The 72,089-nt window shown below is 41.4% G+C and overlaps 3 non-coding genes across 3 annotated transcripts; 1 reads left to right on the top strand and 2 right to left on the bottom strand.

The window, feature by feature from the left end:
* Positions 1-39,060: 39,060 nt before the first annotated feature.
* On the bottom strand, positions 39,061-39,135 carry Trnas-cga. The gene has a single exon. It is a non-coding gene; the product is annotated as a tRNA-Ser (tRNA).
* A 5,757-nt stretch (positions 39,136-44,892) lies between these two features.
* On the bottom strand, positions 44,893-44,969 carry Trnas-cga. The gene has a single exon. It is a non-coding gene; the product is annotated as a tRNA-Ser (tRNA).
* An 866-nt stretch (positions 44,970-45,835) lies between these two features.
* Positions 45,836-45,910, top strand: Trnal-caa. The gene has a single exon. It is a non-coding gene; the product is annotated as a tRNA-Leu (tRNA).
* The last annotated feature ends 26,179 nt before the right edge of the window (positions 45,911-72,089 follow it).

Genomic DNA, 72,089 nt, shown 5'->3' with positions numbered 1-72,089 from the left:
ACGCGGACAGATTGGGCAATGCCGTGAAGCAAGAATGTGTGCCTTATACCTCTTGTTGCAATCAGAATATCACTCTTCAGTCCTCGCATCGTCTATGTGTGATGTGAAGGGCATTGATGTTTGAATTGATCATTTTGTCTTAAGAGGTAAGACAACAACATATTTATGTATGTTTGTTACAAACAATGTGACCATTGTGGGACGAGTGTGAGCAGTGGAGTGAAGAGAGTATGAGGGCTGTTTGATATCAAATTGATATACAAATTAATTAAATTGTGATAGATGACTGATTTATGACCTTAACCTATTGCTCTGCTAAATGGCTTCCCACCCACCCCTCCTCTGCCAGCCTATTGTTCTGCTCTCCCTTCCCCTCTGGGACAGGGACACTTTTTCAGTTCTGAGCCACTTGTCACTCTCCTGGGAAATTCCCCAGTCCAACCTTCCCCTCCCCCCATCGCACCACCCTCATCATTTCCCCATCTCCACTTGTGAAATGGTGGGAAAAAGGGTAATCAGTGCTGGTGAGGGAGAGTCTCATGACACAAAATTCAAATCAAGGAAAGGGTTGCCCCACTTGGGGAGAGCTCACATCTGTAACTGCTGCCCTCACTTTCCATTACATAAGCACAGAGGAATGGAATGAAGTGCAGTCCATTAGCCACTATATATGTGTGTGTGTGAAAGAACTGAATAAACATGAATTCATTAGCATACATCTTTGTTCTGATATTTACAAAAATCTTATCCCAATTGTTGACATATATATATATATATATACTTACCTCAATTGTGTTTATATATATATATATATATATATATATATATATATATATATATATATATATATGTGTGTGTGTGTGTGTTTGTGTGTGTGTGTGTGTGTGTGTAGTACCAACCAGGTTAGCTGAGAGCACTAATGTGCTGCTTCCTGGACTTGGGTAGGCGTGCTGGCCCTGGATCGAATTCGCCCAACAGATTAATGACGAGGGCCGGTGTGACAGCCAGGCTGGATGTTGTTTTTAGGCGGTTTTCCACATCCCACAAGGTGAATACAAGGCTGGTCCCCACGTCCCACTTCAGTTATACGACTTGCAGACATTTGTAACATGGTCGCATTCTTTCATGATTCACACTAGCTGCAGACAGCTGGGGTACACTGATTCCATCCCAGGGGGTACGGGGTGGCAGCAGGAATGGTATCCAGGTCCCCTTTCCAATTAACCATGCCAAATCTGATTGTAACAATGCCAACCCTGCCAAAACTGTGGGATAAGGCACAAGCGATATATATATATATATATATATATATATATATATATATATATATATATATATATATGTGTGTGTGTGTGATATTCGCCCTAATTCATGGCTTACAGTAAATGCAGACAGCTGGGGTACACTACTTACGTCCCAGGGGGTTTGGGGTGGTGGCAGGAAGGCCGATCCCGTGTCGAAGAGGGACAAGTCCCAAAGAAAGAAAGAAACAAAAGGTCTGTTAAACATTTTACTTAGATGTTTATATATTACTTCTTATTGGAACTTTGATATGTGAATTTTAAGCGTCCATGGCCCCCTTAATTTGCGTTAATATTAGTGTCTGCCTCTATAAGGGTGCTTGTTGTGATGTTCATTGACAGTGTAGTAGTTTTGAGTGTTTAAGTGCTCCTGCCTGCCTATTATTAATTCTCGGCTTCCTTGAGGCACATGGCTATCAGCTGATGTTAGTTCTGCTGCATGGTATTGGTTGATGTTTAATATTATCACAGAATGTCTATTCCTGGTGTGCAAGTGGATTCCATGTTGTGTGAATGTTATAAGGTTTAGTGTTAAGAACTGTGTGACTTATGTTTGACTTGAACATTTTGGATAAATGCTGTACTCAATTTGTAGTTGTCATTTGGTGGATGTTAACTGTCTTTCTGGTCTTGGCTCCACTATGAGTTGTTCATTGATGCAAATGTACTGACTATACTGCTTCATGTAATGTACATTGTTTATTTATTTTATTTAAATGGTTTATATGGAAAATGTAGTTTGTTTTACGACCCACTGTCCGTTCCGAGCTTGTCCTAGTCTGTGTACATACCCAGTGCAGAGATTGAGATTTTGGCTTGGATTTGGCTTTATCATTTGTTCCAGCAGGATTTGGTATAACTGTTTAATTCTGAAATTTCCTTAAGCCAATTGTATGTGGTTTCACAAAATTTTTTACTAACTTCTTAGAAGACTGTTAAATTTCGAGTACTGCTTCATAAGATATTGCATTAATTATTGGGAGTGTAATCATTATTTATCATAAACTTGGCGGTGACTTGAGCCTGCACTTATTGAAATTTGTTAGTGGTACAGTCCGCCCTGATAGCTGAGTGTTCAGTGTGACAGATTGCCATCCTACGGCCCCGGGTTCGATTCCCAGCTGGGTCGGGGATTTTCTCCTCTCAGGGACTGGGTGTTGTGCTGTCTTCATCATTTCATCCCCATACGGCGCGCAGATCGCCCAATGTGGCGTCGAATGTGATAAGACTGCACCAAGGCGGCTGGATATGCCCCGCAAGGGGCCTCCCGGCCAATGACGCCAAACGCTCATTTCCATTTCCATTAGTGCTACAGAGATTTTTGTTAAGACTACTTGTGCTCTGGCATAGGTGCTGTTTATCGATCCTTGTGGGGCCCACTCACTATGGTCCCAGTCGACTTACAAAGCCGCATGTTTATGCTATTCTGTGTACATACCTTGGGCAGCGAAAATTCGCGTTGTCCGTCTTCTGCAGTGTTATATTTTCCAGGCGCAGCCGTCGCCTTTGATACTGCTGTTTAAAGTTAAGTTAAAATTTTAGAGTAACACTGAGTCGTTTTATTTCTTAATTATAAGAGGCTCCCTTTTTATAACCTTATTGCTTCTTTAATAGTGGTTGAGACCTCAACAGTCATTCTTCTGTAATGTAAATTTTAAGGATGTGAATATCATTGTCGAAACCTGCAAGTCTTGCTACCATGTCTTTTGAGGTTTTAAATCTTTTGTTCTTCTTTGGTTACTCTGTCTCTTAGTATAGCCATTTTTTGGCAGTGGCCTCTTATGTGGCCGGTTCTGTTTTATTAAAAAAATTTATTGGTGTCTTCAGCTCATGAAATTTTGGTAATTTTTTGGTTGTTTAGATCTGGCTTGAAGTTTGTAGCATTTGTTTTTTATCTTATGATCTGCAAACAGGGATTTCTTGGGAGTTTCTATTGACATTCTCTGCAATCACTGATTATTGTTCAGCATTCAGATTAATAGTTGTTTAATTAAATTCTTAATTCGGTTTAATGCAGTTCCGTCTGTGCAAAATAAATACGAGTGTTGGACCAGTGATTGAACTGTGCTAAATCCCCATTGGTCTAGGCCTCCTTCGCTTTCCTTCCGGGCCAAATTAAGATGGCGTGTTTTCGCATTTTAACTGGTAGCAGAGCTTGGTTGTGATTTGGTTGCAGCAAATATTTTGCCTATGCACCTTCATTCACTTGTAAATTCTGTACCTTTTTAAGCTTCTGTATTAATTATTGTACTGTTTCAGGTAAATTTTATTGCACCATGGAGGCTTGGGTGTGCCTGGAAATAGCTATGCTTCACTGCAATCAGTTGGAGTATGAACTGAAAATCCACAGCCAAGTAACAGACGGCAGTGTGAATGAACTGACAGCCCATATACATTTCGCCATTGAACAACAGGTGAACGTCGCTCCTTACAGCATTGGAGAGGTTGGTTCAGCAATTGTTTCTTACTTTTCAGCCCTATCAGATCTGGCTCAAAATCTTGCATCTCCTATAGACAGTCAACCTAACCGTAGACAGCTGCGTCGGGTGCAGGTGCAGTTGGCACAGCGAAGTAATTGGGTTTCTGATCTAAAGCAGTTTCAGTTAACTGCAGAGCAGGGTAGTTCGGTGGATCAATTGCTTACTCAGTTTAAAGAGTTGCAAGTTAACACTAGTGTGTTTGGTTTCGAAGAGGGAGGAAGTGCTAGTCAGGATCAGGATGGAATTACTAGGCAGGTCTCGTGGAACACTGTTGCCGTCGTGGAATTACTGACAAGTGTGAAGCTGGTAAAGAGTATGCTAAACTGACAAACCGTCTGGTTCACTTATTGCGTCGCGTCATTGATCTTTCTGTGGAGTAGCTTACCCATGCTGAGAGTCTTTTGTGAATAACAGTCCGATTTCAATATCATGCCGACGCGTTAGGCGTTTCACAGAGACGAATTATGGAATTATTGTGTCCATTAACTCATGGGTTTCTAACTAGCATTTTTTGGGAGATACTCCCAAATCAAGTTTCATTAAGAGCACTTAGGAAGAAAATTACCTCCTTGAGTTAAAAGCAATCTTGAGAATAAACATTTTTTGTGCGTGCAATCAGTTGATGAAAACTTACCTGTATATACAGTGAGTGATTGTACTGTCGCAACTAACAGAGTTAGACGTTGTTCGTAACGTTCTTGAATGGACGAAATCCGAGGATCGTTCATGGGACATCTTTTTCAGTAAACCCACTTCGTTGGCAGAACTTCATGACTGCTTCTTTCTACTGAAGGGTTGCGCTTAGTCAATGAATGCCGTAAGAAAACTGGGAACGCTCTTCCTAATCTTTATCAGCTTGTTGAGAGTTCAGAACCAGTTCCTTATGTTCAACCTAAGGGGAGGAGCTGTTATCGGTATGGTAATTCAGAGCATTTTGTGCGAGATAGCACAATCAGTCTGCATCTGAGCAGCTCATGCCTGAAGAAGGGCAATGTGGTTCAAAAATGGTTCAAATGGCTCTGAGCACTGTGGGACTTAACTGTTGAGGTCATCAGTCCCCTAGAACTTAGAACTACTTAAACCTAACTAACCTAAGGACATCACACACATCCATGCCCGAGGCAGGATTCGAACCTGCGACCGTAGCGGTCACGCGGTTCCAGACTGTAGCGCCCAGAACTGCTCGGCCACTATCCCGTTACAAGTGGCAAAGAAGTCCTATAGCCTATGCTTCGAGAGGATTATCCCCTGCCACGTTAAAGCCCTCCTTTTGCCATTGGGAAGTTCAAATTTTATTTGGAACATATGGAGTTTCAACTCGAAACTTATAGGCATTAAGCTGGGTTCTGGGGCACCTCAGGGAAACGGGAAGGATCCCCCTGTGGGCCATCATATAGTGGCGTTTAAATTTACTGATAGGCACTAACAACCAAGTGGCACATCGCCTCAGTTCGAGCAACATGCCCACTGCGTATCGATATCGATAACCTTCTGCCGTGCCCTGGAGGCAGCCTTGCTGCGGCCACAAGGGCAGTATGACAGTTGATATCATGAAGGAAGTATAAGTGGAGCAACCAAGGGGAAAGGAGGCCTTATACCCTGTTTCTGTGTTGGCCTAAACTGGGAAGAATATGCATGAGCTATGTAGGCCTGTGTTTGACTTGCAGTGCTGATGAACCTCAGGAGTGGATTATTAATACCTTACCCAGCTGTCAGAGGCGTGTTTACCGGAATTTCTGGATGCTCCGGTTCTATTTATCGGTACTGAAATCCACGCCTCCATGGAATATGCAGACTGAATTGTATGTGTAAATATTTATGTGTTAAAAGGTCAGTTATATATTTTAATTATATCTTTACATATTGCATTTTATTGGAAGTTTTATCTGTGAATTTGAAGTGTCTGTGGTGTCCTCAGTTTGGATTAATGTTAGAGTCTGTCTCTAGAAGGAAGCTTCTTGTAAAGTTCGTTGGTAGTGTAGTAGTTGTTTGTGTTCAAGTGCTCCTACCTGCCTGTTACATTCCTCGCCTTCCTTGAAGCAAATAACTATCAGCTGATATTAAATGTTTCAAATGGCTCTAAGCACTATGGGACTTAACATTTGAGGTCATCAGTCCCCTAGACTTAGAACTGCTTAAACCTAACTAACCTAAGGGCGTCACACACATCTATGCCCGAGGCAGGATTCGAACCTGCTACCGTAGCAGCAGCGCGGATCCGGACTGAAGCTTCTAGAAGTGCTCGACCACAGCAGCTGGCAGCTGATATTAGTCCTGGAGCACAGTATGGGTCAATGTTCAATATTATCACAGATTGTTCATTCCTGGTATGGAAGTGTTAAGAATAGTGTGAATTATGTTTAATTTGAACGTTTTGGATGAATGCTGTGCTCAGTTTGTAGTTGTCGTTTGTTGGAAGATTAACCGTCTTTCTGGTCTTGGCCCCACTGCGAGATATATATTGAGGCTAACGTACTGCTTGCTCTGCTTCAGGTCATGTAAACCGTGTATTTATTTTATTTAAGTGATTTATATGGAAATTTTAATATGTTTAGGACACATTGTCCGTTCTGAGCTTTGATGGACTGTGTACACGACCAGTGTAGAGTTCAAGGCAGTTGGCCCGGGGTTGGTTTTATCATTTGTTCGAGCAGGACTTGGTACAACTATTTATTTATGAAATTTCCTTAAGCAAATTGTAAGCGATGTCTTAAATTTTCTGCTAACTTCTTAGAAGACTTAAATTTCGAGTATCGCTCCGTAATAAATTACATTAATTATAAAGAGCGTAATCATTAGCTGTTACAATCTTGGTTATGACTTGAACTTGCACTTACTGGAACAAGGAACTTTGTTAAGACTGCTTGTGCTCTGGCGTCGGTTTTGTTTACCGATCCTTGTCACAGCCGCTCATTCTGGGCCCAGTCGGCTTACACAGCGCCATGTTTATGCGATTCTGGGAACAAGCCTTGGGCAACGAAAGCTCGCGGTGTTCGTCTTCTGCAGTGTTATTTCTTCCAAGCGCAGCCGTGGTCTTTAATGCTGCTGTTTAAAGTTATGTTAAATCTTAAAGCAACACTGAGTCGTTTTATTTGTTAAATATGAGAGCCTCTCTATTTATAACCTTATTGGTTCTTTAAGTTATTAACTTAGTGGTTGGGACCTATACAGTCTTTCCTATTTAATGTAAATTTTGATTATGTGAATATTATTGTCGAAGCCTGTAAGCCTTGCTACCCTGTCTGTTTTCTGAGGTCTTAAGTCTTTTGTTCTCCTTTGGCTACTTTGTCTCTGAGTACGGCAACTTTTTGTAGTGACCTCTTATGTAGCCAGTTTTCTTTTGTATAGTTTTTTTTATTGCTGTCTTCTGCTCACGAAGTTTTGGTAATTTTTATGGCTGTTTAAATTTGGCTTGAAGTTTGTATCATTTGTCTATTATCTTATGTTATGGCAAACAGGGACAGCTTGGGAGTTTTAATTGACATTTCCTGCAATCACTGATTATTGTTTAACATTCAACAATAGTTGTTTAGCTAAATTGTTAATTGGGTTTAATGTAATTCCGTCTGTGCAAAATAAATATTTATGTTGTAGCAGCGAATGAACTTTGTTAAATCCCCATTGGTCTTGCCCCTCCTCGTTTTCCTTCCTGGCCACATTAAGAAGCCGTATTTTCACATTTGAAAAATGTGCAGAATGGTTGCATGGGATTACTCCTGTCATGCAGCACAAATTGGGTTTTGGGATCAGAAGGCAAGTGACAGCTTCTGCTTACAAAGACATACAGCAAAAATGTCTAAAATTATATCACCAGTACTTGAAGAAAACTGCAGACGTGGTATCTCGGTGCGTTATATATTAACAAAGTGTAAAAGAAAAGTACACAGATGTTAGGTAAAAAAAGAAATTATTTTTCACCCACTTAAATGTAATTTTACATTTTGATAAGCAGACACAACTGCTGTTTTCACGTATCTTCTTATTGAGTCGATGGAGAGCAGGACACACATAGAATTCCAGGTGTTGCAAACTTGAAAATGCGGTGCATCCTCGCCTTTGACATAAATAAGTATATCTGTGTGGTCGGATAATCGATGTGACTTCACCATATCATTATAGGTTATGCTAGGATCATCTCAGTGACTTCCATGGTCGAACCGTATTAATGACTTTGCGCTCCTCCTTGTTATTAGCACACTTCACATCACTGAAAGACCTCGGTGATCTAGTGCTTTCTGAGAATGTCTCTACTACGCTGGTATCTCCTGTGAATGCTATGAATGTAACTTTTTCAGATAAGAACTGTCCACGCTCGTCGTCATAGAAACCCTGAGAACCTCCAGTGGTGTTCACATCTTGAGATGCCATTGTGAAATGTTCTGGGTATGGCTCAGCACCTGTTCATTTACACATCTCGTTCTACAATACCAGTGAGTGGGCAGTAGTTGATCACATCATTATGTAGAACTAGAGCATATGCTGCAGTGTGTTCTGGGAAATTTGCCAAAGATTCAGATTCAATTCGTACCTCTATAGATCCAGATTTAATAGCTCATTCTGTTTTGAGCATTCTATTACGATGATTGGCGCCAGCTGCTTGAATTTTGTTGGATCTAATAGACATATTTCCTCTATGAAGCACGGAACTTCGCATACATGTCACAAAGTAGAATTCGGAGTTGAGGTAGGCTCTGGCAACAGTTAATCTGAAATTGTCAAATTTTGTGGAATCATTTACTATGTTCCCTCTTCTATTGGTTTGAAACGCAAGCATGATAAACCTGGTCGTATCCCGTTGAGTAGAGATTTTAATAGATCACATTTGTCTACTCACAGTTGGTAACACCGAGTATTCGAAAACCTCCCACGAACAGAAAGATAATGGCAGAAACACACTGGCATTCAGAACTTTTAAAAGCTTCAAACGTTGAACAATGATATGTGGCATTTTCTGTATTATTTTATTGATAGTGAGCTCATTCTCCTCTTGAGCTCCTTGAATGTATTATTCGTTATCTACGGCACTCCACACCACAGTAAGTTCCGTTTAGCATTCAGAACAATTCGCCATATGTCCTCAAAGTAAGCAGTTTTAGAAGTACATATGCAGCAATCCTCTTGTACTCTTCCACTGTTCTACCCACTGGCTCGTCTAGGAACCATCTATGATTTTCTAAACCATTCATATCCGAGGCAGAAGCAGAGTCATTCATTTTGAGAGTTGATGTTATGCCTACATTGTGTGTACGTTCAATCTCGATACCGTTATGTTCATATTGTATCTCATAAAACAAGAATGCTAATGCATTACGTAAAGGTTCGACTCCACTGTAGCAGAACCACCCTTTTCGTAAATCTATCAAAATTTATGAAACTCCAGCATAGGACGTTTAAAGCGTCTTTGTGCTGAATGACAATCCTAATTTCATCGTTCTTGTTAAATGTGACTGATGTGTAAGGTTTATGCGAGAAGCATTCCTTGTGTACAACACACTCGTCATATTCCACTAGACTAGTTATACCGAATGACATCGTTACACGGCTTCAGACCAACTAATTTAAGAAACTCATGGTCCGAACGTGTTTTCATCTTGCTGTTCTGTTAAGTGCCACGCTGTGCGTTGTGCACTTTGGTTTTATACCTTACTCCCATACTGTCTTCGTTGAAAATACGGGGATCGGCGACTGGCTGAAGGTCGCCGCCAACGCTTCCGGTCTGGCAAGTTAAAGGTTCCAGCTGGTTGCAGGCCGCCTCCGCCGTTTCTGAGTCTCGGCACGCTCAAGGTCACTGTTGCTTCCGCTTTCCAGGTGGCCGTACAGTGATTTCCTCGCCACGGAAGACGATAAGTTGATTGTCCTGGGCCGCAATACGCAGCTCGATGTAGCCAAATGCCTGAACTATCGCCGGCCGAAGTGGCCGTGCGGTTAAAGGCGCTGCAGTCTGGAACCGCAAGACCGCTACGGTCGCAGGTTCGAATCCTGCCTCGGGCATAGATGTGTGTGATGTCCTTAGGTTAGTTAGGTTTAAGTAGTTCTAAGTTCTAGGGGACTGATGACCACAGCAGTTAAGTCCCATAGTGCTCAGAGCCATTTGAACCTGAACTATCACTAGGAGGTAAATAATGTTGGTAGGGGTCTCAACAATCTTATACCCTTTCCCACCAGTGGAAAGAATACGTAAATTGTATGAATCAATCTGTTGTTGAGATAAGAGTTTGTTGCAGTTGTATTGGTAGGATGTTTATCCACTGATTGGTCGGATCTGTAGAAGTTATTAGGATCCTTCTTCAACATCTGTATTTTTGTGAAACCCAGTCCTGTTGAACCTATCTGGTTGGAATCGATGTCTTTATTTCAGATTGAAGTGTATTGATGTTCGCTTGGAGCGCAGTCCCATTTCCAGACTGTTTTAAAACTTAGTTTAAATTGTCAGTATCGTATTCACCAGGTTCTATCTCCATAATTTCTTTTCCACCATAAATTTCCGGATGAAGTTAGCCTCTGTGATATTCGGAATAGTGTTGTATGTCTCCAATCCCATTAGCACAATACTCCATTCCCCACTGCTTAAATCAATCGGTGGGAAGTAATTCGCCTTTAATGCTGACGATCGTCCTCTTCATATCAGAGTATACGACACTGCGTCTGAACCTCAACTGGCGAGCAGATGCTTAATGCACTTCTTTATATATATCCTTCTTCGTAAACGTCAGGAAGAACATGATGCATAGATGTCTGCACAAGTAGGTATTGAAGTCTTGGTACCGATGAAAATTGTAGAAAACACATCTTCTGGCAGCTACAAGTCTCGAAATAAATCGAAATAGTAGACATTACTTGTATTTTTCTTAATATACGCCACCCAGTGGGTTCCTGTTCCCTCAGCAACATCTTAATTCTCAATTCCACTTTCTCCGGATTTGCACATAGTGTTTAGTAATGTGTCCTGCGTATCTTGGAATGCTGAACTTTTTCCTAACAAACTTGAGCAGATCTTTATTTGTAACTGGTCTGTCCGGTAGAATAGCTAACGGAAATTTTGTTTTTTTTAATTTATGGAGTGACCTAGTCCTTTCTTCTATGGTTTCACGTACAATCCTTTCCCGACGACTGCTGCTTCCATCACGCGGCTACATCTTCTCGCTTCCTTTAGCTGCTCCTGAGACCTCTGTGTGTTCTTCACGGTTCTGACAATAGCTGTGGCACTACCAACCAGTGAACCTGTCGTTGAGATACTAGAGAGCCCAGGAATGAGGAAGGGGCTAACTGCGTCTGATGTCGTGGTTATCGTCAGAACCCGGGGTGATTTGAGCGGTCCTTTATGTTTCAAGGCACTTTCAGCTGCATATATCGCTGTCAGGATACAGTTTTTTAAACACCCCGCCCTGGCATCTTCTTCTTCATCGTCGCAATCTTCTTCTTCACTGCTGTCATCTTCTTCAGTGTGACGTTCATAATTTGCTTGAAATTCACACTCCAGCCCAGCTTAATTTATTCACGCATGGTTCTATGAACTACAAATGCTGCAATGCGCTGACCTGTACCAGTATTCTTTCTCGCACGCATTGCATTGGCTCTATCAGCTGAAATTCGGTCTGCAGCGTGACTTCTTGGGAGATCCTTACGTTTTGCGTATACGATGTCGTGTTCCAAACACGCCTCGTCGAGTAGATTAATCCCCTTATCACCATGAGCGACACATTTGTGAAGTTTTGTATCGGGTCAACAGTAATTACACCCCAGAATGTGCCATTCCACTGGAAGTTTGTCGACAATACCACCGCATCCTATAATGTGTCTCCTAAAGTGCATGTTAAACTGCTGTGCTGGATATGCTCTGTGCATCCCATTATGAAGTAACTCGTCAGCATCAGTCCACCTGTTTTGTGTTGCAAGGAAACCAAGCCATTTAACTAGTGCTCTATTCCCTCGACGTCTTATGAGAAACACATCTGGTTCTGAGCTCTTCTGGATTTCGTGTATATAAAATCTTTGTGAAGTTTCAGTGACACTGCTATTCTTTAAGTTGTAAGTTCTGAGATTTGTTTTCTGCACTCTGGAAACTGTGAATACCTTACTCGATCGGTTTAGAATGCATGATGTCCCAAACGCTGTATTGTGTTTTGAAGTACGTACCAAATCACCTACATTAAATTTCTGTTTATACCGATACAACGTTTTAATATGATAGCATATCGTATCCATGAGTCCATTATCACGAACTTCGTTTGGTCTTATTTTTATTGTGCTATGTTTGGTTCAGTTATACTGTTCAGTTGTTCCTGGGAGGATATCCGCCCATTTCTATGAACCACGAAGATTAAAAGGCATCCACATGTGAGATTTTGTCCTGTTCAGAATTTCCAAGATACTAGCCTTCAGGTGAATGTTGAGTAGCGATGTCTTGAAATACTTGTTGTAAAACTCTCTGCTGTGATTGGTTTGAAGATTGTACGAGCACAGATTTTTTCCCTGTCTGCAACAAACGCTCAAACACTTCTGTGATCTCTCTCCACCCTTTTTGTTCTAACAGGTAATGTCCAGTCGAATTTAGAGCAAGCGTCAAAGATCATTAAAATATATTTCAATCCATTATTAGCATGTGAATATTCTCTCATATCTACAAGATCAGCCTGCCTTAAGTCTTTTAAACCTTTAATCATAACATACCTACAAGGGCATTTCCATGCTGGTTCGTGCAATTCTTGAACTACTGTCTCCATACCTATTCGATTATACCTCTTTATCTAAGTTCGGAAATTACTGAAACAGTCTTGTTCGAATGAGTTGTATTACCAACAGCAACTGATGCCATGACCATCATAGTCGATCTGTTAGCTTATTGGGATCGTCGCAGTACTACATATACTGTGGGGGTCGATGGGCGACACTTTTATGCTTGCTGTCTGTTCAATCACCAATTCTATATCGAATATCTAATATATGTTTTATAATGGTTTTGTATTTCTCGCTGCGCCGGTTTCCCATTTTCTTACATACACCGGTCTTTTGTAGTACTTCACCATACATCTCCACCGTTTTTGTGAGATTTAGGAAAATGAGGTTCATTAGACTAGTTGTAACTTGAAATTCTCTATCGTCTACCTGTATTGTTTTTCTTTTAAACTTACATGCTACCTTCCCGACATGCATGATTTTTTACGACTGACACCGAATGTTCTATCTATCCTATTATCGCTGTGATGGTTAAGGGGCTCCGGAAAGGCTCAAAATCATGAAAAGTTCAATTTTTACTTTTTTGCGTTTTCTGAATCTGCAGACTATTACCTTTTAATAGATATATAATTTATTCAATTCCGAAGACTACAACTATTTTTAAATTTTTTTTGAAATGTGTTCTACATGGGCGTGACCCACTGTGGCGCTGTTAAACTGCTGTCAAATGGTGTTATTATTAACGTCCGTGCTCATCAGGTACATTCTAGTGATGTGAGATAAAGTATGTGTAGTGGCTAACCTGTGATGGTTCAATATATATCGCTGGTGTGATTGTCGATTGTTTCATGTTTATTTACTCTGTCGTTATCTCGAAAATATTCGTAATTAATTCTGCTTCTTGAGTCTCTGTTGTGTTGAAGTATAATAATGAGTAAAAGTAAAGTTATTAGAAATCCTCTGAAGGCTTTTAAGAAAAGGAGAAATGTTGGAAAGCCAAAGGTATGTGTTATTATTGTAAACAATAAAGACGATAACTAAGTGAGTGAACCTAACCTCTCAAGTACACCTGCCCATTACAGTCAAAGTGGGAAAGAAAATACTTCACAGAAGAAGCTTGGTTCAATGAGTGAATACTATGAATGTTTTATGGGCGAATCGGATGTGAATGAAATATTTGATATGTCGGTTCTCAAAGGAATTTTTTCAAACTGTGTAAGATGTATTCATTGTAGTGAAGTTGGTCTGGAACTCTCCATAATAAAGCACGTAGGACTTGCTAGTGAAATACAGCTGAAATGTGATAAGTGTTCATACATGACCACCTTTTGGAACAGTGTTGCAGTAACTGCAACTGAAGAAAATGGTAGCAAAATCTACGAACACAACAACGAGCGATGCTTGCTTTAGACAAGGAACGCCTTCGGGCTGCAGACAGGGCTGTAAAGAGTCTAGAAATACAAGCAAGAGTAAACAGGAGGAGGAACAAGAGGAAGCTGGAGGAGGAGTTTGCAGAGGATGAAGATAATCCATCCTATGGACCTAGAATGCACTAAAAAGTTAATCCAATCTTTGTCGCTCGATTCCCAAAACTTTTATTTTCTCATACTAATTACATGTTTTCTAAGGATCTTCCAAACATATTTGTTTCAAACTTTCAGTAAATGTTACACAGTACCTTCTGCATAATTTAACACAGCCTTTTTCCAAAAAACTGTATATTTTTGAATATATAAATAAAAATTGCAAAAAAATGTTGTGAATTTTCATTACAATTGAAAAAAAATCATCTTTAATAACTGAACTAAAGTTTTGTAAAATCCCTGTGTTAAGTTGTAGCCCATATTCCAATAAATAATCTGTAAAAAGTTCAACTTCCTACCTCAAATACTTTGTGAGGAAAGATGTAATTTATAAGCGTTATTTTAACATTGCAAGTATAGGGCGTTCCGGAGCCCCTTAATGAAATTAGCAACGCCATCATCGTTGTGCAATTTTGCTGAGAGTTCATCAAGAGAGTCAGTAACTGATTGAAAGGTTTCTCTCTGTGCCTGGTCTCGATTTCAATGTCCTAACCTTAGCAGTCGTAACTTCTCTCGAACAGCCTTCTGTGCAGCGATGACCTGATGCTTAGTAGACATCTTGTTATACACTAAGCGGACTGCTTCACAGGCTGCAGCTTTTATACATTTTACCCAGTTCTGTCATCCTTTACAGTTAAGTCATGTACTTTCTTTTCAAGCAGAGTAGCCCTGGCATCTAATTCGATGCTCAGTCTCAGAAGGGTCTGGATGTACATCTCTAGCTCTTCAAATTTACATTCGAGAGACTGAAATTTTCCGTCTATGAACAGACGAATTTTCTGTCTACGCACACCCATCCTCTTGGGCTGTGCCTGACCTAGCGTAAAATTGTCCATGGTGTGGTGTATACTAACGTACCCACCCGTTTCATACCTATATGTAGAGAAACTTCTGGAAGTTGCCTACCATCTCTCAGTTTTCTTCTTTTATCAGTGACAAGAAACCCATACTGGGTATGATTCCAAGAATCTTCAAACACCTTTACAAATTCATGAACTTAGTAAATGTGTTTAAATACAAATTGTCTTACTCACGTTACTAAGGTTTGAAGCTCCACTTTTCGTCCTTCTGTGTTTGCTGCTTAAAAACTGGGTTGTTTTGGAAATCAGCCTTATGCAAACACAGTTTATTTTTATATTTACCCACACATGTTTTGACACCAATGTATCATCTTCTGTGGGTCAAATTTTTATTTCTGTAATGTACAATAGCACATTTGTAATAATTTAACTGCTGTAGGCCTAAGAAATACAATATTTGCAATTTGTTTCGTTTGTGTGTGTGTTGCGCAGTGTTGTGTTTTCGTTCAACACAACACTATTCAACAAAACACTGTTTGGAACTATCAATGAACTATACAGAGGTGACTCCCCACAAAAAACATAACAGGCACACACACACACACACACACACACACACACACACATACACACATTCAAAATAAGCGCCATAACAAACAGAAGACCAACCATGCACAAGTGAGCAATGGCAATAACATAAGAGCTCTCACTGAATGTGTTGTCGGAAGTGTCTGCTCAAATCACATTTCGCCACATTTTGTGTAAGTGCATGTGAGGTGAAGTAGTGAGCGGAAATTTGTGAAAAACTGAGTGAAAACAACGCACTAAATAGCAGTTGATTGAGACACCAAGAAAGGACACGAAACAGGACGAAAAAGTTAAGTACAGAAACGTACATAACCTCTACACTCGAAACAGCTCTTCACAAATACGCAATAATTTTCTTCATGGCTAGTTTGCAGATGACATGCCGTTAAAGAAAACGACGAAAACAAGCACTAAAATCGATGTAATAGTAATACAGTTCAGTTAGTGATGTAATTTTAAGGTGAGTGTCTAAACCAAACGAAGCAAATTGCAAATATTGTATTTCTTAGGCATGCAGCAGTTAAATTATTGCAAATGTGATATTATTCTTTACAGAAATAAATATTTGACTCACAGAAGATGACACATTTGTGTCGAAACATGTCTGGGTAAATATAGAAATAAACTAATTACGTTTGCATATGTCTGATTTCCAAAAAACCAAGTTTTTACAAATTGTCTTGTTTCAAGACGATAATGAGGTTTGCACGATCCCCCCCCAACCGTTTCGGTATTCCGTAATGTTTGACTGAAATAAAGTATGTCAACAATCATATGACGACCAAAACAGAAACATCATAGAATTTGGTGTTGGTTTCTTTCCCAAAGCAACATTGTCAGTTATGATGCTTGGCTTTACATTTTTTGGCAGAGGGATTTGACTTCGTGAACTTCATCTTGTGTCTGTTACTCCATGTAGACCCTGCAGTATCTTTTGCAGTTACAGGTTTCTGAAGATACACACATACACTCAAAGTTGACGGCATCCAGGTGTGTTATCAGTGGTGCGAGAACATTTGTCTTGCCACAGTTGGGTGCACCTAGAATTATCGCCCATATATTATTGGGTAGGAGTATCCCATCCTTCTTCTTTTGATATTCTTCCACACCATCACAGCACCAATCACTTACAACAAAGTCATGATGCTTCACCAACCACACCATGATACTGACTACATCAATGTGCAATGGGCTTTTATGTAAATGAATACTTATAATAACAATAATAATAATAATAATAATAATAATAATAATAATGATGATGAAATGTGTAGCCACTATAGTGCAATTATCTTACTGGCTTAGCTACAGTGACTACACCTTGCATTAAATAAGGAGCTACAGTCTGGACCCGAGCGACTGCTACGGTGGCAGGTTCGAATCCTGCCTCGGGCGTGGATGTGTGTGATGTCCTTAGATTAGTTAGGTTTAATTAGTTCTAAGTTCTACGTGATTGATGACCTCAGAAGTTAAGTCGCATAGTGCTCAGAGCTATTTGAACCATTAAATATGGAAAAAACAAAGATTTGCGATATTTTTATTTACACAACAGCAATGGTACACAGCAGTAAAAATTCACTGGTTCAATTTTCATGACAGTACAGTATTTTGCAAATAAAGGTTTCGTGTACACAGAATTCAGCCTTATATTTCTCTCAAACTTATAGGGGTTCCTCCGTCTTTTCCTTTTGACACCATGGTGATGCAGTGTTCTAAATTATCTACATGCACAGTGTATATGGAAGTAATTCACATTTTTTATACATAGTTTGAATGTAAGGCAACCATTTGTTCAGTTTCCCAATGCAATGGATAGCACCATGCTCAGGCTAAACAAGTTTGTAATGGAAGTGCTGTGAATAAATAGTCCGCCCACCAGATCTCAGTATGAGTGCAGTGCCATCGTACAACGATGCTGTAGATGGCGTCAGGCCTGCACAACAAATGTCCAAAGACGGATAACACTTGGTGGTCATCTGTTGACTGATGTAGGGCTCTGCAGAACACAGTTCATCGCATTCCCGCTCCCTAAACCACACTTTAATACTTCTCGATGCATTTTCAATCTCTAGCACAGCACACTAGTCATTGTCCAGCAATGTTCCTATACCAATATTTAAGAGCTTAGAACCGCAAGCTGTTAAATATAAGTTTAAATGATAATCAGTAGAGTACTGGAAGGAATCGACAGCATCTTATCCACAACATCAATACCCTGTCCTTGCGGTAACACAGGAATATTCTGAGACACCGGTGTTGGACACCAATATGTGCATTGTGTTGTGAAGGGCCTCCACCACAGTTCTCCTGAGAGTTGGCGACTGGCTGAATGGGCTGAATGTCTTCATCCATGAGCAGTATGGGTAATAGCAGCTTGTTGTCATGCTCCAACATCCTGACCAGATTCACTATAGGATTCCATGGTGCTACTGCCACTGCCAGTCCTGACTAGTTGCTGGTCCTGACAAGCCTGAGGTTATTTCAGGTTCTGACAGGTTGAAGGCTGTTGGCTCAGGTATTTTGGGACAGGTCACTGAACAAAGAGGATGAACGAGAAACAGTAAGCACCCACAGACAAACATATGGAGTTGAGCAGAGACATGGAAGTCTTCTGCAGGGTGGAGGCACATGAGAATATCAGTTGCTATTGGCGCTTCATGGTACTTCCACTGTATGACTGAGGCTGGCGAGCTGCTGAACTTGCCTTATATCCCTGAAGTCATGATCACATGACTGAATGCATCTTTCTTATTGGCTCACGACAATGGGGAATGCTGCATTCCTATTGGTCCCCAGGCAACAAACTCATTTCAGTCAAGCCCCATCATCAAGACGAACTCTTCTGGTTCATTTATCTGGGGCAGTGGAAAAGGACGAAATTGTCTCCTGCACTGTGGATTGACTGGCCATTTCAAAAAATACGAACAGCTCCAGCCCAGCCGGCAGTCTCTGCAAGGTATGAAATGCATCTTCATCCCACCTCGCTGCATCACCATTATTTAGCGAAAAGTATTTCCCCTATGTCCATCCATTATCACTTCCTTCCACTCCTCATGCACTTGGACACAGTCCTCAGCGGTATGTTCACAGGTAATACATTTATTAAACTCATGTCTGTCCAATACAAACATCTCATCAATTGCACACATTATGACAGTACCTTCTCAGATGACACTACATACTAGATACTGCAGTATCATATTTCCAAACTGAGCTAAAATATCCAGCCAAATGCATACTATATCACAATCACTCTTTTTTCTTCATCATCACAGTAGCACTCCGTAGTGAGCTTGTTCTTGTCTGACAGCTCAAGACAGCCTGAGCAGCTTAGGGTGTGAGCCAATTGGAATGTTGCTGTCACCTGATGGCAGTCTTCGAACTAGAGCCTCAGTAGGTGCCAGAATCCACACTGTGCAGATGTGCCTGCACAGTGCTCCTTGACCATTGGCAAACACATGGGAGGGCGACCCAAAACGGCTACCTGATATACCATACTTCATTCGATTCCTCAGTGCTTCTGACATGGAAAGTGTGGGTGTGGGGGAACAGAGATGAGCTCTATCCAAGTGGGGGAGCCCTGTCTCCTGCAAAGTGATTAAATAAAAAATATGCACATTGAATGATACAATATATTATCAACACTGATTTGAATTTCGTGTTCTGCACTGACTGACCCTTTTCCCCACCAGTTTATAAGTGGGGAAGAGTAGGGGAACGGGGAGGGTAGGGAAAGAGGGAGAGGAAGAGGAAGAGGAAGGGGGTAGGGGGTGGGGTGGAGGATTTACGTGGATGGGGGCAATTTGCTCAGAACTAAGCTATTGTCCCTTCTCCCGGAGGAGAAGGGGAGAGCAGAACAATAGGCTGGCAGAGGGGGAGGGGCTGGGAGAAGCCACATAGCGGAACAATAGGTTAAGGGATCCCTGTAGCAAGGAGGGGTGGGTGTCGCATGAATAACCACTTAGCAGAACAATTGGTGTGAGTGAAAAATCAATCAGCTGTCACAATTTAATTTGCATATCAATTTCATATAAAAAGTGCCCTCATACTCTCTTTGCCACACTACTAGTGTGCATAAACTGAGGACCTGTGTAAGGCTATGTTGGTTGTAAGTTCGGTACTGTGAAGCAAAAAGAAGGGAACAGATTCCTTAAAACAAGTGAGGGATGAACAGAAATAGATGTGATGGAAACGAAAATGCATGTACTGGTGTACAAACTTTAATTTGTGATTCTACTTCTTAATGTGGTTTCTGCTGTACTAAAATAAATCTGCAAAGTCTCTCGTAATAGCTCTCTTCTCTGCCTATCGGTAACTTAGTCAAAGATTATCATCAGATGACTCAGGTACCCCAATCTATCTTTTTACCACTCGTTTGTGACGATACTGATTTGTCACATGTCACTTTTTTTTTGAGTCATCAGTCTTCAGACTGGTTTGATGCGGCCCACAACAATTTCCTATCCCGTGCCAACCTATTCATCTCAGAGAACCACTTGCAACCTATGTCCTCAATTATTTGCTGGATATATTCCAATCTCTGTCTTCCCCTACAGTTTTTACCCTCTATAACACCCTCTAGTATCATAGAAGTTATTCCCTGATGTCGTAACAGGTGTCCTGTCATTCTGTCCTTTCTTCTTGTCAGTGTTTTTGGTGTATTCCTTTCCTCTCCGATTTTGTGCGTAACCTCCTCATTCCTTATCGACCCGTTTTCTATTCAACATCCATTTGTAGCGCCACATCTCAGATGCTTCTGTTCTCTTCTGTTTTACGTACTATGATGGGTTTAAAAAAGCAAATTACTTTCGTTCAAATTACGGCATAACTTTCATGGCGTTTATGCCATGTAAGCTTGATAACGGTCATTAACCGAAACTAGTAGCAAATTGTGAAAAATAAATGACATCTGGAGGTTTCGCCATGAATTTTAACAATTTTTCTTACAGGCAATGTTTGATTACGATACAATGCAGTGCTCCACACGTACATTTTCAGAAATTTCTTCCTCAAATTAACGCCTTTGTTTGATACTAGTAGACTTCTTTGGCCCGAAATACCCTTTTTTGCCACTGTTAATCTGTTTTTTATGTCGTCCTTACTCCATCCGCCGTGGGTTATTTTGCTGCATAGTTAGCGGAATTCCTTAACTTCATCTACTTCGTGATCAGCAATGCTGATGTCGAGTATCACCCTGTTCCTATTTCTGCTATTTCTCATTACTTTCGTCTTTCTTCGATTTACACTCAGTCCATATTCTGTACTCATTCCATTCAACAGGTCCTGTAATTCTTCTTCACTTTCACTGAGGATAGCAATGTTGTCAGCGAATCTTATCATTGATATCCTTCCACCTAAAATTTTAATTGCACTCTTGAACCTTGCCTTTATTTCCCTCATTGCTTCTTCGATCTATAAATTGAACGGTATATGTACTCATTTTATGTTTTATTCTCATAAACTTTCTGAATGGAAGAGTAGGGCCTGTGAATTCTGGCATTTTAGCTCGTGTTTCTTCCAGTTGTTGGAATATGGCAAGACGTGCTACCTGCAAGTTTCAGGTGTTCGGTGTACAAAGGCGAAAATCTGGGTGGTTTTCCACCAGCGACTCCCACGGGCAGTGGTTGCTTAAATAAGCCACTTTGGGTACGTCTTAAGCCAGAGCACTTCAAAAGCGTCTTTCAAAGCAGTACGAGCCACGTGGCTCCCGAGAGATTTCAAGAAAAGCGCACAGGTTGTCCTAAAAGTGGAAGCAGAGAACAGAGCCACTGCTATGTTTCCAGCAACAGCGTGGGAAATGATCTGCATTTACACGCCCTGACATCATTTTGCCAATCAAAAGGGGAGAGCTATTTACACTTGCCAACTTTCATTTTGTTAACAGATAACAGAATAAGAGAAAATTCTGGAAACTTTCCCTGCATGCAGGAAGAGAGAGGGAGATTTTCAGTTGTCACTGTGGCAAATATTGCGATTTCCACCCCTCGCACGGAAGTCTTGAGAAGTTCGCTGTTTGGTGCCATGCTTCACATTGGTGCTTCTTTAGCTGTTTTGGCGTAAGCGCCACATTTAGCGTTTGTGTTGCCTTTGCACTGCACAGCTCACAATTTGTGAGTCTGTTCGCAATTTGTGGTTGCTTTCTACCGCTAGATTTTATCATACTGGCTATAAAATTTGATGCCCTCCAATACACGGCGCCTTTGTGAATTTTCCAGACTTTGAAAAGTGATTTGCATCTCAATTTAAGCATTCCAGATAGCATTCGGTTGCCTTCTGCGCAGATTCAGTGTTTATAAATCTTGATTATTATCTTGGTGATTCAGGAAAATATTACTATTGTACACATATTGCTATTTACAGTTTTTGATGAAAATAATTGTAAATCAATTCCACTTCAACTTGAAAAGAGTAAAATAGAAAATAAATTAGTATTTTTAAGACCTTTTTCTAGCTCAGTCATTTCCTTCCGCAACGTTCTGATGAGGGACACTTTCCCTGAAAAGTAAGTATCAGAGGATTCTGGACTTAGTACCAGTCTCACTGTGATGTTTCCAATATACTACATGCACTACCATTACGAGAGAAATGTTCTTCTGGAAAGTTAGCTAGGTCCTTTCCCATCACATGAATCGAATTAAATTTTATTTTGTGATTAGTGCTACCTCAGCTGAATTAGCTCTTAGCAGCTTGAAGAATTACCAGTTTAACATTTGTATGGTGATGTGGTATTCTATCTGGGCATAGAATCACTCATTTTGCCATTTGTGTGTTGTGTTCGCGGATGTGGCAAGCAGCTTGCACAAACGAAGGCTGAAACCAGCTCGACTCGCACACAGAACGATAACAGCGATAAGATACGCTAACATGCGATGGTAGAGGTGCGGCAGAGTAGCAGTAGAGGGTGGGTAGTGTCGAGGATGTTCAGAGGTGATGAAGATGGAAGAGGAGGGAGGGGATTTTGTAAGTTGGTAGAGGCTGTGGAGTGGAGGAGGGTAAGCGGATTCGAAAGGCTTGGTGGAGTGCGTGACATTAGAGGATCTATAGAACGTGATAAAGGAAGGTAGGAGCGGAACTCCATGCCACATTGCATAGAAGAGAACGGGTCAGATCAAGGATTTATAGATGTGGAGGATTGTGGAAGGATGCAGTCCCTATGTTCAGCCGTTTTGTGGTTTTAGTAATTTTACTCTGTTGTTTGCATTCTGTTGAATGGTTAGTAGGTGAAGCGTCCATCTTAGTCGGCGATCAGTTGTTAGTCCAAGATATTGTAGTGCGTTAGTTAACTGAATAGGACGTTTTTAAATCCTAAGGTAAAAGTCGTGGGGACAGACCTGCAGGTGGTTCGGTCTATAATTATTGCCTCGGTTTTGATAAGGTTGATATGCAGAACCACGAAGAGCTGAACAGAGTGAGGTGGAACTGGAGGGATTGTTGGGATTTCTGACGAGTTGGGTAGAGAGCTAATAAGGCGGTATCGTCACTGTACGGGGAAGATGAATAGGAAGAGCGGGCTTTGGCGTATCAGCGATGTACAGGACATACAAGAGAGGAGAGGGGATGGAAGCTGGGATACACCAACAGAGGAGACGGAAGACACGGGAGTTGGCGTTGTTGACAGTGACATAAGATGAGCGATTAGAGAAAAAAGATGGGACGAAGCGAACATGATTTATGGGAAGTGCGTAGGTCTGAAGCTTAAAGAGGAGGGCAGAATGCTATTTCGAGATCAAGGGAGACAAATATGGCGGATTTCTGGTTGTTGATTTGGTGGGATAGGAGATGAGTAAGGTGCAGGAGAAACTGTAATGGAAGTCGCACTGAGGGATTGGAATGGGTAGGTGTTGCTGTAGGTTTTTACGGATGCATTAGGATAGGATGGCCCTTTCGCTGCTAGCTTCATAGCATGGGCGCGAGGGGGAGGGGGGGGGGGGGGGGGAGGCTGCGCATAGCGCTGAGGCCGGCAGCAGCAGCGTTCGCCACTATTAGGAGCGCCGCCTAGCGGCTGTAGTCTAGGTTCTGTCGAGCTTTCAAAGTCGTCAGGCCGCGACACCAGAAATACGATCCGCTGAGAACATTGCTGTTCTCAGGGAAAGTGAGAAAGAATTGCGAAAAATGGAATGAGCGTTCGGCATTGTGGGCCGGTAATCCCCCATTTGGGGAAGCCCGGCCGCCGAGGGCAAGTACTTATTGCATTCGACGCCACATTGGGCGACTTGCGCGTCGGATATGGGGATGAAATGATGATGACGACAACAGCCAGTCCTTGAGCGGAGAAAATCTCCTGCCGGGAATCGAACCCGGGCCCCTTGGCGAGGCATTCCGCCGCGCTGACCACTCATCTACCGGGGGCGGACGAAGAATTGCAAGACATGTTGAATAAAAGAAATTGTCTAATGAACATGGAATATGGATTGAGAGTAAAGCAAAGAAAGAGGAAAAAATGACAAATGAGAAATAGGAGGAACTAGATTAGCGACAAACTTCACATCAAATCTGGGAACCAGGAAGTAGAAGAGGTGAAAGAATTCTGTACTTCGGAAGCAAGAAACACACGATGGACGAAGCAGAATATAAGAAGGGAAAGGCAAAGTGAGCATTATTGGTTGAGGTCTTCTTTTGTCAAACATAGACTTAAATTTGAGGAAGAAATTGATGAGAATGTACGCTATAAAACTGTATTCTACAGAACAGAATCATATTTTTTGGGAAAATCGGAAATATCAGAATCGACACATTTGAGATATGTACTTACAGAAGCATTCCGAAAATTAAGTGGACTAATAAGCTAAAGACGTTCTCCGCAGACTCGGCGAGGAAACGAATACGAAGAAAACACTGAACAGAAGAAGGGAAAAGATATGTTAAAATATTATAGAATAACTTCCATGGTTCTAGAGGAAGTTTTAAGAGGTGGGGAAACTATAGGGGAAGACAGAGATTGGAATATATTCATCTATCAATAGAGGTCGATGGCTGTAAGCGTTACTCTGAGATGAAGAAGTTGGCACAGGTAAGGAATTAGTGGCGGACTGCGTTAAACCAGTTAGAAGACGCATGACAAAAGGTCATCTGTAAGGCAGCGTTCATTATCACAAAGACCTTCCACCTGCAAAGGGCTACTCACTAAGCTATGAAGCGAGAATGCACGGCTTGCAGTTCATGTTATCGGAATTGCAGTCTTTGTTTTCCACAGACTCTCTTCTCTCCACTTACGTGTAACGCGTATGACGTTGCTTTTTCAGGAGCGTACCAGTGTGAATTGATTTGCCCTACGAGAAATGACATCATCCTTATAGGGGTGTGTTAGGAATTATCAGATGTACGTGCTCAAAAGACGTTAGTTCAACATATTTCTTTCAAAGTGTAGTGCTTTGCCAGCATCATTGCATCAATGTTGTTTTGTAACAGATTCGTTGTGTCAAAGCTTACATAGGAGTGCATCCCTTACTAGATGTTGTTAGGACATGTCAACCGAATATATCTATAACCCAGCAGCGAACGTCGTCACTATTAACGTGTAATGGCAAGTCTCACCTTTTGTTTAGTGACTCTCTCAAAGAGTTAGCTTACAAACATTTTGTTGAACTTCTTCATTTCTATAATATTATAGTCCAGTTTGCGTCGTGGTGCACATATCACTATTATGGGTATTTACTTTACTTCCATATAATTACGCCAAAAATACTCTCGGAACGAGACTTCTCGACGATTACAAGCTCGTCGTAGAAGAACTCAAACTTTCTACAGCTATACGGAAGACGAATCATATCAAGATGTTGATATATCGTACTTCATAGCACTCAGGCTTCACATACCTTCCCGATACACTCCATCGAATTAGTTTTGCCTGACATATGTTGGCCCTGTCTGCGCTTTCATCGTCGCAGCCTGAAGTAACGCTTCCCCTAAATAGTATACTTGTTTCTTCACACCGACGAGAACTCAGCAACAGAGTTGCTAAAAGTTGAAACTGCTGCCAATTGGCAATCGGACCCTTCACTTCCTTGCAGGCAAGGGGATCTCGTTTCTGAAATGACTGTGGCTGCTTGCATGCACAGCAGAAGAGAAGGTAACATAAGGTCAAAGGTTTGTGCAAACTAGCCTAAGTAGCCAGACATATGAAAGAAAACACTATTGTACTACCATTCTTGAGTAAACAGTAGGATTTAAACAGAAAGGGAAACAACAGCAAATTGTTATACCATTTACGGCTAGTAAAGCCTTCTAAAGGTTCACGGGAAACATAAAAATAATCGTAAGTGGAGAGTCTGCCACTACTGCAAGCAAAGTAGATACGCCAACAATCATCGTTTCTGATCATAGCCTACTCTCTCTGGCACGAAGAACACGTGAAAGCACTGAAATTCTAATTCACAAAGGCCGAAGTATATTTAAGAGGTTGAAAAGACTAAGGGTAGCCCTAGCGAGAGTGCGAATCCGCTTGGGTACGGTATTCCCGATATAGATTCTTTACGTAGCACAGCCGCGAGGTTTGGAGTGCAGGCGACAGCTCGACACCAACTTGAGATGCGTCCGCTTCGGCGGCCGTGAATCGCTAGTAGAATCGCAAGGCGTTTGTTAAAATTAGAGTTTCGGAAATCGCAGGTTAATGTGCAGAGCACTGCATGGCTTCTTCTACTAGTCAACACTTACACTAAACACGCACGTCTGTCTGGACAGCAAAACAGATGAATTTATTTATTTATTTGTTTATGCGTTTATTTTACCTGGCAAGATTAGGGCCTTCAGGCCCTCTCTTACACCTAACCAGGCATACTCAGATTGAACAAATTTCAGTTTCTACAGAACATTAAGGACATACGACATGTTATACAGTATTAATGTTAAAGAAAAAAAATAGAGATTATAACAGTAGTACAATGATACTTATAACAATCAAAAAATAATTATAACAATCAAGAATAATAGTAATAATAATAATAATAATAATAGTAATGACTACGTATATGAAAGTAAACATATTTTTCTTTTATGAATGTCAGTCCTATTGCTAGTTGGGAATTTCCTCGTTATATTCTTGCAGCTTGTGAGTTATTCTCGTCGAGCAGAGACATAAGACGATAGAATGGGGTGAAAGAGATATAGAAGAGGTAGATAGGTTAGAGGAAGGGAAATAGAATGGTAAAATTCGAAGCTATGATGGAGAAGAGAAAGAAATAGATGAGAGGGGCACAACAATGGTGGCTATACCGTCCCTAATATGTAAGTTTTGAGCTCCCTCTTGAATGCTGAGTGGTTTTGGATAAGACGCAGATCACAGGGGAGCGCGTTCCATAGTCGTATGGCTGAGATGGAGAATGACACGGAGAAAGATTTTGTGTTATGTAAAGGTACAGCCAAGATGCTAGACGTATCCGATCTGGTATTGCGGTTGTGGAATGATGATAGGTGTTTAATGTGAGAAGGTAAGTATTGGGGGCACCAGTGGCTAAGAAATCGATGAAGTAAGCACATCGTGTGGACATCGTGTGCCTTATGTGGGAGTATCCAACCTAGCTGGGAGTATGAAGGACTGATATTATCATACAACTGTATATTGCACACGTATCTAACGCAAGCATTCATCACTAGCTCGAGGTATCTCGAATTTTCAATATTTGTGCCGTGTTGAACTACATCACAGTAGTAAAGATTAGGCAAGACTAGTGTTTGGACTAATTTTTGTTTAACGTGGGTTGGAAATATTTTTCTAAATTTTTAAATTGCATGTAGGGAGGAGAGCGATTTCCGGCAAGCTGCGACTGTTTGTTCTTCCCAGTTTAGGTGTTCATCCAAGATTATTCCAAGGTCTTTTACTGTTTTTTGGTATGGTAGTTGGGTACCATTGATGAGTATTTGAGAGACTGTTTCGCGAAAGTACCGGCTGATTAACTTTGGATGAGATATAAATATGACCTGGGATTTCTTGGGGTTTAGTTTCAGACCTAGGTTCTGTACCCATCGAGAAACAGAGCAAAGATCTGCGTTTATACTCGCTACTGCGTCAGCAATGTTCTTGGGGCTTGCACTTATGTACAGCTGGATGTCGTCGGCATATAGATGGTAGTTGCAGGAGTGAATCACTGAAGAAATATCATTGATGTACAGTGAGAAGAGAAATGGACCAAGGACGGAGCCTTGGGGAACTCCAGAGCGCACGTTTTTCCATGATGACTTTTCCCAACCACAAATGACTTGTTGACTTCTGTTTTTGAGGTAGCTGTCGAACCAGTGTATTGCGTTGTTTGAGAAATTCAGCTGCTTCATTTTAATTAGTAATATATCAAAGACAACTGTATCAAAAGCCTTGCTAAAGTCAAGCAGTGTTAGGATGGTAGCTTGTAACCTCCCCACCGAAATTTAAAGGGAAATAAACATGACAATACTTAATAGAAATGGGAGCCGAGTGTAACCTCCCCACAAAAATTTGAAAGAAAGAAATATGACAATATTTAATTATGAATGCTAATGGACATTGCTCTAAGCGTAACTTGCCCACAATGACATGTACTGACAATGGCAACAAAAATGTGAAATTCGCAATCTGACTCAAATATAAATTCCTCACAAAAATTAAAGTCCATTCAGTGATAAGAAAATTCAATTAGACCGAAATATCGGTCTTTGGCCCTATGCAAAAAAAATCAAAATTAAATTCTTACCTCATTGCATCACCTAGTCAAATTTCTGCTCTTGTTGTTGCGCACCGCTTGGAGGAACTGCATTGCAAATAATAATAATATTCTCTTTTTTTTGTGATTTTAGTGAAATTTTTCTTCAAAAGAAGTGGAATGAAATGGGAAGTGCAACGAAATCTTTAGTTCAATAAAAAATTAAATTTTTGAGAAAATGCTTTTGAAATAAAAATTATTATTGGGGGACTTGTTGGAGAATAATTACAATAAATAAATTTTTACATTATCTAATGATTATATTAATTAATAGTATACCTCATTCAGCATCTTGACCAGTGTTGCCGACCGCCTACATCACACAACCGCACTGGACTGCTACTACTGACCGACCGCTCTGCATGACGACTATTAGCGTACTGCACTACATGACGACTAGTAGTGAACTGCACTGCACGACTACTACTGACCGACCGCTCGTTACTAAATCGAGCTACAGACTGCCACGACTACAGACAGAGTACTGCTCTGCATAGCGACAACTAGCGAACTGCTCGCAACACTCGCGCGGTCAAGCGCAGACCCTCTGGTCAGAGACGCTGCAATGCCTCGCCATCGCTGCTGCGTTACATACGTGTTTCATAACCCTCCACTGGGGGGGCAAAAATTTGGCAGCGATGGTGAGTCATTTGGACTTGCCAATCGCGGCAAAATTTTTTTCTAATTAATAAACTTCAACAATTTACAGAATATTTAGATGTAGTACATGAATTAAATGTGGTGCACACGCACTGAGTACAAAATATATCAGACAAAGACAAAATGTGAGTACAAAACATAGTAGCAAATCAGAAAAATGTATATACAAATTATTTGACAGATAACAAAGTGCACACGCACTGAAAAAATTCTTTGGCATATTCAGAACAAATAAACAGACTGGCAAAAAATATTATGTTGACAAGTGACATGAGTGCACATGCACTGCAGTTGAGAACATATCAGTAAATGATGAAATGTATATACAATTAGTAACAAATGACATAAGTGCATACACATTGAAGTACTGAATAGTACAAATCATATTGAAAAATGAAAAAGTGTACATGCACTGAAGTTCTTTAGCATATTCAGAACAAATAAACAGACTGGCAAAAAATCGTGTTGATAAGTGGCATGAGTGTACTCGCACTGGAGTTGAGAACATATCAGTAAATGATGAAATGTATATACAATTAGTAACAAATGACATAAGTTCATACGCATTGAAGTATTGAATATACAGAATAGTACAAATCATATTGAAAAATGAGAAAAGTGCACATGCACTGAAGTTCAGTAGAAAACATATTAACGCCTAACATAAGTGCACATGCACTGTAGTTCAGAACATATCATAAAAATAAAAATGTATATACAATATAAAAGACAAGAGTGTACATATACTGTACTTCAGACCAAATCGAAAAAATAAATGTCTTTAGCATTTTCGCAATAAATAAACATAATGGCAAAAAATCATGTCCAAAGTGCACACGCACTGAAAAAATGTCTTTAGCATTTTCACAACAAATAAACATAATGGCAAAACATCATGTCGACCAGTGACATAAGTGTACTCGCACTGGAGTTCAGCGAATCGAAAAAAATTGTATAGCCATGAACATAAATGATGTTACCAAAATAATGATTTTCACTATGTGACAAGAATTAGGATAGGAAAGGGAAGGATTGCATCATGGTTGTAGCACTTTAGATTGCACACAGCTGTTCTGAAAGTCCATATCTTTCCACAGAAGTACAACACCAAGTGACACTACTTGAAGTTCTTTTCCCATCAGAATTTATCAGTGTAGCCAAGACACTGAACTGTCGTAGTAATGTTCCATGTTTTCATTTTGGCAGTACATTAGGTACACCAAACAGTGGGACCATAATAACGTCTTCATCGCTCACGGTGGTGGACAGCATGTCGTGTCAACACCACGTTCTTACAAGGCACACCAACGTAGAATTAGTGCAAAACCAAAGATAGTGCTCCATGATCACTAGGATATACCGGACAAATGGACATTGCAGTAATTCAGGGTAGTTAGCTCATGAGGTGAAGGACATCAAGTCACATAATATTGACAATTACAGACTTAATTAGCAGTTTGTGGCATTCATAGCCCAGTTATTGAACATTTCTGTACCAAGTATGTAGTATTACAGAAAAATGTTCATTAATTGTTTTACATGGAATCAGTAGCCTTCTTTTCCTAGTTACAAAGTATAGCATGGTTAATTAATCATTTGTCATTCCAATATAGTAAGAATCATTAGCCTTCTCCTAATTACAAAGCATAATTAAACAGCCACCTTCATTTCCAATTACAAGGTATGAACATTGAAAACAAGAGCTAATTAATGGCATAATTAATAACATAATTCGTTGATTGACATTAATTATTGGCACTCAGTGGCCAGCAAGTATTGAATAGAATCATCATTCAGTATTATTCAGATCATTACGAAGTCATTATTAAAAATCAGTTAATTACAGTCATAACATTAATAATCATGGGCATTATAAGTAGTCTCATTACAATAAACAGTGGCAGTTATTAGCTAGTGACAAAGCATTATCTTAAATATATACTTTTTTTGTCTCATTAAGAAGTCATTACTCAAGCGACATACTATTCAGAGCTAATCAGTATAATTCAGAATTATCATAAACTAGTGACATTATGTGGGACTGGTAATACATTTTTTTTTTTTTGTTAGCAATGCATTGCGTTGGGATCGATAATTAATTGCTGAGGCATAACACTATTTGTTTTTGACCTATTGCTGCAAATGAGGATAGGTAACGTCATTCGTCATGAGTCAGCTGTAGCAAGATTATGTAACAAGGCAGTATATGTGATCACATTTATAAATCATAAACACAAATGGGTAAAAAATGAAAATGCAAGTACTAGAACAGGTATAATAACTAACAGGTTTAGTAAGTATCATGAAAAGCTTCTCCTGGAAAAAATACAAAAACGGATTATTGACCTGAAAGAAGAAACGCACACTATGCTGGAAAGTAGTGAACTTCGAATTAACAGGTAGTGAAATGTGTATAAAAATGTGTTCCATAGCTTTCCTTTCCAAAACTTTCTGTCATCCTACTATGCAATGTAACACCTGCTGTCAAAGCAAACTGCAACAAATACTTAAATAACTACATAGCATAAATACATAACTTCAACATTATCCTCATCTGTAAAGAAAAAACTTCATTATCAATCACTTCATTATCCACATTATCATAACTTCATTATTATCATTACCTGTAAAGAAAAACTTCATTATTCATAATACCATTTCCTTCGTCATTATTCATCAGTATTCATTATCATCTGCAAAAAATCACTTCATTACCCCATTATACAACTATTCCTTATCTCTAGCATATTTCATCACTAAAACTAAGATGTGTAGTTCAGTCTGACAGCCTGCATCAATCACCTTGTATTCTGAAAGAAAAAATTAGTTAAGACTGCTATTCTACGATGAGTATAGTATATTCTTGTTAATGTTTGTTAATCCTGATCCATTTACTCTTCCTCATAAAGTTATTGCGTCTCCTTTCGTTTATTCCGTAGGTGAAATTCCCATTTCTGTTGAATTTATTTCTTACATGCATCATTTCTTTCTGAAATTCATGAACAAAGATTAATGTCTTGCATTTAAATCCTATACCCACTAAATAATGACTGGTTTATGGTGACATAATTAACCATACAGCATAACATGACAGAAAACGTAATATGTCAAAGACATTGACAGTGTTCAGATGCAAAAATGTACACAGAATAATACAATGCAGCAGCAAAAAATGTAAAACAGTCACGATGTTGAGATGTCATAAGGCAAAAAAAAAAAAATGTCAAAGTCAACTGGTGTGTGTTATATCTTAACTATTTCACAGTGCATATAAACAAATCTGGAGTACAATCATATACACAAAAAATGGAAAAATGTGCACGGTCTGATGTGTAACGACAAAAAAAGCGACCTGCTAACCTTACCTTGCCGGGCACTTGCCAAGAAAAAATACGATAATCATCAGTAATTAGTCAGGTGAAATAATTGCATTAGTAAATGGCATCATAGTGTGTTGAATCATACAGTGGTTTCACTCAATAAACGGTTTAATGTTTGAGATATGGTGATTGCCTTTCGATTTTCTGGTTCTCAAAGTTTCGACGTGTACAACATTGGGGTGAGGAATGCTGCGAATCCGATATGGACCTGCGTATAGAAGTTCAAATTTACTGCACTTACCTTTTAATTTGCTGGATAATTAGTGTATACGTATTAGTATCTTCTGTCCAACGTGAAAGTCGCGGCGTGTACAAACCTGTTTTTGCTGTCTTCTCCGGCGCTCTGCGGCACGTTTGATGTTCTTCAGCGCAATGTCAATTATTTCGTGGTGTCTTAGTCGCCTACATTTGGGTACTTTTACTAATTCTTTAATTTTGTTCGGTGGTTCAACGTTTTTCAGTATAACAGACGGAGATAGCATAGTGGATTCATTTGGTATGGAATTAATTACGTCTTGGAATGAGAGTATGTGTGTATCCCAATCAATATGTCTTTTGTGGCAGTATATTCGGCACAGCTTACCAATTTCTTTCATTAATCTTTCACAGGGGTTCGAAGAAGCGTGGTACTTGGATATATAGATCGGAGAAATGTTTCTGGCTCGTAACATGCGTGTCCATATGGCACTACGAAATTGTGATCCATTGTCAGAAATTACTTTCATCACATGCCCTACATGAAATAGAAAATGTTTTACAAATGCTTTCGAAACAGTTTTGGCAGTAGCTTTGCGTAACGGAGTGAAAGTAACAAATTTTGAAGTGAGCTCAACAGCGACAAAGATGTAGCAAAAACCTCTGTTAGTTCTGGGAATCGGACCAAAAATATCTACTGCAGCCATATGTCTTAATTTAACAGGTATAATGGGATATAATGGAGGAATATGTGAAGTGGTGTCTGATTTAGCTTTCTGGCAGATTTTACAAGACGCTAAAACTCGTCGAATACGTTTCTCCATGTTGGTAAAATAACAGTTCTGTCTCAGTATAAGAAAACATTTTCGTGCTCCGTAATGTGCGTAGCTTAAATGAGTGTACCAGATTAATTTGTTGACCAGTTCGTCAGGAATGCATAATAACCAATTGTTGCTGTCAGGATGAGAGCGGCGAAACAGAATGTCATTGCGTACAGTGTAGTGGTTTCTAATCGTAACATTTTTTCTATCTTGCCAAAGGTGTTTAATTTCTTTCCACACATTGTCTTTATTTTGTTCTTGTGCTATGTCCTGTAATGACGATGAAATAAAGTTTTCAAATGCAACTTGCTGAATGTACATGACACTGAAATTTGTTTTGCAGAAGTTGGTTGCTACGTCTTGCTGATTGTTGCTGAGAGAACGCGATAGTGCGTCTGCTGTAACATTTTGCGTGCCGGGAATGTGAACTATTGTAAAATTAAATTCCTGTAAATAAAGTTTCCATCTGCTTAATCTGTCGTGCGTGAATTTGGCCGAAAGTAAAAATTGTATCGCTCTGTGGTCTGTGTAAACGGTGGTATGTCTGCCATAAAGAAAATGCCTAAATCTCGTAAAAGCCCATACAACACATAATGTTTCAAGTTCTGTAACGGAGTAATTTCGTTCAGCAGGTGACAGAATGCGGCTTGCAAATGCGATGTTTTTGATTACTGTAGAACCATCTTCTTCAATTTCCTGGAAAATGTGTACGCCTAAAGCGGTGTTAGAACTGTCGGTGGCAATGGAAAAATTTCTAGTAAGGTCTGGGTGCGATAAAAGTGGTGCATTCAACAGAGCATGTTTCAAATAACATTCTCGTGAGCAAAATTCTGCGTGTCAAAAGTAATGTTTGCGTTACTGTAATATGCAATCTGTGCTGTATCTGGTTAAAATCTATCGTATGTGTTATTATTTACGGGAGAATGTTGTGGCATATCCACTATATGAACTGTTCTGTTATTTCTTACTGACGTGTTACGCTATGGATGACACCTATTGTCTGTTTCATTCATGATTATTCGCTGATGTTGTTGCTGCTCATAAGATCGACTGTTATTAAATGTACGCTGAAAATTGTGCTCGTTATTTTTTTTTTTTTTTGACGTCTGTCCTCATAGTAATTTCTATACGGCGCATTGCGATGCGAGTTGAAATAGTGTGTTGTCTGTACGTAGTTATCTCTTTGCTGCCATGCGTTACTATTTGTTGGGGCTGGGACTATACGTGCACGCGGCGAAACATTAAAGTTTGGTTGACCTTGTAGACTGCATTGTTGGTTAGGTATGCTAAGCGGTTGACTTTCATGTTGTTGCGGTGAAAAACATCTATTGTTACAAAAATGTGGTTCCGATTGCTCAAAATTTTATACATACTGATGATTACGATTTTATCTGTTATTAAAATTACGGCGGTAGTTGTCATTACGGGAGTGCCTAATAAAATTGTCACATTCGGTAAAGATTTGTCATATCGGGTTTTCATTACACGTTTCTTAATACTAGGTAGAGCAATAGTTAAAGAGCAGTTTTGATAGATATAAAGGATAGTAGAAGAAAAGGCAGCAGTGCAGAAAACTAAAGATGAAACAGCACTACTACAGCTCGGGGCCCTATGCTCGCTACGGCACATATTCATTAAAGCGTAATGAATCCCCTGAGGTCTATTACGCACTGCAAATAAATTTCAGCTTTTGCGTTACAGGCAATAGCGGTAAAATTCCAAAAGTAAATCGCTGTATTCTTGCTAATTCCAGTTTCTGCATAATACGTAATGCTGATGAAAATACAATAGCAAATTGTTGCATCAGGTTCAAAGCTAGTTTCTGCATTACAGGTAATAGCGGTGAATGTACAAAGATAAAGTGTCGTATACAGTGCAAATCGTGTATCTGTGTTCTGCCATTATTAAATTCCTTACATTTTCTTACAAATGCAAATTGCTTATAATCAACCTTCTCGTCATTGAATTTCATAACACGTTCAGGTTTGGGTGTGAATCTGTTCGTCTGTGTCGTTTCGTACTTCAAGTTGCGTAGCTTTTCATATTTTAAGTCGCGTGGCTTTTCGGATTTTACGTCTCGTAGTCTCTGTAAATTGCTCACATTATACGTGTTGCGTGAGTCTGACACATGTTCATAAAGTGGCGTCTGTTGTGGTATGTTATTAACTGAAATGTTTTTCATCTCTGTTACTTCTTGTTGTAAATTTGATAACTTCCTACGTAACGTGTTGTTAGATGAATCGATCTCATTAATTGTCTGCTGTAAATTTTGAAATTCAGGTGTTTGGATAAATGAAACCGGTGCAGTATCGTCTGATTTATTGTCATTAGTATTTTCGATAACATCAATACGACTGGCTAATTCATCATATTTTTCAGCCAGTATTTTTGCCTGATCGTCAGTTTTAGTGTCAGTAGCATTAATCTGTTTTTGCAATTTACGCGTAGTTTCATTCAGTTTTTTAACGTCAGATTTGACGACATCGGAATCCTGTGCTAGTTCTAATTGTTCTAGTCTGTCGGTCACTGTTTGAAAATCGGTTGTGTATGTGTCTGTATTCGACTTAAGATTCGAAATTTCGTCACGTAATTCTGTGTTCAATTGTTCTATGGTATTAATTTTGTCGGACACTGTAGTAATATTATTGTCTACATACGTCTTCGCTTTCGCGAATATTTTACGTTTGTCCTCTTGTCTTTGTGCAGTGATTGTTTCCATGACTTGTCGTTTTACTTTGTTTTGATCCTGAATAAATCTGCGGAAACGCGTATCACTGTTCTGTATGTGCTGATTAAAGCGCTCGTTAATCTGAGTGTTCTGCTGTTCGAATTTCGCGTCTATCTTTGCGTCCATAGTGCGCGAAAGTTCTACCGTCATTGCTCTAAACTCATCCCGTAATTGTGTAGCTTTTTCAGAGCATTGTTTAGCGACTCCGCTAATTTCATCTCTGAGTGTATCTGTTGCGGCTGTTTGCATTTCTCTTAATTCCTGCGCAACAGACTTAATTTCTTCGCTATTTTTTCGTGAACAAGCCTCAATTTCCACGCGCAACTGTTCCTTAGTGTCATGGCACTGCGCAGCAACGGCTCTAATTTGTTCACTAAGCCGTCTCGAATTGTCGTCTAATTTTTCATTTAAGTATTGTTTGAGTTTTTCGTTATCTTGTTTGTTGTCTTCCCTAAGTTGTCTGAAATCTTCACTCTGTTGTTTGACCTGTTCATTAAGTTGTTGTTTGAGATTTTCGTTATCTTGTTTGCTATCCACACTCTGTTTTTTGACCTGTTCGCTAAGTTGTTTGAGATTTTCGTCATTTTTATCAAATTTTTCATTAAACTGTTTGAAATTTTGCCGCAAAAATGCCATAATTGGATCCGATTCAAAATTAGCATTTCTATTCTCTGTGCTGTTCAATAGTGGATCTGGAACTTTCTCGCTTACTGTAACCATTTGGTTATTCTGAGATTTAGAAAAAAGTTTGTCAGTCGAATGTACACTGTCAGACATTATTTCGGAATTAAATAAATCCGTCCTACTTTCAGTACACTGTTCATTTTCACTAGACAAATTTGTCTGTACGTTACTTGAATTTTCCAAATCGGGTGTGTTAAGCTCGGCAGCGCTCATTACAATAGAGCGTTCTGCGTCATCAATTGTCGTCCAATTAACAGACGAGACAATTGAGTTCGTTTGTTCATTATCAGGGTAAAAGTCATCACTAGTGGTTGGAATGCACTGATTGTTAGTGAACGCAGGATTGTCATCATTACACTGCGTGTCACATGTCCTATCGGTAAAGTTGTTTGAGTCGGTAATTTCATTCATAATACCTCGCGATACACTATTCACAGTCTTTCGCGGCATTTTTACAGTAGTCACAAATATTCACAAAACAATAAGCACAATGCAAAAACAACACACAAATACAACAGAGCAACGAATTGCCGTTGACCTGTAGAAAGAAAGTCACAAAATTAGTAAAAGCGTTGCGCCAAATCCTAATTATATCTAAGCAAACAAGAGCAGATATCTGACTGTTGTTCAAAAGACTCTCAACGAAATTCGATCCTGGACTGGGTGTCGCCAAGTGTAACCTCCCCACCGAAATTTAAAGGGAAATAAACATGACAATACTTAATAGAAATGGGAGCCGAGTGTAACCTCCCCACAAAAATTTGAAAGAAAGAAATATGACAATATTTAATTATGAATGCTAATGGACATTGCTCTAAGCGTAACTTGCCCACAATGACATGTACTGACAATGGCAACAAAAATGTGAAATTCGCAATCTGACTCAAATATAAATTCCTCACAAAAATTAAAGTCCATTCAGTGATAAGAAAATTCAATTAGACCGAAATATCGGTCTTTGGCCCTATGCAAAAAAAATCAAAATTAAATTCTTACCTCATTGCATCACCTAGTCAAATTTCTGCTCTTGTTGTTGCGCACCGCTTGGAGGAACTGCATTGCAAATAATAATAATATTCTCTTTTTTTTGTGATTTTAGTGAAATTTTTCTTCAAAAGAAGTGGAATGAAATGGGAAGTGCAACGAAATCTTTAGTTCAATAAAAAATTAAATTTTTGAGAAAATGCTTTTGAAATAAAAATTATTATTGGGGGACTTGTTGGAGAATAATTACAATAAATAAATTTTTACATTATCTAATGATTATATTAATTAATAGTATACCTCATTCAGCATCTTGACCAGTGTTGCCGACCGCCTACATCACACAACCGCACTGGACTGCTACTACTGACCGACCGCTCTGCATGACGACTATTAGCGTACTGCACTACATGACGACTAGTAGTGAACTGCACTGCACGACTACTACTGACCGACCGCTCGTTACTAAATCGAGCTACAGACTGCCACGACTACAGACAGAGTACTGCTCTGCATAGCGACAACTAGCGAACTGCTCGCAACACTCGCGCGGTCAAGCGCAGACCCTCTGGTCAGAGACGCTGCAATGCCTCGCCATCGCTGCTGCGTTACATACGTGTTTCAAGCTTCACGTCTGTCCATAGCATGTTTAATGTCATCAGTTACTTTGATTAAAGCAGTTGCTGCACTATGGTGCTTTCGAAAGCCTGACTGATATTTGTCGTGAATGTTATGAGTTTTGAGGTAATCCGTCAGCTGTTCATGGACGATGTATTCTAGGGCTTTAGATATTGCAGGTAGCATGCTGATCGGCCTGTAGTCACCTGGCGACTTAGGATTGTCAGTCTTGGGTATAGGTTGAATTAAACTTTGCTTCCACTCAGTAGGATATGTACTACTGACAAGAGACAGGTTGAAGATGTCTGTGATAACTGGAGTAATAGTATCTACGACGTTCTTAATCATGCCAATGCTCACTCCATCATTTCCTACTGCCTCGGAAGAGATTCTCATAATTGCCATGTGTACTGTGCCGGTAGTGACATGTTTTAAGAAAAACTTGTCTCTCGAGAGATTGATATCTTGGGGCTGGTAATTTGTCGCTGCGTGGCAGTTTACAGCTGTTGAGAAGAAATTGTTTAATTCTTCTGCAGACGCTTGATAAACAGCGTCAGATCTTCGCTTCCCTATACCGAAACTGCGCAGCTTTTTCCACAGTGCTGCAGGTTTTGATATGCCACATACAACAGAGAGGGCATGTCTGATTTTGCCATTCCTCACGCTTTGCTTGGTTCTGTTTCGGAGTTTCCTATAAGCTTCGTACGCCTCGGGAGTTGGGTTACGCTTGAAGGCCCTATATGCAGCATCACGTTTATTCATGAACTGGCGTAATGCAGTGGTGAGCCACGGAGCGGGAGCTCTCTTTACCTTGACAGTGCGTTGAGGGGCATGTTTATCATACAGTGCAATAATTTTCCAACATGAAACTTCCTGACAGATTAAAACTGTGTGCCCGACCGAGACTCGAACTCGGGACCTTTGCCTTTCGGGGGCAAGTGCTCTACCAATTGAGCTACCGAAGCACGACTCACGCCCGGTACTCACAGCTTTACTTCCGCCAGTACCTCGTCTCCTACCTTCCAAACTTTACAGAAGCTCTCCTGCGAACCTTGCAGAACTAGCACTCCTGAAAGAAAGGATATTGCGGAGACATGGCTTAGCCACAGCCTGGGGGATGTTCCCAGAATGAGATTTTCACTCTGCAGTGGAGTGTGCGCTGATATGAAACTTCCTGGCAGATTTTTTTTTTTTTTTGTGGATGTGATAATCACTCCCAAAAAAGTGATCGCATCGGACGGACGGACGGACAGATAATAATTGTCTGACAATAAAAAATTAAAACTCTCACTCGAGGGAAGACTTGAACCAAGGACCTCTTTTTTTTTTTTTTTTTTTTTTTTAAGACGGTCATCAGTCCCCTAGAACTTAGAACTACTTTTTTTTTTTTAAGAAGGTGGGGGAGGGCGGGGAAGGCAGAGCGATCAGGGGTCGTAACCCGAGGCCTGGTCGCAGTGTCCCCCTCGGCCGTCAAGGAATCAGGGATGGGAAGGGGAAATCTTTTGTGGGAAGTATTATCTATTGATTTATATTTATTTACTGTTTTTAATACATTCTTAATGTGGTTTTACTTTATACCACAACAAAAATAAATGTATCTAGCACCGCATCGTGCTCTGAGAAAAAGAAAACAATATCTCGGCACGTTCCTACACCGAGGTAATGTATATGGGGAAAACGAAAAAAAAGTGCTTCATACAGGATGCAGAAGGGTGTGTCGCTACTCTCCTTACGCTTCATCATCCAGGTACGTCTTCACGTATACATCATGTTGTTCCACCGAGAATCGAACTTAGTCATGTCAGCTCACTCAATGGGTATCTTCTCCTACCTGTTGATGATGCAGCTGCGTGGAGGGTCGCGTAGGGCACTCTCTAAGTAATTAGAAAAATACTGTCTGTATTTTGGGTTCCGTACGATCGTGCAATGACGTTCTTGTAGGTAGTTCCAAAAGTCTAATACATCTGTAGGTCCATCGTGAAATAAGTAGTGTACCGCATGCGCACGGATCCACGTGACAGCGTTGGTCTTGGCGCACGGGAAATACTGTTGATCTGGAAATAGTAGAAACCGAGGTGTAATGTGTTCCGGAGTCACTCGTAGAAAATACGACAAAATTTGTCGCACCAAGCGCCATACGTCTTCTGCCGCGCCACATGTGAGACGGTGTTCGTCCGTGTCTGGTATCCCGCAGTCTACGCAGAGAGGCGATTCCGCCATGTTTATCTTGTGGAGGCGTGATCGGGTGAACTGTTTACCATTGACTGTGATGTACCATGTGGATCGGACGGCTGTGTCCAGTGGAATCGCGTCAATCGTCTTCCACACCACCTTCCAATTAACCTCAGGGCTTTTGATCTCCACGATGTTTGGTGGGCGCCTCTGCTGTAGGACATGATATTTATCCCGCGCCGACGCCTGTTTCGTCGGTGATACTGCGATACGGACATAGCTGTGTTCAATGTAAAAGTTCCCGAAGTAGTAGAAGGGTGGGGGTATGTCTTGCGTCGTCAGTGGGGGCATAATGGAGGGCGGAGCTAAGGACTCCAACAGCAAACCTGTCAAACTTTCCGGGTGGTGGCGCCACAGCTTGATGTGTGAGCTGACATACAGGGCCACAGCTCTTTCGTGGACATGGACTAGACCAAGACCTCCCCTTTCTGGGGGAAGGGTCAGTGACTCATAACTGACTTTGAAGAGCATGCCTGTACTGACGTAGGCTCCGAATGCCGCTAATAGACGTCGAGCCATCAGTAACGGTATTGGGAGAACACGCGCTATGTGTGGAAGGCGCGATGCGAGGTAAACATTGACGAAGTGTGTCCTTTGGAGAATGTCGAGGGTCCGCAGACGAAGGTTGAAGATCTGGACCCGAATTTGTTGTAATAAGCGGCGGTAGTTAAGAGCCGCGGTGCGCCGTATGTCGTCGTGAAACTCTATTCCGAGACATTTGATAGTGGCACGAAGCTGTAGGGGTTCGACACACGCTGGGGTCAACCCGTCTCCTATGGTCATGGCGACCGATTTGGCGACGTTGAGACAGCTGCCGGAAGCCACACCGTACGTGGTAATCCATTCTAGTGCTCTGTTGACATCGTCGCGATTGCGGAACACGAGAACCAGGTCGTCTGCATATGCTGTACAGCGAAATGTGACGTCACGTAGGGTAAGACCGGTGAGGCGTTGACGGAGACCACAGAGGTGCGGTTCCAGTGCCAGAGCATATAGTAACGTCGACAAGGGGCAGCCTTGACGGACGGAGCGGAAAATCGGGAGGGACTGCGAGAGACGCCCGTTAACGAGCACTTTGGAAGTCGCCCCTCGGAGTAGGCGCATCACGACGTCTGTGAATTGCTGTGGGTACTGCATGTGTTGGAGAACGGACGTTAGGTACGCGTGATCCACTCGATCAAAAGCTTGGCTAAAATCTAGTGATGCCAGCGCTCCCGGAATGCGGCGTGCCCTGGCTAGGGCTATTAAGTCACGGTATCGACACAGTGCTGTGTGGATGTTGTTGATACCCCCTAGGGAAGTCTGATCTGGCGAGATGACGTAAGGTAGGGTCGGTCGTAGACGGTTTGCTAATAGTCTGGTGAATATCTTCATGTCGCAGTTGACGAGTGTTAGCGGGCGGTAATCTTGTATTCGAGCCCCACCTTTAGGCTTGTGAACCGGTATAATTATTCCTTCTACGAAGGTCGCAGGGAGCGGCACCGCGAGGGACATAAGCTCCCGACAGATGTCTGTTAACTTGGGAGCCAGTAAATACTGGAAAGTTCTATAAAACTCCACAGGGAGCCCGTTGGGGCCAGGAGAGTTATTCGCCGCTCCTTTACCGATGGCGTCGATAACTTCGTCTTCCGTAATGTCGTTCAATAATTCAGTTTGTAAATCCTGTGGGACAATGCCGTAAACCAGTTGTGAGACTGCTGTCACCGTCGTCGGGTCAGAACATTGAGCAGAATAAAGTCGTGCGTAATGGTCGAAGAAGGCTTCAGCAATATCGCGTTGTGTGGTGTGATGATGGCCGTCCTCAGTGGTGATGGCATGTATCAGCGCCCGTCTTCGCAGCGTACGTTCTCGGATGACGTGGTACAAGGTGGGTGGTTCCGTTGCGAGTCTGTCTTGTGTCCGCGCTCGGACGATCGTCCCTTCGAGGTGTCGGCGCATATGGGCTACGATCTGTGCTTTCGCACGCTTAACTGTCAGCTGTCGTTCCGGTGTGGGTGGCAAGGAGGCGCATTCGCGAAGGACGATGAAATAAAAATCAAGGGTCTGCCGCCTCCAAGCAGCAGTCTCACGACCATACGTAATAAAGGTTCGCTGTAGGGCCGGCTTGGCGCAGGTTAACCACCAACTAATCGACGTAGGATAGGTTGGGAGGCGGCGGACGCACAAACTCCACGTGTCTTCGATGGCACGTCGACAATCCGGAGAAGCGAGATGAGCAAGGTTTAATTTCCAGGGATGTCGGCTGCGCCACACCCGTTGGCGACGAAGGGTGACGGCACATATATAGGCCTCGTGATCAGAAAAGGCTACTGGCCACACCTCCGCGTCACTCACCGTTGCCGCGAGAGAACGGGAGACGTAAATCCTATCGATGCGACTAGACGAGTGACTCGTGAAATGGGTGTATCCCGGTCTATTTCCTCGGACATGTTCCCATGTATCTACTAGCTGGAGATCGCTGATGAGTGTCCCAAGTTCGGGGCACGGTGAATGGCGTGGCAGCTGATGTTTAGGTGCTTGGGTGCAATTGAAATCGCCCCCTAATATCAAGTCATCGTGCCTGCCCTGAAAAAGCGGTGCTATTCCTTCGGCGAAGAAGAGCGATCGGTCACGACGGCGATTCGTTCCGGAAGGGGCGTACACATTGATAAACCGGACGCCTTGCACCGTTACGGCCATTCCTCAAGCGTCGGGGAGATATCGGACTTCGTCCGCCTCGAGGCCCTCTCTGAGGAGAATGGCGACTCCACTGTTAGTTGGCGAGGCGTGGGACACCTGAGCCGTATAACCATACATCCCCGGGAAATCGGCGACGAAGACTTCTTGGAGAAAGACAATGTCAACGTCTGCTGCATTGAGCATGTGTTGGAGCAGCGACAACTTCGTACGTGTCCGAATGGTGTTAATGTTGATGGTCGTTAAGCGATAGGTTTGTAGATCGTCTCCTGATGTGGGGGCTGCCGTCAGTGTCGCCGTAAAAGGTGGGGCCTGTGATCTGCTGGCCGCATCCGCACCGTCATCTGTTGCTACTCGGGAGGGGCCGAGGTGTGGGAGGAGAGACCCCTCTCCTCATCCACCACAGCGGCCGTGGAATCGTCTTCAATGTCATCCTCCCAAGGTCCGTAAGTTAACGGTGGCTGCGGTAGAACACTTGTGGGCTGAGTGACTAAGGGTGAATCCGCAGTTGTTTCCGGTTGTGTACCAACGGCGGGTGCTGTGCTGGCCATCCGTTTGTCCGAGGGAGCGGAATCGGGTTTGTCAAAATCAGACAAAGTGACAGGTGAGGGCGATCTCGTAGCATCCACTCTCCTCGTCGTTTCGTCGGCCGTCCGGTCGTCAACTGGAGAAGACGTCCGCTGGAGGCAATCGTCTGAGGGTGTGCGACGTCGCTTTTTATGTTTTCTCGGTGACCTTTGTTTGCGGACATGGGTTTCTGTGTCCGAAAGAGTTTGTGGTTCCCGTATAGCATCCCCCTCAGGGAGAAAGGCAGAGGTCGGTACAACCCTAGCGTCGAGTTCCATTCTCTCGTCCGAATCTTCATGTGGAGTCGATGGGCGGCGTTCTTCAACCCCTGCAGACACCGTAATGGTGTTGGTCAATCCAGGACCGGCGACAGGTGCGCATTCTAACGCTTCCTGTCTTCCGGGGGGGTTGTCGTCTGTCACGACGGTCGATCGTGTCACCTCTGCGTAATTGAGAGGGAGGGCCGTGAGCGTAGGAGGTGGTGTCGTGTCATGCAATGGAAGTTGTGTAACCAGACGTTGAATACACGCCGAGCGCACATGACCCTCCTGGCCGCAACCAGAACAAGTACGAGGTTGGCCGTCGTACATTATTATTGCTCGACAGCCACCTATGACTAAGTAGGACGCCACATGTTTCTTTAATTCAATTTTCACTTGTCGGACGCCGTTGAGGACTTGGTACGTCTCGAAGGTGTTCCATTTTTCGGCCACGTGGCTAATTACCGTCCCATAAGGGCGGAAAGCTGAGGTAACGACGTCCGGTGGTACTTCGAAAGGGAGTTCGAAGACTCTTAGTGTGCGTAATCCTAGTCCAGCATGGTCAACAGTAACCTCTCCGATGTGACCATCGGAGTGTTTGAACTTGAGAGTGTTCGTGCATCTGTTCACAACTGCGTGACATAACTCGTCATCGACCATCTTGACGTAAACGACGCTGGTTGTGATGGATAGGTGGATACCGATGATGTGCTGTGTTGGTATTTGAACTTCGTCACGGATGAATCGTTCGACTTCAAAGGCTCGTGGTCGTGCGTAGTCGGGCTGGAAGCTGATCTTGATGGTAGCTTTTCTGTACGAATGAACCATGGCGACTCAGTGTTAACGGACGCGAGTATTAGCTGCGGCGAGGAAGTAAACAAACTACGCGCGCTCGCGACTCTGCGGACGGGACCGCGACTCTGCGGACGGGACGTAAACAAGACGTCCTCGCCGCTCACCGGCCGAAAGCAGACTGACAGATTAAAACTGCGTGCCCGACCGAGACTCGAACTCGGGACCTTTGCCTTTCGCGGGCAAGTGCTCTACCAACTGAGCTACCGAAGCCCGACTCACGCCCGGTACTCACAGCTTTACTTCTGCCAGTACCTCGTCTCCTACCTTCCAAACTTTACAGAAGCTCTCCTGCGAACCTTGACGTGGCTAAGTCACAGCCTGGGGGATGTTTCCAGAATGAGATTTTCACTCTGCAGCGGAGTGTGGACTGATATGAAACTTCCTGGCAGATTAAAACTGTGTGCCCGACCGAGACTCGAACTCGGGACCTTTGCCTTTCGCGAGCAAGTGCTCTACCAACTGAGCTACCGAAGCACGACTTACGCCCGGTACTCACAGCACATGCCCGCGAAAGGCAAAGGTCCCGAGTTCGAGTCTCGGTCGGGCACACAGTTTTAATCTGCCAGGAAGTTTCATATCAGCGCACACTCCGCTGCAGAGTGAAAATCTCATTCTGGAAACATCCACCAGGCTGTGGCTAAGCCATGTCTCCGCAATATCGTTTCTTTCAGGAGTTCTAGTTCTGCAAGGTTCGCAGGAGAGCTTCTGTAAAGTTTGGAAGGTAGGAGACGAGGTACTGGCAGAAGTAAAGCTATTAGAACCGGGCCTGAGTCGTGCTTCGGTAGCTCAGTTTGTAGAGCACTTGCCCGCGAAAGGCAAAAATCCCGAGTTCGAGTCTCGGTCGGGCACACAACTTCAATCTGCCAGGAAGTTTCATATCAGCGCACACTCCGCTGCAGAGTGAAAATCTCATTCTGGAAACATCCCCCAGGCTGTGGCTAAGCCATGTCTCCGCAATATCCTTTCTTTCAGGAGTGCTGGTTCTGCAAGGTTCGCAGGAGAGCTTCTGTAAAGTTTGGAAGGTAGGAGACGAGGTACTGGCAGAAGTAAAGCTGTGAGTACCGGCTGTGAGTCGTGCTTCGGTAGCTCAGTTGGTAGAGCACTTGCCCGCAAAAGGCAAAGGTCCCGAGTTCGAGTCTCGGTCGGGCGCACAGTTTTAATCTGCCAGGAAGTTTCATATCAGCGCACACTCCGCTGCAGAGTGAAAATCTCATTCTGGAATTTTCCGACATAATTCTCGAATTTTTCCATCTTAAGTCGGTTTATTGCTTATATCATGCCAAGTGATGTCTAAGCAATCCTTTTGAAGAGCGTCATGGTTAACATTTTTTAGGTTTCTGTAGGTTACCAGATGAGATTTTTCTTTGGTGGTATGCACTGAGTAATTTAAGAATATCACGTCATGAGCAGAGAGTCCCGGAGCGGATGTCTGATTGGCGCGAATTATTTTATCTGGTCGCTTTGTTGCTATTTTATTTATGGGTGTATGGCTGTGTGGCGTGTGATGAGTTGGGTCCAGCGGTGTTAAACTTATATCATTGGAGTGGAACAGTCTCCTTAGTTTTTCTGCACAGGGTGATTTTAAGTGTAAGTCGATGTCTGTGTCGCCCATAATGATTGAAGCGAGGTGAGTTGCTCTCGCAGTTACTTTGCAAAGAAACAGGAGTTTCCCAACAGTGCCCGCTGCCAGCACTTCCAGCCACATACTGTGAGTGGGAGAGGGAAGCCTCAGCGAAATAGCCACGATCAAACAAATAACGCCGTCTCGTTGATATTATTTAATGAATTAATAACGAAGCCTCAGCGAAATAGCCACGATCAAACAAATAACGCCGTCTCGTTGATATTATTTAATGAATTAACAACGAAGCCTCAGCGAAATAGCCACGATCAAACAAATAACGCCGTCTCGTTGATATTATTTAATGAATTAACAACGAATACAGTCAATCGTAACTTTGGGTACATCTACTCATGAACCTTGGTATGTTACTGTCAGCCCTCCTTGTTCGGTCCAACGAAATTAAATTTGTAAAATTCGGTCATAAAATTTCATTGAAACCGAACTAAGTAACGTGTCTGAATTTAACTATAAACCTGTAATTTTTATTGCGTGAATGATACTATTATTTCAAGGAAAGCTCAAGATATCTGAGGCGCTATGAACCTAACTCTCAAAAAGAATCAGATCTAGTGCTCTAAATTCTCCAGATCTCTCGTCATACGGGCATTCCTCTTTTAGAGGCAATGGAGAAATTTAAGTGGTCTGCAGGAAGCCTTTCGAAGAGTTCAACATCGATTTGCAACTGTCGGAAGAATGAGCGGACGCAGTCCTTTCCGTGAGAAATCGTGCTGCCACCCCGTCTGATCGTCGCTATTTAGCAGGCATATTAACGGCCTGCGCTTCTCTGTTCACTACTAGAATACCACGAACAGTTCTTTAGGCCGATATGCGTGATCCAGTTTCAAGACCGGCATCGGTCCATGAACGACAACCCTGTTCTGTGAGGTATATTCCAACGTGATGCACAGCTGTTAAAACACTCTCTAGTATTGATATGGTTCTAATTCCCGTCGGACGATAATGGTTTCCCTAAATCATTCGAGTGGAAGCCTTGCGACGTACTTGACCTCTTATTCTCTTCCAGTAGGCCCTGGTGGACCTGAGAGACAGGTACTGCGTCAGTCGACAGCTGGAACAAATGCCATAATTACTGGACTGGTTATCGACGCTACTCTCATAATACTCCTCTCGACTTACCAGCCACCTGCGGAAGATGGTAGCGGCAGTCGCGTTTCCGATTATTTAAAATTAGCGAAATATGATTGCACAGAGAGGGAATAATTGTTGTAGAAAATTAATGTGCTGTGTGAAGTTTCATTAATTAAATATCGCTAAACAGCTCTTCCATAACAGTCAAGTTGTTACAGATCGTTTTGCCCTTTTAAGTACTCTACCACTGTGAAGACCATCACAGTGAGTTATGGGCTCTTAGGTGATAGTACGGAGGTTACCGAAGTGAAAGTTCTCGCCACCGTGCCTAAAGAGAGAATTTCTATTACTTTGTGATGCCATGCGGATTTAGATGATTCCTACAGAAAATAGAAACTTAGAAAATGTAGTCTTGGCTAAAACGCGTCCACTGACAGATGCAATTCATGAGCCTTGGTCCTATCCGCTTGGCCATTAAGCAGTTAAAGGAGAATGAACGGAATGGAAGGAGAAAGCAATAAAGTTTGTAGCTGTGCTCGCCATGTATGTAGGTGAATTAGCGGAGACGTAACATGGGCGGCTCTCAGGTTCGTTCTCCCCCTGTGGTCTGGGTAGGGGTCTGTTGTCACGTTTACATTCTTCTCTGTTCATGTTTTTTAACATTTAATAGAGTGTTTAAAATGTTGTACTAGTGGCGGATATCTTTTGTAGTCCCAACTATTCTCCATTTTCTGTGACGATCATCCAACACTAATGAGAAATATATGGAACTTTTTCGGAACGGAGGGTCACCTCCTCTTCCCAGGGGATCTCTTGGAAGAGATACTACTCAGCATTTTCGTCCCCACTTACCTCCTTCCACCAGGAACCTTTACGGAATTTTCCAGGACACTAAACTCGACATGACGGTAATAAACAAAAGCATGCAAGTATCTACTTTGCCCTCTTAAATGTGCATCTTCACGAGGAAACCAATTACGTTGTATAATAGGCCTCCTGATTAAATTAATTTGATTATAATATTTTTAATAAAGTTAAACTACAATATAGTATGCACGTTTAGCGCAGAATTTTTGATTTCTTCGGCTGGGTCACAACTGACTCCATTTCCCAGTCTGAGCTCCAGCTCTATCTTTAATGATCTCGATACCGATTGGGTGATAAAATACAAATTTCTTTTCTCTCCTTTCCTCCGTTTCTTTTCACACATTCGCATCATTGGCTTATTCACTCAGGGGAAGAACTTATTTGACTTTGTAAATCATGGCACGAGGACAAGGATAAACAGAGGGTTTCAAATTACATGAAGCAAATTATAATGAATTCTACTCTGCTTTTGTAAATGATGAAAGTCTATGTGAATGCAGCTTGCCGCTAACTTGGTGTAATGTTTTGTCTCTACAGAAGTGTATCTGTCGCCTTTATCGCTCTTTCCCTCTCACACATAACACATAAATCGGTACAATAAAGTCAGGGCTTCGTGTTTTCTAGTTAGGCTCATCCGTGAAAAAACAGAGAAACAATTATGCTAATGGAGGATTCTCTCACTCTCTCTCTCTCTCTCTGTCCTTTATCTGTGTACAGTTTAAATATATTATTTACGTGGAATCAGCCTAGTAGAATCTCTGGTGGAGCCCTTCGTCTTAATATTCAGCGGCTGGCTTGCTAGAAAAGATCTTTACATTTGTTATTATTATTAAGCGCTGCATTCAGTTGGGAAAATCGATCGTTTGAACAATTCGTTCAGTTTACGACAGATCTAAAATTTCAGATGTGGACGAAGCCTTTTTGGACGATTTCAAAAAACTCAGAGATTGCAGGCTCTCTTCGTCACAGCTGAAACTTCCCAATTAATTACAGGGCCCAGACAATCATCAATGGTTCAGACAGAGAACTCATTCGTCATTCACTCTAGAATAAAATGGTCACAAACCTTATTTCTGAGGAAAATTGTATATTGAATCCATTTTCGTACATGTTCCGTTTTCTGTTGGTTCCAAGTCTCGTGTAATTTTCTTTTACAGGTTTTTCTTTCTCTTTATCTATCACGCTAGCGGCACAAACTTTCCTAGCTCGCTTTAGCGCGAAGAAGAGTAAATAAATCTCCTTTAGCAATCCGACAATCTTCCAACCGATACTTCCGAAGCTGTTCCTCTCTCTCTCTATAATAACCATGGAGCATACATTTCTGTACCTCTGCTGTTCCAAAGAATAAACGTACCAGAAAAATACCTTGGCGTCGACGAGCTGTCGGCGCATATATTACTAGAAAATCTGATTAGATACTTTTCAAACGTAAATACATGTGGATGATTTGGTTGACCATTATTAATTATTGCGTGGTAGAGGGTAATTTTCCGTGGGGAGATTACAATGCCCCTCGCAGCGAGCGAAGTTTGTGAGCTCAATTTTGATTCACCGAACACACTTCGCGAGCTATCTATTAGCGTGGATAACCCGGAAGTGATGATTGTCAGTCCTCCGACTGAAAAAGAATATTATATTTGAGACAGACGAAGAAAAGAAATGTTGAAGACAGAAGAAATGAAGAAACCGGTACCGCGGCTGTATTGCTTTTACGTGCATCTAGGTGTTATATTTGCTGTGCACAACCAAGGAAGATGATCTTTCATGAACTGATGTCAGGGTCTACCCATTCGGGAACTTTCTTAAGCAGGGAAACCTTGGAAAACCTCTTAAGCCTAGACCCCCAGCCTACGATACATAGAAGATAGGAAAGCCTATAGAAGAAAAAAAATATAATTTTGAAATAGATCTCTAAAGGAAAGACAGGGATCAATTTGTATCACGATTTGGAGAAGAGTGGTTTGTGCCTCTAACAAAAAAAAAAAAAAAAAAAAAAAAAAAAAAGTTTTACAATAAATAACGTGAATTCTCGTTTTACAATCTTGCTCCTGGTACAATATCTTGCGATGCTAAACTCCCCCGGGTCTTGCATGTCCCCGACGTCCACATTTGTAGTCGGTCTTCTACGCGGCCCCCTCTGTAGTTGATCTTCTACGCGGCCCACAATGGGAAGAGTTGAAGGAACAGGGATACTCGAATTCACATGCAACATTCATTCCAAAAGAATTAGCAATGACCAAAAGGAAAACTCTTCCTCTAAGAGAACTGATTAGGTTGCACCGTCCAAGATTCTCCTTTTTGAAAGCAAAATCCTTATGGCTTCATGGATCCTTTTTGTTACGACGTACTTCAAGGAATTCAACCATTAACTAATGATGTTGCCAAAAGCATCATCCGATTTACTCCCTTTTGAATACTCCTTTTGATTTTGCCTCCCCACTTGTGCTTATAAGTCCAAAAGTTCTAACACATTTTCTATCACTGATTTGTTCTTCGTAATTTAAAGGATTCATGTAACTTACTATAGATTTTGGATTCAAATCATCGAATAATGGAAAGTGTAGTTCATTTTATACCAAGACATCATCCATATTTCCTTGATAAGTCATATAATTTAGCTATACTCAAAACTTTTTATTCTAAATACATATATTTCTTCGCTTGAGTGCTGAAATGTAAAAGTTATTAGCATTGAGGAATGCGGATTCGCTTCTTTCAATTACTCTCTGATTCATACGGTGTTCATCCATGCTCATATATGGAAATGGATTTTTCACACAAAATTCCCAAACGAACACGAACCATTAAATTACTACTGAATCTATGAATATTACTTTCTTTATTCATTCATTAATAAATTAAAAACTCTTAACTTCTAATTATAACACCTATTCCTTTTAGAGTTCAACATGAATCAGTTTATCCTCGCGTTTGGTGCGAGTCTCTTACAAAGCATATCTGTATCGTCTATATCGATTTTAATTCTCGCGCCGACGTCAACTGTTTTGCGCGGGAAATTATCTTTGCGGCGTTAACCGTCACTCACGATTCACTACCACAACACATCCCTTCACACGTTTACACATGTAAGCGTTCACATGAGATTATATATGAATATTCACTCGGAACCTCTTTTGATTATTCCGCGTCATTTGCAGGAAACATTTCATTCTTCTTGAAGGTCAGTTAGATCCTTAATCATTCTTGATGACATTAGCAATGCTAAAGTTCTATGTTCACCCAAACCACAGGTGAAGCCTATCTCCACTATCTTCTTTACAACACTCGATAATAATAGTTAGTCACTATTTCTATACTCTATGTCACTGATTAACTATTTCAATTTAAAGGTTTCTATCACTACACACACAGTTTATTGTTATGTTTTTTACGAGCGTTCATTTCTGTCACTCGGAACACCATTCCTCCCTATCTTCTAATCTTCATTATACTTTTTTAAGTCGTTATGAGAAAATAACCCTTTTATTTTGTTCGATCCCGGGTATGCTAACAGATAAGCCCCCGGATTCGGAATTTGTAGGATAATGTACGGTCCAGTATATGTTGTTGTTGTTGTTGTTGTGGTCTTCAGTCCTGAGACTGGTTTGATGCAGCTCTCCATGCTACTCTATCCTGTGCAAGCTTCTTCATCTCCCAGTACCTACTGCAACCTACATCCTCCTGAATCTGCTTAGTGTATTCATCTCTTGGTCTCCCCCTATGATTTTTACCCTCCACGCTGCCCTCCAATACTAAATTGGTGATCCCTTGATGCCTCAGAACATGTCCTACCAACCGATCCCTTCTTCTGGTCAAGTTGTGCCACAAACTTCTCTTCTCCCCAATCCTATTCAATACTTCATCATTAGTTATGTGATCTACCCATCTAATCTTCAGCATTCTTCTGTAGCACCACATTTCAAAAGCTTCTATTCTCTTCTTGTCCAAATTATTTACCGTCCATGTTTCACTTCCATACATGGCTACACTCCATACAAATACTTTCAGAAATAACTTCCTGACACTTAAATCTATACTCGATGTTAACAAATTTCTCTTCTTCAGAAACGCTTTCCTTGCCATTGCCAGTCTACATGTTATATCCTCTCTACTTCGTCCATCATCAGTTATTTTGCTCCCCAAATAGCAAAACTCCTTTACTACTTTAAGTGTCTCATTTCCTAATCTAATACCCTCAGCATCACCCGACTTAACTCGACTACATTCCATTATCCTCGTTTTGCTTTTGTTGATGTTCATCTTATATCCTCCCTTCAAGACACCATCCATTCCGTTCAACTGCTCTTCCAAGTCCTTTGCTGTCTCTGACAGAATTACGATGTCATCGGCGAACCTCAAAGTTTTTATTTCTTCTCCATGGATTTTAATACCTACTCCAAATTTTTCTTTTGTTTCCTTTACTGCTTGCTCAATATAGAGATTGAATAACATCGGGGAGAGGCTACAACCCTGTCTCACTCCCTTCCCAACCACTGCTTCCCTTTCATGTCCCTCGACTCTTATAACTGCCATCTGGTTTCTGTACAAGTTGTAAATAGCCTTTCGCTCCCTGTATTTTACCCCTGCCACCTTTAGAATTTGAAAGAGAGTATTCCAGTCAACATTGTCAAAAGCTTTCTCTAAGTCCACAAATGCTAGAAACGTAGGTTTGCCTTTCCTTAATCTTTCTTCTAAGATAAGTCGTAAGGTCAGTATTGCCTCACGTGTTCCAGTATTTCTACGGAATCCAAACTGATCTTCCCCGAGGTCGGCTTCTACTAGTTTTTCCATTCGTCTGTAAAGAATTCGTGTTAGTACTTTGCAGCTGTGGCTTATTAAACTGATGGTTCGGTAATTTTCACATCTGTCAACACCTGCTTTCTTTGGGATTGGAATTATTATATTCTTCTTGAAGTCTGAGGGTATTTCGCCTGTTTCGTACATCTTGCTCACCAGATGGTAGAGTTTTGTCAGGACTGGCTCTCCCAAGGCCGTCAGTAGTTCCAATGGAATTTTGTCTACTCCGGGGGCCTTGTTTCGACTCAGGTCCTTCAGTGCTCTGTCAAACTCTTCACGCAGTATCGTATCTCCCATTTCATCTTCATCTACATCCTCTTCCATTTCCATAATATTGTCCTCAAGTACATCGCCCTTGTATAGACCCTCTATATACTCCTTCCACCTTTCTGCTTTCCCTTCTTTGGTTAGAACTGGGTTTCCATCTGAGCTCTTGATATTCATACAAGTCGTTCTCTTATCTCCAAAGGTCTCTTTAATTTTCCTGTAGGCGGTATCTATCTTACCCCTAGTGAGATAGGCCTCTACATCCTTACATTTGTACTCTAGCCATCCCTGCTTAGCCATTTTGCACTTCCTGTCGATCTCATTTTTGAGACGTTTGTATTCCTTTTTGCCTGTTTCACTTACTGCATTTTTATATTTTCTCCTTTCATCAATTAAATTCAATATTTCTTCTGTTACCCAAGGATTTCTACTAGCCCTCGTCTTTTTACCTACTTGATCCTCTGCTGCCTTCACTACTTCATCCCTCAAAGCTACCCATTCTTCTTCTACTGTATTTATTTCCCCCATTCCTGTCAATTGCTCCCTTATGCTCTCCCTGAATCTCTGTACAACCTCTGGTTCTTTTAGTTTATCCAGGTCCCATCTCCTTAAATTCACACCTTTTTGCAGTTTCTTCAGTTTTAATCTACAGGTCATAACCAATAGATTGTGGTCAGAGTCCACATCTGCCCCTGGAAATGTCTTACAATTTAAAACCTGGTTCCTAAATCTCTGTCTTACCATTATATAATCTATCTGATACCTTTTAGTATCTCCAGGGTTCTTCCATGTATACAACCTTCTTTCATGATTCTTAAACCAAGTGTTAGTTATGATTATGTTGTGCTCTGTGCAAAATTCGACCAGGCGGCTTCCTCTTTCATTTCTGTCCCCCAATCCATATTCACCTACTATGTTTCCTTCTCTCCCTTTTCCTACACTCGAATTCCAGTCACCCATGACTATTAAATTTTCGTCTCCCTTCACAATCTGAATAATTTCTTTTATTTCATCATACCTTTCTTCAATTTCTTCGTCATCTGCAGAGCTAGTTGGCATATAAACTTGTACTACTGTAGTAGGCGTGGGCTTCGTATCTATCTTGGCCACAATAGTGCGTTCACTATGCTGTTTGTAGTAGCTTACCCGCATTCCTATTTTCCTATTCATTATTAAACCTACTCCTGCATTACCCCTATTTGATTTTGTGTTTATAACCCTGTAGTCACCTGACCAGAAGTCTTGTTCCTCCTGCCACCGAACTTCACTAATTCCCACTATATCTAACTTCAACCTATCCATTTCCCTTTTTAAATTTTCTAACCTACCTGCCCGATTAAGGGATCTGACATTCCACGCTCCGATCCGTAGAACGCCAGTTTTCTTTCTCCTGATAACGACATCCTCTTGAGTAGTCCCCGCCCGGAGATCCGAATGGGGGACTATTTTACCTCCGGAATATTTTACCCAAGAGGACGCCATCATCATGTAATCATACAGTAAAGCTGCATGCCCTCGGGAAAAATTACGGCTGTAGTTTCCCCTTGCCTTCAGCCGTTCGCAGTACCAGCACAGCAAGGCCGTTTTGGTTATTGTTACAAGGCCAGATCAGTCAATCATCCAGCCTGTTGCCCTTGCAACTACTGAAAAGGCTGCTGCCCCTCTTCAGGAACCACACGTTTGTCTGGCCTCTCAACAGATACCCCTCCGTTGTGGTTGCACCTACGGTACGGCTATCTGTATCGCTGAGGCACGCAAGCCTCCCCACCAACGGCAAGGTCCATGGTTCATGGGGGGGAGGTATTTATCTTGCGTACTTGGAAAAGGCACACTCCAAGACCCACATTTGACGAATCTGTTGACAAGTAGAATTCCTCTTGCATGTCCGGATGGTACAAAAGCGGTGCATTTCTAATTGCTTCTTTATCTCTTCAAATGCTTCTTGACACTCTAATGTCCAGAGCCAGGGCACATCCTTCTTCAGCAAACTATTTAGAGCTGCTGCATTCATGGCCTGATTCGTTATAAATCTTCTAAAAAATGAGGCAAGACCCATAAACCCTTTTAATTGCCTCCTATTTCTCGGTGTTGGAAACTTACTAATCGCAATTAGCTTCTCCTTGGTCGGTAAAATTCCCTTTGCGTCAACTATATGCCCCAGGAACTTGATTCTGTTTAGTGCAAAATGGGATTTCTGTAGGTTAGCAGTTATTCCCATGGTTTTGAACACGTCCAACACCCGACTCAGGAAGGTAATATGCTCCTCCCAGGTCTTCGATGCAATAAGCATGTCATCAACAAATACTGTTATCCTGCTTCTTAGTTCTGGGCCTAGAGCATAATCTAGAGCTGCTATAAAGATTCCAGCACTAATGTTGAGTCCGAAAGGAACTACAGTAAATTGGTAACTTCTTCCGGCATAAATGAAAGCTGTATATTTCCTTGATAACTCATCCAGCTTGACCTGCCAATACGAACTCCGCAAATCGATGCTCGTCAAATATTGGACATCCTGGAACCGTTGTATCAGTTCGTCTATGTTTTCCGGATGTGTTCTCACTGGAATTATGATTTTATTTATTTCCCTGGCGTCGAGTACCAGTCTCACAGTTCCATTTGCTTTTGGCACGACCAACAATGGGGAGCAGTATGGGCTTGTAGAGGGTTTGATCAAACCCCATTTCAACATGCGATCTATTTCTTTTTGAACTTGAGCCTTTAACCTCCAGGGAACAGGATAGAAAGTTCTACAATACGTTTCGTGTGGCTTAACGTAGAGATGGCATATGTATCCCTTAATAACTCCTGGCCTTTCGTCAAACACGTTTTCATACACTAATAATAATTCTTTGAGCTGCTTCTTCTGCTCTTCAATAATGCAGTCGGATTCCTTTAACTTCTCATACACTAATTGACCGAAGTCTCCTTTGACTTGGAACTCATTATTTACGTGCTGTTTCGAATTTTGTGCAGTCCTGATTACTTGCACACTGATCCCACTATTATATTTTCTGGTAAGGCTTTCCTTTTTCAACAAGTCCAACTCAATTTCTTGTTTATTTACATTTAACCAAATTTTTCCTGTTTTAAAATCTATTCTGCATCCGTATTGACGTAGGCTGTCGACTCCTATAATGCATCCTACCACCAAATTTTTTACAACAAGGAATGTGCTTAATATTGCTACATTTCCGACTTCTACAATAAGTAGTGACTGCACTTTTACATTAGCCGATCTAGCCCCAACGGCGCCTATTATTCTGCAATTTTGAACTGGAAAAATTGGTACTCGTCTTATATTTCTGATCTTGTTGAATAGAGCCTCCGAAATAACATTCGTGGTTGCAGCTGTGTCCAAAACCGCCACTATAGGTACAGTCTCCAAAATGACTTGCACTTCGGCTACTGCCACCTGTTCCTTATCCTCATCTTGGAGTTCTAAGTCCTCGGTCAATTCATCTGCCAGTAATCGTCCATCATTATACGTTAGCATGGGTACACATATCCTGTTGCCCCTCAACCAATTGTTGACCGCTCCTCCGGGGCACGAGTGGGTCCTTACAAGTTTGTTGGATTTTGATTCGCCTGGTGGTTGACATCGTCCGTCACTTCGGTAATTACCGGTTGATTCGTAGATGTCCGTCCCCACTGATGTTGGTTATTTGAATCTATTCCCCCCGGTTGATTCCACTTTCTATTACTGTTATTGTTCCAGGCTTGCGGTCTGAAATTCCTTTCGTTCCCCTATATGGGATTGTATCGTTTCCCATTCCTGTTGTTCCTTGGATAGCTCCTCGCAAGACTATTGCCGGTATTATTATTGAGATTTTGAGGGGTTTCTCCACTATTTATCGATCTCTGTGCGTTCCCTTGCCTACCATTTGGCGGAGGTTCTATCTCCCTATATTGGAATCTGGTGTTACGGGCTTTCTGGTTGCTCTCTTCTATAATGTCTATATGATCTAACGTCGTGAGGAACGACTCCAAGTCTTTATCGTTCCCGTAAATTAATTGATTCCGGATGTTAGTTGGTAATCTTGCCTTAAGTATGTTTATTATGTCTGGCAAAGGCATAGGTCTGTCCCAATATCTAGTTTTGTTTATATATTTTTCAAAATACTTCCTAAGGCTTCCTTTTGAAAAAGAGAAAGGCTCTGGGTAGAGCACCTCCTGCCTTAGGCGTTCCTGTACCCCTTCTGACCAGAATTTTGCTAAAAACGCTTTCTCAAAATCGTCATATGTCGAGCAAACAGAAGTCATGTCCGAGGCCCAGATCGCCCCCGAACCTTGTATATACCCAGTCACGAAACTGATTTTCTGCCACTCCGACCAATTTCTGGGTAGCACTCCTCTAAAACTTCGGATAAAAACAATCGGATGGACCCCCCTTTTGTCAGTGTTAAAAATCTGGAATTGCCGATGCTTTATCATTTTTTCTTCGGCATGGCAAAGGCTTTCGTAATCTCCGTCAGATAAAACTTCACGCGAACAACTAGCTCGTGGCAATTTAATATTCGAGTTACTCACACAAGTCGGTATCGTGTGCGAATGTGCAGTAACTGGCTCTACAGACGCTGCCAACTTCTGCTGCTGGCCGGTATTCATTTGTTCTGAGCCTTGTTGTGAAACGCGTATCGACTCTTCTATCGTTTGTTTCCAATGCTCGAAATCAGCACCTAACTGCTGTCGCACTTCCTCAAGTCCTTTCGCAAACAAATTCTCTTCCTGTTTGCCGCATAGACTCTGGAATGCTGCTTTAACATTTTGCTCAACGTTTTCACACATAAGCCTTTTGTTTTCTAAAGTGATTTCGGATAATTTACCCGTTAATACATTAATTTGGTGGTCTATAACGTCTTGACGTTCGGTCAGATGTTCAACACTTGCCTTTAGGTTCGTCTGCGTACGTGCCAATTCAGGAAGTTGCGCAATTGCACATGACATGGCATCTTGCTTTTGTACTAATTGCGGAACCATTTCCACCTGTTCCCGTACGGTATCTATCTTAATAGCCACATAATCCTTCATTTCTACACGTACGCGTTGAGTAGATTCCTCACATTGAGCTTTAACCAATTCTATTTGTGCAGTTAATTTTTGTTCCGTCTCTTCGGCCTGATCTTTAAGTTCCTTTGTCTTCGCCTCTATCCGCTGCTCTAATTCGGAAAAACTGTCATGTGACTGCTGCTTAATCTCAGCTTTCAGATTTTCCCGCCCCTCAGTATCTGAGGCTAATTTCGCATTCAAATCATTTTGCCCCTCGGTAACTGAGGCTAACTTCGCATTAATGTCGGTTTTCATATTATTCATGCTCTCGGTTATCATCTGCATCTGTCTCATGATAATTACTAATGGATCTAATCCATGTTGCATACTTGCTGTTACATCTCCAGCCGTGTCTACCGGGCGTTCTATTGCACTATCTGTAGCGATCGGTTCTACAACACTTCTTACTACATCACTATTATCCGTGCTCACAGCTGAAAGCTGTTGCGTGTTGCTCTGCTCTGCTTGACTCATCTTAAACATTGCCCTAGTTAAAACCATATAAGTGTTCTACAGTCAATATGTATATATCTCCCTTCACACAAGAATACTTCTGTGGCTACCTTCCTCTACTACTTATACAGGTACATGCAACTAGGGCAGGTTAATCAAACTGCGTCTGGCATGAACACAATTAGTAAATGTTCAAATCTACGCCTACTTCCTCAATACTAGCAAGCTTTAATAAAAAATTATAGATCTGGCCCTTTTTCTGCGCCCAGCGTGCTGCTTTTATTTGTAGATCCACTTAATTTGCCTGCGAGTATTTCTTCTCTTTTTCAAGTTAAGTTGTCTCGTCGTAGTTCACATGAAACAGAGAACAAAAATATTTTAACAACGTCCAAAAACGTGTCCTGTCACGGATTGGGCATTATAATGAATTCTACTCTGCTTGCCGCTAACTTGGTGTAATGTTTTGTCTGTACAGAAGTGTATCTGTCGCCTTTATCGCTCTTTCCCTCTCACACATAAATCGGTACAATAAAGTCAGGGCTTCGTGTTTTCTAGTTAGGCTCATCCGTGAAAAGACAGAGAAACAATTATACTAATGGAGGATTCTCTCACTCTCTCTCTCTCTCTCTCTCTCTCTGTCCATTATCTGTGTACAGTTTAAATATATTATTTACGTGGAATCAGCCTAGTAGAATCTCTGGTGGAGCCCTTCGTCTTAATATTCAACGGCTGGCTTGCTAGAAAAGATCTTTACATTTGTTATTATTATTAAGCGCTGCATTCAGTTGGGAAAATCGATCGTTTGAACAATTCGTTCAGTTTACGACAGATCTAAAATTTCAGATGTGGACGAAGCCTTTTTGGACGATTTCAAAAAACTCAGAGATTGCAGGCTCTCTTCGTCACAGCTGAAACTTCCCAATTAATTACAGGGCCCAGACAATCATCAATGGTTCAGACAGAGAACTCATTCGTCATTCACTCTAGAATAAAATGGTCACAAACCTTATTTCTGAGGAAAATTGTATATTGAATCCATTTTCGTACATGTTCCGTTTTCTGTTGGTTCCAAGTCTCGTGTAATTTTCTTTTACAGGTTTTTCTTTCTCTTTATCTATCACGCTAGCGGCACAAACTTTCCTAGCTCGCTTTAGCGCGAAGAAGAGTAAATAAATCTCCTTTAGCAATCCGACAATCTTCCAACCGATACTTCCGAAGCTGTTCCTCTCTCTCTCTCTATAATAACCATGGAGCATACATTTCTGTACCTCTGTTGTTCCAAAGAATAAACGTACTAGAAAAATACCTTGGCGTCGACGAGCTGTCGGCGCATATATTACTAGAAAATCTGATTAGATACTTTTCAAACGTAAATACATGTGGATGATTTGGTTGACCATTATTAATTATTGCGTGGTAGAGGGTAATTTTCCGTGGGGAGATTACAAAATATAAATCAGGACTCCAGAAATGACATTAAAAATTTAGAGGTGACAGGCTGTGATGTAGACAGAGTCCGTTAATAGATGTATTTTTAAAACCTTATGTCTCTTAGTAAATAATACGAAATCTCCATCAATATGACCACAAGTACTGCTTTGTATCATTTTCAAACGTGTTCACAGCACACATTGACCTTTCGCCATTCACATCGCGATGGTTACACTTCCTCCCCTGCTGTTCATAAGCAGATTCCTTTCAGATTTTTTCCTTTAATAACATGGATATTTTTGAGCTACAGTGCTCAACAATGACTTTGTAGATTTCTCTGCCTTAGCATGTATCTGCATCGACATAAATATAGAAATACAATGTGAATCTTTAGACATTTCTCGAACGGGCCTGCACTTCCATCTACGACAATTCATGTACACAGAACTTATTCGGAAATGAATTGCTTCGTTAATAGCTACTTCATTATTTTTCGACGTCACCAACAAAAACCTGAAGAATAATTTCGTTCATTCCCCAGGAGGTTCTGTAGTTTGATTCTTGTCTTTTCAAAGATATTTTTCCATGCTTGGGAGTCATCTAAACAATCGAGAAAGAATATTTTCACCATCCCTTTAACATGAGAACATGCACACCTATAAAACATGGAGGTTTGTAGTAAGTGCTAGCGATATAAAAACTGTCGCCTCGGTGTGCAAAGACTAAAGGAAACAATGGATTTAAGGGATTTTGAGAAAGGGCTCATTGCGCTAGCTAGGCAGGTGCGGTGATGGCTATTCGTATGTGGAGATACATTAGGCATACTGTTACATCACGTAACAGAATATGCCATGTTTCATGGAAACACCTCGTCAACTCAACAACAGAAGCCAGCCATGGTGGTATTCCGCTATCGCGGACATTGACATGGGATTCCCAAAAACCTCTGTTTGGTAGGAAAGGTACCATTAAAGATGTGGGCCGCTTCAATACTAATGCTGACTATTTAATGGCCTACGCCTCTCTCAGCGGATATGGCGCCGGGCAGCAGTCAGTGCTGCAAAATCAGAATCGTGGTCAATGCTTTCAAGAGTGTGATAGTAAATTACACTTGTCCAAGCCAGTTTGTTTTATTTACTTTGCGTACCTTCGTACGACGTTTTCCTCTCCATGACCATCAAATTTCTTGAGAAATGTGAATGAATATGCGCACACTGATTATGGGATCAAAATTTTTAGCAGCTTAAAAGCTTTTTTTTCTTTTACTGCCTATGAACAAAACTACCGCCTGCTGTGTCAACTCTGTTGTTCTAATTGTCTGGTTGATGTACTGTGTTTTCTGACAAGAATAAACCCACTCGGTCACGATTACCAGAACACTATTTTAGATTTCCGAGCGGTGGGTACATCGACCTATCCGTGTCAGTCGAAGATCATGGCCCTCGAAGAATCTCACGAAACGTTTTCTTTTGTCTTATAATCATTTATCCTATAACAACGGCGAAGTTTTTTATCTTGACTTAATAATGTATTAGCTCCGTTTCAGATACTGGTTTCTCTGGATTGAAGCAGAATTCCATGGTATTATCTTTCGTTATTTCGTCCCAGCAAATGGAAAATTTATTCAGTCAAATAAGGATGAAAATGAATAAAATGGCAAGAAAGTTGATAAAACACAGTATAGATCTCTGGAGATACCCGGTAAATCCAGACTATAAAAAGCGTCGCAACGCTGTCGAAACATTTCCGAGGTGAGAAACTATTAGAGAAAAGAATTGTTACTATGTATCCTTTATCAGGGTGAGGTCATAAAGAAATAAATGGTATCGCTCATAAAATTTGGTTATAAATAATGTGGAAGCCTGTTATTACTCCGAAAACAGTATCGTAAGAACGTAATATTGCATGTACAAGCAATATAACGATTCAAGAAACAGTATCATCAGAAACATGATGGGTTGTACAAAGCAGATGAAACTTCGTTTCCATTGCTGCTGCATGTAACGCCGTAATACCAAATTTCTTCCGTGTGTGGATAACAGAGACTATTTGAAGTGTTACTGCTTTGTCTGTGATAGTTTCGTGTGGTTCTGCTGTCATAGCAACATATTCCACTTTGAGTCAATTATCAATGCTTGTTGCTACTATTTTGTGAGTTTCTCCTGATCCATCAAATTTAATACTCTTCATCGAATCAGACAAGAAAAGCAAAAAAATTATAGATCAAGGAAAACAAGATGGGTACTCTCTGCTTGTAGTTAGACAACAGGACACTTCTCTCAGGCACTACCATATTAGTAACGCAGCGGCTAATAGGTCACAAGATTTAATCTGCTTTACTTCATAGTGATTCGGAAATTTCCTTAATTATCATTTTACACATTTTTAATGTGATAAAACAGAAGAAAAAAGAATCGGGAAACTGAAGGAAATGGAAACAGAGGACGACAGAGCCTGCATAGAGATCGAAACTGTGAAGTTACTGGTTTGCTCGAGCATTATTCTCACAAAATCACCTAGCAGTCTAAGAATTCAAGCACACCAGAAAAAAAATTTTCAACCGCAGGTGATTCAGGCTACTAGCGTGTAACACTGTCGCGTGCCTTGATAATCGCCTCATTTCGACGAGGAAGGAGTGAATGACGTATGTTATATTCAGCTGAAGCCACTTATTGGTGATTTGATTGCGTAGAGCTATGACACTGGAGAGATGCTGGTTCTGTGGTTCACTCCTTGCTTCAAACAGTCTCACACACTTTATTTGGGACTAAGTTCGAGTGACTTAGTGGGACAGTCGAGGTGCGGTATAGAGCTTCATCAGATCAGGAACATAAACGCACATCTCTCTGAAGACGGCTTTAGCCTCTTCGAAGATGGGAGCGCCAATAGCATACTCAACATGAACAACAAAAAATTACGGAATAAATGATTGTAGACCTGATCTCAACCTGTTATGCGATCAACCACAGAACACTGTTTAAAAAACATTACTAAGTTACCAAAGACTTTAATTTGAACGAAGTTAAAGAATACCTTCTTAACAATTGTAGATATAAAGCGGAGCTGGCTTTGGCGCCGTTTAATACGTACATCAATGATTAACTCTTGCCCGATAGTAAGGAGGGCTTTATTTATTCAAGCGACCGTGCTTTTACAGTCTGTATAGAAAATTTTGAAAGTGACGAGAAACAGCTGTCCGAGGCCGTAATAGAACTAACTACTTACCACCAGACAAGCGTGCAGCACACCCAGTATGTCACAGATCATGTCATGGTAAACAAATGGACGTAGCCCTCAATGACACCTGACTTATGGTCACCGGCTGCCTTCATAAAACTAACACCATTTAAAATGCATACACTGTATCGCTATTGGCGCCCTTTGACATCAGGCTTGAAGTAGGGATTCAGAATGAAAAATTAAATATTCCCACTTCCGAGGGAAGTAAGCTATATGGCCACACATTGTGGGAAAGGTTTGCGTACACATCCGAAGACCTGACAGTCAGACTAGCACATTAGGCTAACACGACGGAAAGCACGTCTTCCCAAGAATATCCACTAGGACGTGAAGAGTCAAGATCGTCTTGGATATCGCTGAATAGAGTTCGCACATAACTGTCTGAACCTAAAGTTGAAAGAACAAGGTGGGTTTCCAGTGCATGTCATTTATGTTTCAATGTGGAGAAGAGCGACGCAGCTCATGTGTTGTCCATTATGGCCAAAAACACTCTCATTTGAAAATAGTTGCAAGCAATGCCAATTCTACTGCCGTAAATGCGCACATCTGTGGGAGTGTCATGACTCTCCAGCCCTTCTCCCAAAATATATTTTGTTAAAAGTATTTATGTTTTTACGTTTACATATTTCAAAATTTCTGGGCAGCTTTCGGAGGCTAAAGTTATATGATAACTAAATCTCAGAAATTGTTGGATACTTTTCAGCTGGATGCGTGACGGCTTGTCGACGTGGAGAGACTGGCGTATCTACTGCCAACAACAACAGACACAGTCCGCCCCCGTTAGCTGAGTGGCCAGCGGAATGCCACGCCAAGGGGCCCGGGTTCGATTGCCGCCTGGGGCAGGCGATTTTCTCCGCTCAGGGACTGGGTGTTGTGTTGTCCTCATCATCATTTCATCCCCATCTCCGACCCGCAAGTCGCCAAATGTAGCGTCGAATGCAATAAGTATCGGCGGTCGAACTTCCCCAAATGGGGGACTCCCGGCACACAATGCTGTATGCTCATTTCCATTTCAACAACAGACACAAGGTTCATGGGTCCATAGATGGAACAGACAAATCGCAGAAAGTCGAATGAGAAAAAAATAACATCATGACTGACTTCTTAGATCGTAGGCAGAAAGAAACTGGATTCCTCTACCCCCCCCCCCCCTCCCGACATTTACTCGCTCGTATAGATCTGTATTCAAAATCGCACAGCCAATGGAAATACTGGTAACGTTGAGTGTATACTTCGATTTTACATCATGTGAGTCGTCCGCGGTGACTGAGTGGTTCTAGGCGCTTCAGTCCGGAACCGCGCAACTGCTATGGTCGCAGGTTCGAATCCTGCCTCGGGCATGCATGTGTGTGATGTCCTTAGGTTAGTTAGTTTTAAGTAGTTCTAAGTTCTAGGGGACTGATGACCTCAGATGTTAAGTCCCATAGTGCTCAGAGCCATTTGAACATCATGTGAATTACAAACTCCTCAAATTTGTAAGAGTTTGTTGCTGGTATGGTCCTTCAGTATATTGCATGACATACACTGAAGAGCCAAAGAAACTGGTAGACATGCCTAATACCGTGTGGGGGCGCCGTGAGTACGCAGAAGTGTCGCAGCACGACGTGGCATGGACCCTACTAATGTCTGAATTAGCGGTGGAGGGAACTGACACATGAACACTGCAGGGCTGTTAATAAATCCGTGAGAGTACGAGGGGATGGAGATCTCTTCTGAACAGCACGTTGTAACACATCCCATATATGCTCAATAATGTTCATGTCTGGGGAGTTTGCTGACCAGCGGAAGTGTTTAAACTCAGAAGAATATTTCTGGAGCCACCCTGTTGCAATTCTGGACGTGTGGGGTGTCGCATTGTCCTGCTGGAATTGCCCAAATCCGTCGGAATGCACAATGGACGTGAATGGATGCAAGTGATAAGACAGGATGCTTACGTAAATGTCACCTGTCAGAGACGTATCTAGGCGTATCAGGGATCCCATATCACCTAAACTGCTCACGCCCCACACAATTACAGAGTCCCCACCAGACTGAACAGTCCCCTGCTGTTCATGCAGGGTCCATGGATCCATGAGGTTGTCTCCATACCCGTCCACGTCCATCCGCTCGATACAATTTAATAAGAGACTCATCCAACCAGGGAACATGTTTCCAGTCATCAACAGTCCAATGTCTGTGTTGACGGGCTCAGGCGACGAATAAATCTTTGTGTCGTACAGTCATCAAGAGCACACGAGTGGGCCTTCGACTGCGAAAGCCCATATCGCTGATGTTTCGTTGAATGGTTCGCACACTGACACTAGTTGATGGCCCAGCACTGAAATCTGCATCAATTTGCAGAAGGGTTGCACTTCTGTCACATTGAACGACTCTCTTCAGTTGTCGTTAGTCGCGTTCTTGCAGAATCTTTTTCAGGCCCCAGCGATGTCCGAGATTTGATGTTTTACAGGATTCCTGATATTCACCGTACAAACGTGAAATGCCCGTACGGGAAAATCACCACTTCATCGCTACCTCGCAGATGCTGTGTCCCATCGCTCGTGCGCCGAGTATAACACCACATTCAAACTCACTTAAATCTGTACAACCTGCTATTGTAGCAGCAGTAACCGATCTGGCAACTGCGGCCAAGCATTTGTTGTCTTATATAGGCGTTACCGACCGCAGCACCGTAATCTGCCTATTTATATATCTCTGTATTTGAATACGCATGCTTATACCAGTTCCTTTGGCGCTTCATTGTATATATTTATCAAATTTCCATGCAAATGTCTTTCAAACTATGAATTTCTGTGCATTTCTTTTCCCTGTAAGTTGTGATAAATATCCGTACCAAGCACTCGTGGGAAGTAATTAAAATTGTTATATTAATTTTCGTATATTTTATTACTATTAATATTATTATTGTTAAAATCCTCAGGATCTGTAACATGTTAAATGATCAGATGGTAACAACTTTTCCGTCGATGTAGCCAACTTCTGATCCAAAATAATATTGATATAAAGCATGGAAAAAATAAAAACGGCCCGGAAAGTATATATAAGACTGCCACGGAATTAACGCTTGTTAATGAAAAGTAGAACTGTCCATTACAGAAAATGGTGGAAAGCGTGATTTACATACACTAATCGGTTGCTCTTTTGTATCTAGGCCTGTGCATCAACCATATACTCTGTTCCGAGAACTTCGCTATGTCGTTACGTTTCAGTAAGTGAGAAACCAAGATAAGTTTAGCGACCAGTTGAGTGCAACACAAAATGCTGCTCACGTTAAAACAGGGTGTCTACATTGCCGAGTGTTATACGAAGCAAGATTTGTGAAAAACATGTCTGGAACAGTTCACACAAGAGTTTAGCACTGAACATGTTTTGGCAAAACCTTGGTGTTTGGTGTGCTATGTTCGGGGTCCGTATCGTAACACGATTCTTTCACCAAACTGCTAAAGCTACCCGGTATATTAAGAAGTTGTTTAATCCAGATGCAGCTCAACTCATAGAGGATGAGTGACTGGATATTTTCAGCAAAATGGAGCAACAGCACACACCGCCTTGGCGACCTGGTCACAGTTACCTGAAGATGATGAAGACAATCAGCTGAGGCAATTCCATCTCCAGGCCATTTCTACAGTCTCATCTCTCCCCCTATGAATTTTACCTGTGGGGAAAGCTGAACGGTCAGGTGTACTAAAATAATCCTCACACTCTGTAAGAGCTACAGCATAACACTGGAAGAGCTACAACAGAACACTGGAAACGCTGTTGCCGCTATCCTTTAGCCAAAGCTGCTACACATGTCTCACAGTTTGATAAATACAGCACAGCGATTGTAATGGGTTTTTGTTCTCTTCGAAGTCATTGTGGTGGTGTGTACGTGTTATTGTAAAACGTATGAAAATGTAGCAGCAAGAATAAGATATTATTTGAAAGGAAGAAATAGTCTCCGACAATTCTTATTTATGTGCTGCTAAGCCCGGCTATAATGAATTATGTTGTCATACCTGATCACTACAAATAAATACTGAAATGCTGTTTCACTAATACAGTAAGTGACATTAAAATGTATGCACCAAATAATTAATGTATCACACTACAACCTCTTCCCATAATAACACTGGTGTCGTGAATATTTTTATATAAAGTCACTGATAAGTTACTCTGAGAAAAATTAATCTTACGCACCAGCCACAAAAATTATTTCATTTACGTAACGTCTAAGATTATTCTCCTGGATGTTATTTTCACTGTTAGAATAGAACAATAATGAATTCCTATAGGTTCTTGTCCTCGGATTAGAAATATTTTAATATCCATCGAAAGAATTGTCTGATTATTTCTGCAGTTTGAAATTGCCGCTCCATACGCTCACGTAATGGCGGCAGACGAAGCATAGTCGCCGCGCGGGGTAGCCGACTGGCCTAGGGCGCCATGTCACGGTCCTTGCGGCTCCCACCCCCCCCCCCCCCCCCCCTTCCGACCCGTCGGAGGTTCGAGCCCTCCCTCGGGCATGGGTGTGTGTGAGTTTTCCTCAGCATAAGTTAGTTCAAGTTAGATTAAGTAGTGTGTAAGCTTAGGGACCGATGACCTCAGCAGTTTGATCCCATAAGACCTTACCATAAATTCAATTCGAATCACAGTCTGGACTGCTGCGGACACAAAACTTAAAACATTCACAGCTGGTTATGTAGTTACAAATAAAAGTTCGTGTACTAGAATTCCATTTAGTATATTGTACGTTATATTTTCCTTTTCGTCACTTATGACTACCTCTTGCAATATTTAAAAGAACAGACTTCAGCTTATCTTCGATCTCAGACACTTCATACATCACAGAGAACAACAGAAGAACAAGTTTCACACACAATACAAGGCCAATACATTCTTTTAGTAGTATTATCTTTGTTATGATTATTGTTTGTATAGAACTGTTTATAAAAATAATAAAACATATTGTTCTTGGAAATTATTTAAATTTCATTATATAATAATAAGGGACAATATAATAAGTCCTTTCTCAGTTTTCACATACAGACTTTAGCCATTTCGGAAAAAATATTCGTCATTTCATAAATATCGTGCACTGTCGCATACACTGCTAACACAAAATATTGGCTTTGACATTACACACTGTACCATCATCAACGGGTCAGTATCTTCTGTGATGTTCGTTAACAAGGGCCAATCCCACGTCAATCTTATTGTAAATGTTTTCCGGGGCAGTTTTATTTTGTCCACGCTCTATATGTTTCGCTATGTATTTGTCTTATTGTTTGCTTCAGATGTAATATGTTCCTTTTTTAGGGTTCCGTACCTCAGTAGGTAAAAACGGAACTCTTATAGGATCACTTTGTTGTCCATTTGTCTTTCTGGCCGAATGTTAAAAACGCTTTCTCTTAGGAAGTGGCAGACGCATCAAGTTGAAATTTATGTCACATACTAAGATCTACAGTCACTAGGTGGTGTAAAAAATTGAAGCTTCTAAGTCAATTCAATCTAGAAATACGGCCATTTATGTCACATATTTTGACATTCACAAACTCAGTCATCAAAACCTATAGTGTAGTTCTCTGTGACCTAGAATTACGAATTTTGACGAAAAGCAAGGTTCCACCGTACAAGTAAAGGAAAAAATATGCAAATTGCTAGCTTGTAATTATATCACACGGACAATATTCATTTTGTTATTTGTTGTCAGGCTGTCTGTCTGTCTCTCCGTCCGTTGAGACCCCTTTTTCTCAGTAACAGTTGTACGTATCAAGTTGAAGTTTATGCCACGTACTAAGGTCTATGGTTCTTTGGCGGTATAATAAATGTTAGCTTCTAAGTCAGTGAAATCAAAAGATATGCCTAGTTATGTCATATATTTTGATAATCGCAAACTCACTCATTAAAACCTAAAAAGAAATTCCCATTGACTTAGAATCATGAAATTTGCTAATAAACAATATTTTACAGTAAAAGTAAAGGAAAATATAAGAAAATTGTTACTTAGTAATTATATTACAAAAATATTTGTTGTTTTTCATTTGTTTTCCTATTTCAAATTTAAAATTAAAATATTCTTGAAGCTCTTGAAATCCCCAGATCCGATATCTTGCCAGTATGAATGTCAGTAACAGGCAAAAATCTTCGAGATCCTCGATTCCCGGACTGTCTATACAGATAATTTCGTACAGGAACCTCAGTGCGCAAGTCCTAGTCGGACCTGGCCAAAATTTGTAAGTTCTACATACTTCAAGTTTTTTTTTTTTTTTTGTTATGTATGAGGTTAGACTGATTTTCTTTGCAAGCTGTTGCAACCTTGCAGGCTTGCATAGGCACAATAACTTTGACCTTGGTCTTTAAGCTGCTTCTAGTCCAAGTGGCACATCGATGCAACTGCTCAGTCGTGAGTTGTGCTTTAACAAGTTAACACGTGTTTGTGTCTCTCGTCACGCAAATGGAACTGCATAATATTTCGCAACGGTATGCCATTTCTTTTTGCGTTAAATTGGGTGAAAACGCGACGAAAACTTACAGTAAACTTCAGAAGGCTTTTGGAGAGGAGGTTATGCCAAGAGCTCAAGTTTTCCTTGGCATAAAGATGTTTAGTGAAGGCAGAACGAATATTGAAGATGAAGACCGCAGTGGACGATCATCGACCTCACGGACGGATGTCAATTTGGCCAGTGCGCGTGAACTCGTACGATCTGATCGAAGGTTATCCGTGAAAATGATTGCTGAGGAACTGAACATCAATCGAGAAACGGTTCGTCTAAGAATAGCTGAAGATTTTGGTATGAGAAAGATTTGTGCAAAAATGGTCCGCAAAAATCTCACGCCACAACAGCGAGAAGCACGGAAAAATGTGGCAGCCGATCTGTTGGAGCAAACGGAAATCAATCCAGAATTGCTGAGCCGTGTTATCACTGGTGATGAAAGTTGTTTTTTTTTTTCAGTACGATCCAGAGACAAAATGGCAAAGGTTGCAATGGCGCTCAAAGGGATCAACCAGACCAAAGCAATCTCGCATCTCAAAGCCAAAAGTGAAATGAATGCTTGTGTGCTTCTTTGATTCCAAGGGAATTGTTCATAAAGAGTGGATGCCTCCTGGAAAAACTGTTAACGAATATTACTGCAAAGAAATTTTAGAACGACTTCGTAAAAGAGTTCTTCGTGTCCATGTCAACATTGCTGATAATTGAAGTCTGTATCACGATAATGCGCCATGCCATACTGCTCTGTCAGTACAGCAATTTTTAACCTCAAAACAAATTTCAGTACTACCACAGCCACCTTATTCACCAGATATCGCTCTGTGCGCATTTTTTCTATTTCCAAGAGTCAAAACGGCGGTCAAAGGACACCATTTTCAAACAACACAAGATGTCCAAAAAGCTGTTACGAGGGTCTTCGAAGATATTACAGAAGATGAGTTCCAGAAATGTTACCATCAATGGCAGAAGCGCTGGAAAAAGTGTGTGCAACCAGAAGGGAACTACTTTGAAGGAGACAACACTAAACTTGACTAAAACGGTAAGCAACATTTTTTTTTCACATCGTCTTATTACTTTATTGTCGCATCTCGTAAGTGTTGCGTTTCTCTCTATATTTTTTATAATCGTTTGGCTTCGTACTCCACAGTAGAATAACGTGAATGTTAATAAAATCCACTGCAATTGTAGTTCAGGTAAGTATGTTACGCCACAACTGAATTCTTTATAAATGAACATCTTCAAGTGATGCCAACAGCCTTCCTAACTATTTATCACGAAGTGGTAAAAGTGTGCCGATGTCATCACCCAGAGATGTCACCATGGCATTATTTATGGCGGTGAGTCACTAAACCGGCATGTTTCCGTGATTATGTGAGAATTAGTTACTAAGGAGGTTAATGAACTTTCTTTGTCACCTGAAGATATTTACTTAGAAGGAAACAGGTTGAAGTTCCTGAAATACAGCTGTGGTAGTTTTTATTAAGATTTATAGTCTTTGTGATGCGTCTGCCGCTGAGAAATAAATCTGGAAGTATATTTTGATTTATTATTACAAGAATGCGCATTCAATGCTCCGTGGGAGCCGCTGGAAACATTGCGTAGGCGCTCGAACTGCTGAAACTCAATGGCATGCTGAGGCAATGGCGGAGGAGGAAACAAAACGAGGCAGCTACGTGTCGTTAACACGTGCCTGATGTCCGTACATAACGAGCTTTCCGGAGAAAACAGAACGGTGACAATCCCGAGGCGGACCTGCCCACGGCCCGGGCATCGCCGGGGATTCACTGGACGACAGCGGTGGCTGCGGCGGCGGCGACGGCAGCGTGCGTGTCTCTGGCCGCGTACCAACCCAGGCGATGCTGCGAGGCAGCCAGCGGCGTAGTGGCTTGCGTAGGAACGCACGTTGTAGGCTGCGTAATTCTGCGAATCTGGGGTGGAGGCCGTATTTATGTAATTACCATTTCTGAATAACAGCCCTCGTATAAATTCGTCCCTTAAGTTATATTTGAGCAGGCGTTCGAGCAGAGCGAAAACAAAACTCCT

This window comes from Schistocerca piceifrons, chromosome 5 (genome assembly GCF_021461385.2).
Source record: "Schistocerca piceifrons isolate TAMUIC-IGC-003096 chromosome 5, iqSchPice1.1, whole genome shotgun sequence".
NCBI classification, from domain to species: Eukaryota; Metazoa; Arthropoda; class Insecta; order Orthoptera; family Acrididae; genus Schistocerca; species Schistocerca piceifrons.
This window is presented reverse-complemented; position numbering and strand designations above follow the sequence as displayed.